The sequence below is a fragment of the Rutilus rutilus genome (genome assembly GCF_951802725.1).
Source record: "Rutilus rutilus genome assembly, chromosome: 10".
Classification (NCBI taxonomy): domain Eukaryota; kingdom Metazoa; phylum Chordata; class Actinopteri; order Cypriniformes; family Leuciscidae; genus Rutilus; species Rutilus rutilus.
In genome coordinates, this window is record NC_140215.1 from 42,913,577 (window position 1) to 42,985,665 (window position 72,089).

The following is a 72,089-nucleotide window of genomic DNA, read 5'->3' on the forward strand; positions in this document are numbered from 1 at the left end:
GGCAGTGCAGGCGACCAGGGAGGAGTCGACCCTTCAGGCGGCCAGGGCGGAGACGACCCTTCAGGATGCCAGGGAGGAGTCGACCCTTCAGGCGGCCAGGGCGGAGACGACCCTTCAGGATGCCAGGGCGGAGACGACCCTTCAGGATGCCAGGGAGGAGTCGACCCTTCAGGCAGCCAGGGCGGAGACGACCCTTCAGGATGCCAGGGTGGAGACGACCCTTCAGGAGGCCAGGGCACAGGAACAGACACCGGCTCAGGAACAGGAACAGACACCGGCTCAGGAACAGACACCGGTGCAGCGGCTATCTCTGCTGAGGGCTCAGGTTCAGGCGTGTCGGCGGCCATCTCGTCCGGAGACACTGGCTCGGCGATGGCCATCTTGTCCGGAGACACTGGCTCGGCGGAGACCATCTTGTCCTGAGACACTGGCTCAGCGGCAGCCATCTTGTCTGGAGACACTGGCTCGGCAAATACCATCTTGTCCTGAGACACTGGTTCGGCGGTGGCGGCGGCGGCCATCTTGTCTGGAGACACTGGCTTGGCGGAGACCATCTTGTCCTGAGACATTGGTTCGACGGCGGCGGCCATCTTGTCCGGAGACACAGGCTCGGCGGCGGCCATCTTGTCCGGAGACACTGGCTCGGCGGGCGTGACGTGAACAGTCTCTGGATCGGCAGACGTGACGTGAACAGTCTCTGGATCGGCAGAAGTGACGTGAACAGTCTCTGGATCGGCAGAAGTGACGTGAACAGTCTCTGGATCGGCAGAAGTGACGTGAACAGTCTCTGGATCGGCAGAAGTGACGTGAACAGTCTCTGGATCGTCACAGTCTCTGGATCGGCAGACGTGACGTGAACAGTCTCTGGATCGGCAGAAGTGACGTGAACAGTCTCTGGAACGGCAGAAGTGACGTGAACAGTCTCTGGATCGGCAGACGTGACGTGAACAGTCTCTGGATCGGCAGAAGTGACGTGAACAGTCTCTGGATCGGCAGACGTGACGTGAACAGTCTCTGGATCGGCAGATGTGACGTGAACAGTCTCTGGAAGTGACGTGAACAGTCTCTGGATCGGCAGACGTGACGTGAACAGTCTCTGGATCGGCAGAAGTGACGTGAACAGTCTCTGGAACGGCAGAAGTGACGTGAATAGTCTCTGGATCGGCAGACGTGACGTGAACAGTCTCTGGATCGGCAGACGTGACGTGAACAGTCTCTGGATCGGCAGAAGTGACGTGAACAGTCTCTGGATCGGCAGACGTGACGTGAACAGTCTCTGGATCGGCAGATGTGACGTGAACAGTCTCTGGATCGGCAGACGTGACATGAACAGTCTCTGGATCGGCAGAAGTGACGTGAACAGTCTCTGGATCGGCAGAAGTGACGTGAACAGTCTCTGGATCGGCAGGGCTGACGTGAAGCTCTGGCTCGGCAGGGCTGACGTGGACAGTCTCAGACTTGGCAGGTACTGTGGGGTTGCGGGGCTCCTTGTCCGCCAAACCCACAGTAAAAGCTGAATCGCTCAATTGTAGGGCCAAGTTCATATACTGTCCAAGAGTCCAATGAGGATTGTGCATAGGCATGCTTGAACCGAGCGGCTCAGATAATCCTCCCCGAAAAAATATCATTAAGCATACCTCTTCCATGCGGGTCAGGGGAGCCAGCTCCAAAAAGTCAATTACATAATCCTCAATTTATCGATCTCCTTGATGGAGACGCATAATTTGTGCTGCTGGATTCATGTTGGTAAATTCTCAGCTGCTGGATCTAAGTTCGGCGAAGTTTTCTGTCACGAACTGCTCCGAGACTCGAAGGTGGAGATCCAAATGCAGCTTTATTAGAAGACGTAATCCAGAATCGTAATCAACACAAGCAGAGGGTCAAACACCGGAAGGCAGTCCAAACAAACAAATAAACAAACAAACAAACAAACCATCAAAACAGAGGCAAAAGAGTAATCCAGGGAACAGGCAAGAAATCCAAAAACCAAGAGACATGAAACCAGATAAAATGCTCAGAAATGCAGTGCAACAACATACACAACTTCGCAGTGGCTGAAGGGGTGAACCAGGCTTATATGGGGTGAACTAAACAAGAAGATGAGATACAGGTGAATGTGATAATGAGTGCTAATGAGTCCAGGCAGAGAATGATGGGAGATGTAGTCTGTGAGTGAACATGAGAGTCTGGTGTGGAGTGCCCTCTGGTGGCTCTCAAGGGCACTCCAGCTGGTGACCGTTACACGTGGTAAGAGGTCAATAAAACAGGTAGCAATGTCACATTACGTTATTTACCTCAGGAAAGCCATTTAGGCAAAAAAAAAAAAAAAAGCTATAGAGAGGAATGTTTTGTTAAATATGTCCACTATATTAGGTTACATATTATATTTGTACTTATATAACATTAAAATATTATAAAGTTGTTATTATAATAAAAACGCATTATATTTAATTTAAGTTGCTATTTTTAACATTTAACAATAATACCAGCTGACAGGGCTATGTTTACAGCATTAGTGAGATATATTTTTTTCTTGAGAAAAATTAACATGTATCTACTGTACCTAATAATGATCCAGATTAATCGATTTTGAATCAAGATGTCAAGCAATAATAAAAACAGTAGCCTACCAGTAATTGTAGCCTACCATGTAGCTTAACATTGTAACATGGTGTCACTAAACTTTCTAAAATTCTGTTTAGTTACCAAATGTCTTGACAATCACAACTTATTGTGATGCCAGTTTCCCCCCCCCCCCCCCCGAGTTAAGCTAAACTCAAAAGTTGACAGCCCTGTATTAACATTTACTAACAGTTTTAAAAATAATAAAAATGGCTTAGATGACTATTTTAGTATGACAATATTTTACAGTTTTGTCTTGATGATTTTTTATTTAATATTTATATGGATGTGATGATTGATGCTTGATTTATTGCCACTTGCTCTGTCTGACTACCCAGGGCCCCGTCTAGGGAGAGGGCCCTTTGAAATCCCATCAATTTTTATTTTTTATTTTTTTTGTAATTTATTTTTTATTTTTTGTAGCCTAATTCGAATTAATTGGGCCCTCCAGTTGATGTCATTATTCATTTCAAAATATATTGATAACACCAACTGAGAGAATGAACTCAGTGCCAGACACTCTGGACACCTGGGACAGCCTGGGAGCCTGATCATGCTGCGCAAAAAGAAAGACAGGAAGGAAAAAGAAAGGAGGCAGAATGAGGGGAAGCAGCTGATGACTGCTTTCTTTCCAAAAGGTGAACTGAGTTTGCTTGTTATGCACCTACATCCAATTAAAGTTAACGTAGTCAACTCCAGACAGCTGCTGCCAATGTATGTATGCTAATGTTAAATCTTTAGCTTAGTTTGTCAACCAGGCTGCTTGTTGCTGTAAGTAAATTATGGGCCAGGCCAGCTAATGTCAGGGTGCCAACATTAACCAGTTTCAGAAACAACCAGTGGTTCTGACACACCAGCAGTAGCAGCACTGGCCAGTTCTGGCTGCTGTTCCGGAGATGAGGCTGAGACTGAGAGTAGAAATGAGGAAAGACAAGGTGAGATCATTGCTCATTGTGAGTTGTTTACCTTAAATAAGTAAGCCTTTTGATTCAATGTGTGTGCTATTGCCTAGTGCTATTGGAGTGGTGGAAAGAGTGGCAGCACAGTGTAAAGTTACTAGCCCTACTATTGCTTATAATGTGTGATATATTCTCAAACTCCTTAATAAATTATCTGCCTATATTTCTGCACATGTAGATGTGCCTACCAATATCACTGTGTTCTCAAGTGCACACAGGTAATATTGATTTGAGCAATAAAGCAAATTATCATTTGTGTTTGGTGAAAAGCCCTAGCATTGCAGCACAGTGCTGTGCTTAAAAGCTATAGTCAATGCATGCTCTATAAATTCATGATGTTATCAAAGCCAATGAATAGGGTTGCAAAATTCTGGGAATTTTCAAAGTTGGAAAATTTCCATGGGAGTTAACAGGAATATAAGGGAATTAATGGGAATTTACAAAACTGAAAGGTTATTCCTTTAACAGGGAACTTAAATATAGTTGAGGAAAATATATTGTAGCATAATCTTGGCTAAAACAAGCAGATTTAATGCATCACACTTAAATGTCTCTGCTATTAAATCACATGCATACTGCAGGGCTACTGAGGCCACGCCCCCTACATGCACTGTGCATTCCTCCATCACATGCACTGATGATTTCTTCAACCCTGGAGTACTGAGGACACACTTGAGCTTGCAAACTACATAAAGTGTAATGATGAGTAATATTTTACTCAACATTCATGTTTTTGTTATTCCGTGGAAGAATTAATGGTTCAGTACAAGAGTTAAAGTTTTAAAGTTCTACTCTAAAATAAATCTGATAAAAGATCATGTTGTTTACATTGTTTTACTATTTAAAAAACTAATTTTTGATATTTATGTTTGGATATGATAGTTTGTTGAAATTATCACCAAATTCCAGTTAATTTCTATTAATTTCCTTTAATTCCCATCATTTTTGTGGAAAGTTTTCAAATTTGAATATTTCCAAAATTCCCCAGCTTAACTTCCCATGGAAAGTTTCTGGAAATTTACTGGAAGTTTACCGGAAATGTTCCTACCCTTTGCAACCCTACCAATTAATAGTTATGTTATCTTTGTACTTGTTCGTAATGGTAGATTTCAAGCTCTGTTAAGCGCCCTATTGTGGGTACTTGGACACTTGGTTGACAGCCTAAAGCTTAGTCCAAACTGTCAACATAATACGCAATGCTTAATCACATGTTTAATTATTTTTAGCGCTTTATCTTGCACTGAAATGGCTCTTGGAATACAAAGTGAGCTTGCTTTAACAAGTAGGTTGGTTTTTTTTGTACGTTAAGAGGGTAATACCTATGTTTTGTGCTTGTTGATGTAGATAGTTCTGCACTTGATGCAGAAGACAAGGCAGGGTGCGAGTCTGATGATGTGAGAGAAGGTGAGCTCATAGAGGCAACTTTAAGTTATTACCAGCAATCATGTGCTGTAGCAGTTTCAACTGAAATGAGCAGCAGTCTACTATTATCATACTACTATCATACTACTACATCTACTACTATTATTATACTACTATTATAGTACTATTATCAAGTAGGATGAATTATTACATGTGAAACTACAATAAGATTGAGGCTAACATAAATAATGTATATTTCATGCTTGTAGATGTATTTGAGAGTAGTGAGGAGGCTGGGGAGAGAGAACAGGAAGGGCAAAGTGAGGGAAATGAAGAGGAGTTGTCAGAGGACCCAGGACTGTGGCCAGAGAAGCTAACTGCTCAGCAGAGAGATACTCTAGTTTGCAGACTGGCTAGTCAAAGTGGAGACCTGACCAAAGTGGCACCCAAAGACAAGGACGGCAAAGCGTTCCCTAGCTATCTTCAGTACGTTAAGTCGGCCAATGGGCGGGAGAAGATTAGGAGGGACTGGCTGATTTACAGTGACAGTGCAAATGCTCTATTCTGTATCCCATGCCTTCTGTTCTCACATGAGCAGACTAGGCCATCTAAAAGTGCACTGAACAGCAAGGATGGACTTAAGTTGGCAGACATCAAATGGCAAAACATGTATAGAAAGTTCCCTGAACATGAGACACACACTCCCCATAAGCAGTGCTATGTAAAATGGAAAAGCCTTCAGCACTCATTATTGGTAGCTACAGGAGTTGATGGGCACCTTCAAAAACAGTTCCAGGCAGAAGCAGAGAAGCATACCAAGATCTTAGAGAGGCTTTTAGATGTAACTCTTTATTTAGCTTCAAGAAATCTTGCATTCAGAGGCAAAACCTCACATTTGGATGATGTACATAATGGCAATTTTCTTGGAACACTTGAGTTGTTGGCCCGTTATGATCCCCTCTTACAAGAACACTTAGAAAAAGTAAGGCAAAAAAAGAAAGGGTCACGTTTAACTCACTACCTAAGTCCAGACACCCAGAACGAGTTCATTGAGATCTGTGGCAAGAGAGTGCTCAACACTATCCTGAAAGAAAGAGAAGATGCAATATATTACTCTGTCATATGTGACTCAACACCAGACATATCTCATACAGAACAGAATGTGCTATTGATACGATATGTACATCAAGACAAAGAAGACAGCGGTGTTTGGAAGATAGTTGAGAGGTTTATTGAATTCAAAGATTTTCACAAAAAGACAGGCCAGGAAATTTCTGAAATGATTCTAGAAGTGTTGCAGTCCAATGGCATACCTTTACAAGACTGTAGAGGACAAGGCTATGATAATGGAGCCAACATGTCTGGAAAGGTGAAAGGAGTACAAGCTCAGATTTTAAAAGTCAATCCGCTTGCTACATTCTCTCCCTGTGCTTCCCACACCCTCAACCTGGTTGGTGTCCATGCAGCTGAGTCATGTCCAGAGGTTGCAACATTTTTTGGCTCTGTAAACCGTCTCTATAATCTTTTCAGTGCTAGCCCAGAGCGATGGACAATCCTGAAAGAAAAGACAGGGTTCTCTCTTTATCGTCTCTCTGACACTCGATGGAGTGCCCGCATTGCTGCAGTGCGAGTTGTGGCAGTGCACTTGCCCTCCATCCTTGAGGCACTGGAATGTGTCTTAGCCACCTGCAGTTTAGCAAGTGAAGCCAAGTCTGAGGCAAATGGTTTGATAAGTTATTTCAAGACCTTTGACGCTATCGTCCTGCTCACTGTGTGGGTAAAGATTTTGCAGTGCATTGAAAACCGAAATGTAATTCTTCAGGCAGGAGATATTTCTCTGGATGTTCAGGCTGCAAACATCAAGGCACTACAAGAGGAAATGCAGGCTCTTCGTGATAGATGGGACTCACTGCTTGCAGAGGCCTCCCTAGTAGCGCAAACAATGGATGTCCCTGATCATTTTCGGACTGAAGAGAGACGGAAGCGCAAAAGGAAACGCATGCCTGATGAGATGACACAAGAAGATGCAACTACTGAAGACAGTGCAGAAAATGCATTCAGGAACAAAATATCTTTTGTTGCAATGGATGGCATCATCAGTGCATTGAGTGCCAGATTTCAGACCACAGCAAAGATATGTGAAACATTTGCACCTATTCTGAAGCTGACAGATATGACTGCAGAGCAGATAAAAGAAGCATGCCAGACACTGGCAAAAATGTATGACACGGATCTCTCAGAAAAATTTGAAAATGAAGTGCTACACTTCCGCACCATTTATGATGCTACATTTTCAAAAACTCTGTCCTCTCTTGAGCTCCTCAATGCCATCTGGAAGATGCAGCTGCAGAGCATTTTTGGAGAGCTTTGCATTGTTTTAAGGATTTTCTGCACACTTCCTGTCACAGTTGCAGGAGGTGAACGGGCTTTCAGCAAGTTAAAACTGGTAAAAAACTACCTGAGATCAACAATGGGCCAGGATAGACTAAACAGCCTCGCCATTCTGTCAATTGAAAGCCAATTGGCCAAACAGTTGGACTTTACAGATCTCATCACTGATTTCGCAAACAAAAAGACTCGTCAGTGGGGATTTACTGGGATGTAGATTACATCTCATTTGACTTTTATTTATTTTTTTATAATTGACTTTTATTTTTTTCATTATGGCAGGCTTAGCTTATTTGATTGGTTTCTGAGGGTACAGTTGTCTCGTGTTCTCCTGTTCAAAAATAAATGTTTTTAATTTAAAACTTGCATCAGTATCATGGATCAAAATGTTAGTACACAAACCCGATGTAGCCTAAGGTTTAAAGGTATTTGAGCACAAGTAGGCCAAATGCATCAATTCAGGTGGTGAATGAAAGAACCAGTCATTACTATAATCTGATTTGATTATAGATCTAAACACTACTTATACTTGTTTATATTCAAATAATTAAAAAAAAAATTTCATTCAAAATTGAATTTTCATTTTGCTAACCCGCATCGTACAATGGCATGTGTAGAGGGGGCCCACTGACATTGAGAGTATACAGGGCCCAGAATTTGGTGCTACGCCCCTGCATATCGGAATGAAGGACAGATGCCTGATACATCTTTAAAAACAGTGAGTAAACATGAATCTCACCAGTTTTTTTCCACTGTGAACCATGCGAAAATTTTATGGGACAGAAAAGTAAACCTAAGGGCATTTTTGGAGCGCATTTGAACATTAGGAGCCTGTTGCCAAAGCATGATGAGGATAAATCGCTGTTAATGGACTCGAATTTACACTTTTTAGGCCTGAGTGAAAATTGAGCGTCAGCGTCAGTTCTGGCAGGCCAGGTAGTCAAGACGCTGCTAATGCTATTTGCTAACAACACTGTCCCGTCAGCTGATCTGCTCCAGCTGATTTGCTTCAGCTGAGCTGCATTAGCTGGTTAGCTCCCCTCGCTGCTCAATGGCCAAGCTCAAACAAGGCACCCTATTTAAAGCACTTTCAGTTTGCTCATACATGCTTGCTGCTCGCTTCTGCTGCCCGCCACCTCCCCAGCTCCTCCTTATGCATAACGTGGCATTTGCTTTATGTCATGTTGCCTGCTCTGTTCACAGGGGGATATTTTAGCTCTCACAGTCCTAAACTGTGTGAGCGTTCCCTAATGCTGCTGCTGCTGCTGTCCTCTGACTCTCTGCTATTTCATGGTGCTCATGAAAGGTCAGAGGACTCCCTGAACAGAGCCATACCGCCAAATTTCAATTCAGGAACATCAACTTGTTTGCAATCTATTCAATAAAAATTCTTAAATTATTTTTATTGTCTGTGTGTTCTTGACTTAATGGACCTGACAGAACATTGATAGTGGGATTCAAACTGGTTTAATCGATATCCCAGGTTACAAATGTTATAGAAGTGACAGGAAAACTGGAAGAGGAGGAGGAGTGGCACTTTATTTAAGAGATTACATGACATGCACAGAAGTCACTTTTGATCATGAATTAAATATTGAATATTTGTGTTGAAATCTCATTATCAAGTATGCATTTTAAAATTGTGGTTTTATATAATCCTCCCTCTTTTAAAGATGTATTTTATGATGAGTTGAGTAATGTACTAGGTGATTTTAATATAGATTGGTCTAATTCTGGTAAAAGGAAAAAACTCAAAACCTTAATGACTAAATTTGATTTGACCCAAATAATTAAGGGTGCCACAAGGATCTCAAAATCTTCTAGGACACAAATAGACCTAATTTTTTCAAACAAGGATGATCGGATTTTGAAATCATATAATTTTCTAACTGGTTTGTCTGACCATAACATGATTCTCGTTGCTCGAAAATTATAAAAGAAAACGTCTGCTAAACATAAACAAAACACAGTCAAATATATTGACCATTCTAAAGCGTGATTTTCCTGCTGTCAATAATTAATTAAATGCTCTTGACTGGTAGCCTGGCTAACGTCAGACCACTTTCTCTTTGAGACGTGGTCTGGGAACCACATGTGCATTTTCTCGTATTTGAGGCGTGGTTTACGAATGCCCAGAGCCGTTTATTGGGCGCTACAAATGTCTATCAAATGCGCCTGTACGTAGCTCATAGCCAATCGTTTCAATTATACCAGATGACATATGTAGAGCGACAGATATTCAACGAAGAAGACGACGATGGGTCAGAGATGTATGTGTACACCAGAGTCCTGCACGGGTCCGATTTTGTAAATCCGCACCCGCCTGTACCCGCACTGCTTAAAACAGCACCCAACCCGTTTTCCGTCAACAGCACTAATTAAAATCTGCACCCGACCCGCTTAAAATAGTACCGACACCCGACCCGCACCCGAAATAAAATCAGTTTGGACTATCACATTATAGACACGCTTACAAAAATGTTTATTGCCAGGTCATACAGAAGTTATTACACGACAATTAACACAAGGACAACTTCAGCCGAAGCTGTCAAAAGGCCGGTACATGAAGAACATGGCCAACGTTACCACAAAACTGAGTAGCCTTATCACATTTTACCAATCGAACAGACGCGGCTACAACACTATATGCCACGCAATTTCGTCTAGCCTACATCTGACCATTTTGGGTTCAAACACGCCCTGCACACCACACATACTGTACTTAACAGTGTTAAATATGAAAAATACCGTTCGATAGAACTGCTTTCTTACCACAGTTTCTGCGTGCTTCCTCGGGGATGAAGTTCCACATTTGCGGCTATCCAACACGAAAATGTTTGCAGCAAAGCCTTTCACAATATTTTCTTCAGATAACTCCAAATTTCTCCCACACACTGGACTTTATTTTTGATGACGTATAGTCGACAACTTTACAATCTCCACTAGCTATTCTTTTCTTCAACTCCTCAGCATCTATCTCGACGACTGCAAGCAGATCGCGCGTGCGCGGTTATGAAGAATTAAAAAAAAAATGAAAGTAGCCTAGGTAACGTTATAGATCCTGGGAGGGCGTGGCGCGTGGGCACAAATAAACTGATGTTGATTTTAAATTATTTTATCAACTTGAAATACAGGCATATTTTTGTAGATGTGTTCCTAAAAATATGCATATATTTTTACGTCTCATGTTAGATCCATAGATATAAACAAACTGCTTCGGTGTGTCGCATAGATGTCGTCATCGTCTTGCTGCTCCCTCCCCGTTCTGTGATTGGTTCCCTAACTGAGGCGAAAATTTGGTCCATGGTAGCCAGACTGCCTAGCAGCGTGAATAAAATCACGCTGCGCACAAGGCAGCATGGGGAAACCCAGGCTACTTGACTGGAGCATTTGTCTGGCTTTCGTCCTCAATACTCCACCGAAATGGCAAACTGCTTCTGTGTGGAACAACTCAAACATTAGATAGTGGAGAAATTGTTGGCGCCGTCTTTTTGGATCTCAAAAAGGCATTTGATACGCTAAATCATGACATCCTTATCCACAAACTGTCCAATTTTAACTTCACAACATTAACTTTACTGTTGTGAATTCCCTGCTGTGGGGAGGTCACGTCACAGCAAGCTGCTTCATACAGAGTCTGAGGGACTGTTTGCGCAGCTTGCTGTGACGTGACCTCCTCACAGCAGGGAATTCACAACATTTACAGTGGTTTAAATCATATCTTGAACTGAGAGATCAGTGTGTGGTGGTCAATAATGAAATGTCTACATTCTTAAAAATGAATACAGGAGTACCGCAAGGGTCCATTCTTGGGCCCTTGCTCTTTACACTGTATATTAATGATCTGCCAGACTCATGTCCTACAGCAGGATTTCAGATGTACGCTGACGATGCAGTGGTTTATGTGCGAGGGAAAAGTGTGCGCAGTTTCTGATGAACTAGCAAAATACCTGCAAACTGTGGTGGTGTGGTTTCAAAATGCAGGTCTGACATTGAATGTTAAAAAGACTATGTCTGTTTGCTTTGCCTCAAGATTCAAGTCCATATCAGAAGAACTAAATTTACGGATAAATGGGCATAAGATTCAGCAGGTCTCAGAGGTCAAATACCTGGGCCTTGTACTTGACTCTCAACTTAAATTTGACAGTCATATTAAAAAAATCTGTCGAGTAGCCAAAGCAAATCTTTACACATTCAGACTGATCAGGGACTACCTACCGTTTCATGCTGCTCACACTTTCATGCACGCCATGATCTTCTCGCATATGAGTTACTGCATCTGCTCATGGTCACAGGCTACTGTTACTACAGTTAAGCCACTTCAAATGATTTATAATAGAGCGGTTAAAATCCTTGATAGGAAGCCAATTAGGTCACATCATTGTTTTAGTCTGAGGAATTTAAATATTTTATCTTTTGCAAATTTCACTAAATTTTCTCTGCTGAAGCTGATGCATAAATGTTTAAATCAGCAAGCCCCACAGGTCTTGAGTGAGTGCATAGTTGCTCTCAGGGCTGTGGGTTCAAGGACTAGAGGAGCTCAGAACGGGAACTGTCAGATCCCGAAATGTAATTTGGACAATCAGCTTTCTCTGTACAAGGCACTAAAGCCTGGAATTGTTTACCCACTGAACTGAAAGGAGAGTCAAACTGGATCCTTTTCAAACATAAACTTAAAGACTCTTTAATCAGAGGTCAGAAATGTGATCATTGATTGTCCGCTGCGTTTATATTGTGTTATACTGTATTATTATGTTTATTTTAACTATGTACTGTTTAATTTTATGTAAAGGCCCATTAGGGATGTCAGACTCAGTAATGAAGGCAAAAGATTCAGTTGCGAGTGATAGGCAATGTTTATTAACAAAGCAGAAAAATAGATAGAGAAGCTGGTCAGTCGTCGTGGGCAGAGATGGATGTGCTCGGTAACGCAGGGACGCAATGGGCAGAAGCCAGGCGACTCAGAAGATCCTCAGGAAACACAGAAGGCGAAGGCGAGAACCGGGAACCGGGTCACAGGAACCGTAAACACGGAGATAATCCAGGTGAGCTCACAAAATGATCTGACAAAGACAGGACAAAATCACAGACAATAAATAGGATGCCAATCATGAAAACACAGCTGCCACTGATCCGCTTATCAGAACGATAATGAGCCACACCCACCACACACAAACATACACACAACATAGCGTGGGCGAGTCAGTGAACCCATGAACCGTGACAGTACCCCTCCTCCTAGGAGCGCCTCCTGGCGCTCCCAGGAGAACCTACCCGCTGATTGTAATCATCAATAAGGGAGTGATCCAGGATGTCCCTAGCAGGAACCCAACTTCTCTCCTCCAGGACCGTAACCCTCCCAGTCCACCAAGTACTGAAATCCGCATCCCCTCCGTCTAGCGCCCAGAATACGATTAACCGAATAGGTTGGCTCCCCATCTACGAGACGCGGCGGAGGAGGAACCGGAGTAGGCGAATTAATACGGGAATGAAACACGGGTGTTAATTTGGAAACATGGAACACGGAATGAATTCTCCTGTACGCAGGAGGGAGTTTGAGGCGGACTGCCAACGGGCTAAGAATCTTAGTGACAGTGAACGGGCCGATAAATTTGGGAGCCAGTTTATTACTCACGGAGCGGAGAGGAATGTTCTTGGAAGAAAGTCACACTTTTTGACCAACGACGTACAGTATACGGGAGGCTTCAGCTGGTGGCGATCGGTCTGAGCCTTAGTGCGCGCCCCCACCTGGAGGAGAGTCTCACGGGCTCTACTCCATGTGTGGTGACACCTCTGGACGACAAAACTCTTTCCAAAATCTGGAGATAAATTGGGGCCCTCTGTCGGAAACCACGTCCATCGGGAGGCCATGAATGCGAAAGACGTGATCTACAACAGTAACCGCTGTCTCCTTAGCTGAAGGTAATTTGGGTAAGGGTATAAAATGTGCCGCCTTCGAGAACCTGTCCACTACAGTCAAAATGACTGTATTGCCCTGGGAGGGTGGGAGGGCCGTGACGAAATCTAACGCAATGTGTGACCAGGGTCTCGAAGGGACAGACAGCGGTTGAAGCAACCCATCCGGGGGTCGATTGGAAGTCTTACCACGAGCACAAACTGAACAAGCCAAAACAAAATAGTTGTTTGACCAAAAATCTGGTACAACTAACTTCTGGATGACAAGCCACATTGGAATCATGACCCCACCGAATAACATCTGACCGGACTCCCTCCGGCACAAATAATCGACCCGGTGGGCAATCGGGCAGAGGTGTTACCCCTTCTAAGGCAGTGCGGACCTTCGATTCGATCTCCCATGTGAGTGTAGAGACAATAAGTCTCTCAGGTAGAATGCACTCGGGAGTAGACGGGCGCTCGGAACGATAAAAAATTTGAGACAACGCGTCAGGTTTGATGTTCTTGGAACCTGAACGGTACAAAAGCGAAAAATCAAAACGACTGAAAAAAAGTGCTCACCGAGCCTGCCTGGAGTTCAGTCGTTTGGCTGACCTGATGTACTTGAGGTTCTTATGATCGGTCCAAACGATAAAGGGTTCCCCCGCTCCCTCTAACCAGTGACGCCATTTTTTCAATGCTAACTTGACTGCCAACAATTCTCTGTTACCAATATCGTAATTACGTTCGGCAGTCGATAAGCAATTAGAAAAAAACGCGCAAGGGTGCATCTTGTCGTCCGCGGGAGAACGCTGTGAAAGAAATGCACCTACCCCCACCTCCGACGTGTCAACCTCCACCACAAACTGACGTGAAGGATCAGGGGCTACGAGAATGGGAGCTGAAACGAAGCGGCTCTTGAGGTTGGTAAATGCCGCCTCAGCAGCATTAGACCACCTGAACGCCGTTTGACAGGTTCACTGGTTCCTCCTGCAACACAGAAGGAGAAACAGACGAATAAGCAGACAAAAGACATGAGGCATAACAATGTTCACTCCATGCTGAGACCGAGTTCAGTCCCATCCTATTCTGGGTTCGTGCTTGACCAGCCACGGATGACCCAGAACGATGGGAACTAACGGAGACTCAGTGAGCAGAAATGTGGTGTTCTCAACGTGATTTCCAGAGGTGATGAGGGTGAGTAGATGAGTGGAGTGTGTGATGCCAGGGAGTTCCTGTCCATTCAAAGCACTGACCGAAATGATATGATCCAAAGACTTGATGGGAACCTGAAGCTGTCGAGCCAAGGAGTAGTCCATAAGGTTTCCCTCAGCCCCAGAGTCAATGAGTGCCTGGCAGTCATGGAAACGGTCTGCCCATTGCAGTCTTACCGGGAGGAGAGTGGTAGAGAATTTAGCCATGTTAAGCCCACCCGACAGAAACCTCCGTCCTACTGTCGGGCTTGATCTTTTAATGGGCATGACGCAAGAAAATGTCCAGCCTTGCCGCAATAGAGGCAGAGTCCACTCGCTCTCCGACGTTCTCTCTCCTCCCGGGAAAGCCGAGCTCGACCTACCTGCATGGGTTCAGGATCTAATGGTGGGCTGACCGTGTTCTCTCCTCTGGAACTGGAGTACTCAGGAAATGTTGGCAACAAAGTCTGATGTGAGTAACTTCCTCGTTGTTGCAACCGCGCATCCACGCGCAACGCCAACTCAATAAGTCCGTCCAGACTTCTAGGAAGCTCCAAAGTATATATCTCACGTTGAACACGATCAGCCAACCCATGCAGGAACATGTCCCACTGCGCCTCCTCGTTCCATTTGCACTCGGCTGCCAGAGTCCGGAATTCGATGGAGAAGTCTGAAACAGTTCTGTTGTCCTGGCGAAGATTGGCGAGTTTGCGAGCCGCCTCGCGACCCGCTACTGCACGGTCGAATACTAGTTTCATCTCTTCACCGAGTGCATGGAACGAGGAACAGCATGGATGACGATTCTCCCACACCGCCGTTCCCCACAGAGCCGCGCATCCAGAGAGTAGAGTCAATACCAATGCAACCTTAGACTGCTCAGAAGCGAAGGTTACAGGTTAAAGAGAAAAGAAGATGTTACACTTGGTCAGAAAGGTTCGACAAAGGTTCGGCTCACCGGAATACCTCTCAGGCGTTGGAATGCGTGGCTCGTGCTGGTTGGTGTTGGGCGGATCTTGGGGAACAGGCGGCGGGGGTGGCGCAGTGGGCACTCTCAGTTGTTGAAATTGAGAGGTGAGCTCGGACACCTGCGTTACCAGAGCTTGTATCGCCCGCCCAGTGGCGACTAACTGTTCATCCTGCCTGTCCAAACGAACATTGTTGTTAGCGAGGAATTCCTGTAGTCCGGGTGCACTCGCTGAATCCATAACGGTCAGATCGTAATGTCAGACTCAGTAATGAAGGCAAAAGATCCAGTTGCGAGTGATAGGCAATGTTTATTAACAAAGCAGAAAAATAGATAGAGAAGCTGGTCAGTCGTTGTGGGCAGAGATGGATGTGCTCGGTAACGCAGGGACGCAATGGGCAGAAGTCAGGCGACTCAGAAGATCCTCAGGAAACACAGAAGGTGAAGGCGAGAACCGGGAACCGGGTCACAGGAACCGTAAACACGGAGATAATCCAGGTAATCCATAAGAAACAGCATTTGGGACAGTTCATGTCAGATTTTGTTGCTTCATTTGAAATGTTTTATACACCTATTTATATATGAAAACAGAAAAGTACGACATTTTATAATCTTTTTTTTATTTTTACAAAATGCAGAAATAGCTTCAATAACCCGGCCGGGCTCTGGTTATGAGCGACTGATGCTCAGCACTGGCACAGGCATACTGTTAAAGCTCTGCCTCTGGGGTAAAATAAAAATAATAATGAGAAGAAATAAAACAAACAGTAGGGAAAAAAAGAGAAAATAATATGTTAACATATTAAAAGATAGCCATAAAAATAAGGGCCAACTATTTGGCATTTAAGTTAGTTCGGTTATGGTTAAAACAAGTGCAGTGTACGTTGTAGTGAAGTGTTGGTGGATGAAGGTCACCAGAGCTGATTCATATTAAGCTGAAAGAACCTAGTGACTATTACATCAGCTATGAGTTAGAGACTTGAATGAGAACGGCAGACGTGTGTCTACAGTCGGGGAGGCTGGGAAGACCAGAATCTCTCCTAAAAGAGAAAGACATGAAACCGACATTTCCTGTGAAATCCATGAAATCTGACAGCTCAAATTTAAATCATTAGTATAAACTTACCGTTGTGAATCGGGGTAAAGCAAGGAGACAGTGTTGATTATGATCATGTATTTGCTCGATAGTTGCAACCAACCAAAATAATTTTTTAACCAAAGAATCTTCCATGCTGCAGCTTTAAATTCCATCATGAAAGTCTGCACATGACTTCCTCTTTCTGTCACAGGGATTTAATTTAATTTCTTTTCATTTAGAAATTAAAACATGACTTACAAGAAGAGTAACATGACCATATGCACCCAACACTACAGAAGAACACACAAACAGTTTTGTGTAAACATAGGTTACTGTACAAACACCTTACAGAATCTTAAAATGTAAATATTTAAAACTAAGTAAGAGGGATCATGAAAATTTAATGTTGTTTTTTATTTAATGCTTCCTTAACTGAGCTACTTCAGGAAAAATTCAGAAAAATCCTCTGGTTTTCCAGCATCTTCTGCATATTTCTAAAAGCAATCACACTAACAGTGTCAGGGTTCTGTCACTTCTGTCTGGTTTGTCTCTTGGTTTGGTGACAGAGCTCTGACACTCCCGGGGGCCGTTCTTCATACGTTGCTTAAAACATCCGAGATCAAATGAGACATCCAAGATGATATCATCGGCCTAATCATGATCCGGCTAATTAGGTTCTTCGAACACACCTGCCGGATATGATTAGTATAGCTGGATTGAGTTATCTGAGATAATTGCGCGTTCATGTGCTGGTTTAAAAGGGGATATGTATCGATAGTAGAAACATTGATCAGCAACGCTGCTATTGGCTGTTCAGCGTGGCCAAAGAGCGCGCTCAGTTTTTCTCCTCAGCAGAGCAAGAGTTATTGCTTGAAGATTATGCAGAATATGAAACCTTAATTAAAATGGCAGTATTTAGCACGTCTGATTGTTGTACAGTCTGACATTAATGACAGCTGAGATCCATACATTCAATGCTACAAAAGAACCGACAAACAGTTGTGTGTGTGCAACTCTTTGATTTTCCAACATCTTCTGCATATTTCTCAAAAACATCACAAATCAAACAGATGTCTGTGTGCTGTCTGTGTGCTGTCTGGGAATGTGGATTTGTCAAACATACAGTGTTCTGGTAAAGAAAAAGAATGACAATCAAAACACCTAGACTTTAAAAGCAGTATCCAGCTTTATTTAGCATATTAAAAGCAAAATCCAAATGGCTATAAAAAGCTTTTAATTACATGTATACGCCAAATTCATGATCACAGAATGCAGCACTTTTTACATTTACATTTACATTTATCTGACGCTTTTATCCAAAGCGACTTACAATTGCTAATTATGTCAGAGGTCGCACGCCTCTGGAGCAACTAGGGGTTAAGTGTCTTGCTCAGGGACACATTGGTGTCTCACAGTGGATTCGAACCCGTGTCTCTCACACCAAAGGCATGTGTCTTATCCATTGTGCCACACCACCCCATGACTTGTAAATCAAACACTTTAGACTTTGATTATACTATGAAATGTCTATGACTACATCTACACTAATATAGACCAAGCATGCATTTTTTTCCTAGTAAAACCTTCTCAAAGCCTGATTTACCCACAATATTGTAAGATTTGCAGTGGGTTACATTTGTAAGCTCTTTAGAAGGAATTCATGAGATTTAAAGTATGTTTATATCAGTTTCTTTTAATCATAAAAACAAAGTTTCAATAATACCATAATGGATAGTGATGTAATTTGTAGTTAAATTGACTAATTCAACAATCTATTTGCTATATTAAACAAAAAAGCAATGCATGCAGATATCTAAATAATTGCTTGAGAAGTTATAATTAAGGTATTTAACTGTAGCACTTGATTATTCTTGGAGTTAAACCATCCTGATATGTTTTCATGATTGAGCGGGTGGCAGCGGGACTTCAGTCGGAGGGTTTGGCACATCGTCAATCTTTAAATCACGGCAGAACAGCACTGGTTCTTGACCGAGACCCAGTTTGTACTGCCACAGATATAAAGACTTGTTTGGCTTCAGCTCAAATGAGAGTGTTTCTTCCTCTTCAGTCGCTTCATTCCAGCTTTCGCTTTCAGTGCTGACGTGTGAACCTCCATATTCTGCAGAAAAGGAGAACTGAACCTTCGCAATTAACTTGGCAAGATCTCCAGTTTCAGCAGTGACTGACGTGGCTATCTTCCAGTTGTGTGTGATCTGGGTCATCTTCTCCTTAGTGTATCCAACCTTTCTATTGACTTTCTTTTGCCATGTCACTGGTGTATTGCTGTCATTAGTTATAGTTTTAATATTCTCCCAAATGCCAAAGGCTGGGCCTTTAGTTATCGACAGTCCACCAGGAAGGAAGTTAATAACATCGGGATGAACAGACAAGACAGCAGTGTGCTGATCATTGCTGAAGTCGGTACCAGTGAAGAACTCAATTCCCCACTCTGAGGCTGGCTTGAGGAAGTAGAAGTAACCTTGCACGCCCCAGTAATAGAGGCCGTTTCTGAAGCTGGGATGGAGCTTGTATTCTACAGCTTCCGAGTCGTGATTCATGTTTGCTGTTCTTCGATAAGTGCCCTTTTCTTGGAAGATGATGTAAAAATAGTTAGTGGTTGCGAAGTAGAGGTCTCCGCCCCGGCAGTTGGGATGAAGGCTGAAAACTTGAGCATCGCTGTCTTTCTCCAGGTTGGTGACTCTGCGGAATGAATTGCCCTTGATGATGTACAAGTAGCCATTCCAATCTCCAATGTAGTGGTCTCCATTTTGGCAGGCAGGGTGCAGACTCCAAATAGACATGTCATCACTTTTATTTAAATTTCTTGACGTCATAAAGCAGCCGAGATCAGAGCGGATTATATAAAAATACCAGTCGCCCGCTCCACAGATGTCAATGCCTTTTGCTTTGCTCTTGGGAATAATGCCTTTCATCGTGCCTGAACCTGCAACACAGAATAAACCAAACATTCAATCTCCACACCAGATGAATGCTGTTATTTTAGTCCCTCTATAGATTGAGCTGATTACCAAAACAGCTTTATATATAAGGCAGGAAAAATGAAAGCTAACGTATGATTTTTGTTTCAATGTGTTTAATCATCTAGCAGAAGAAGCACTTTTATGCCAAACTGCACATCTTGAACTTGAGGATAAAAAAAAAGTAAAATTTTCAGAAAAGTTTCACATTTGGTCTTTGTTTGATTTGGACTTTGAGTGGGGTTTTCAGTGTTTTCTGATCTGTTTCCTGATCTGTGTCCTGGGGTCCGTTCTTCGTACGTTGCTTAAAACATCCGAGATCAAATGAGACATCCTAGATGATATCATCGTGCTACTCATGATCTGGCTAATTAGGTTCTTCGAACACACTTGCCGGATAGGATTAGTATAGCTGGATTGAGTTCTGTCAGGTCCATTAAGTCAAGAACACACAGACAATAAAAATAATTAAGAATTTTTATTAAATAGATTGCAAACAGGTTGATGTTCCTGAATTGAATTTGGCGGTATGGCTCTGTTCAGGGAGTCCTCTGACCTTTCATGAGCACCATGAAATAGCAGAGAGTCAGAGGACAGCAGCAGCAGCATTAGGGAACGTTCACACAGTTTAGGACTGCGAGAGCTAAAATATCCCCCTGTGAACAGAGCAGGCAACATGACATAAAGCAAAATGCCACGTTATGCATAAGGAGGAGCTGGGGAGGTGGCGGGCAGCAGTAGCGAGCAGCAAGCATGTATAAGCAAACTGAATGTGCTTTAAATAGGGCGCCTTGTTTGAGCTTGGCCATTGAGCAGCAAGGGGAGTTACCCAGCTAATGCAGCTCAGCTGAAGCAGATCAGCTGGCGGGACAGTGTTGAAGCTATAGCATTAGCAGCATCTTGACTACCTGGCCTGCCAGAACTGACGCTGACGCTCAATTTCTGTCAGGTCCATTAAGTCAAGAACACACAGACAATAAAAATAATTAAGAATTTTTATTGAATAGATTGCAAACAGGTTGATGTTCCTGAATTGAATTTGGCGGTATGGCTCTGTTCAGGGAGTCCTCTGACCTTTCATGAGCACCATGAAATAGCAGAGAGTCAGAGGACAGCAGCAGCAGCATTAGGGAACGTTCACACAGTTTAGGACTGCGAGAGCTAAAATATCCCCCCAAACAAAACCACACCTGGCAATCCTCTGAGATACAGAGGATGATTTATTTTAACAATTATATGCTTAGTAATCTTAAGAATACACGGATAATTTGCAATATGTTATAATCATTACGTTATTTGACTAGATGAGCTATCCCCCAAAACAGAAATTGAGTGTCTCGAACGGTGTCGTTTGAGCCGCCCTAATTTAGCGATTTATATTAGGCAATGGTAAAATTATTAATAACTGAAATGACTATTCAAGACCGCAATAGCTAAAAACATGCTGTTACCTAGAATTATCTGTCTTTGAACTGTTTTGACGGCCTACAGTGTAAGCGCTATGAAGAGATGACTAAGCTACCTTCTGAGAAACGAGCTAGATGAAGGAATTAAACAGCTGGTAGCGCATCCAGGGGAGTTATACTGAGCAGAGCGCGAGCAAGTAATGATCAAATGCGTTTATTAGTGAAACAAATCAGAGACTTGAGCTCATGGCTTTCTGGGCGTCAAGAATAGCCCGAACGTCGGGACGGAGGTATCGTTCGTAAGCAGGAGAAGACCACCGCCCCATAGCTTTAAGGGTTAAAACCGGAGCAGATGCTGCCGCTGTCGTTGCTGCGCCGATGCGCAGAGAATGAGCAGTATAGCGGTCCGGGGGCAGTCCACAGAATTGGCAAAGGAGGCGTAGGTGACAAGAAAACCAAGTTCTGGACATTGTTTTCCCTGCCTGCGTGATGAACAGCGGCTCCTGCGGATCAGCACTGGGGCGGTACCTCAAATAGGACAACATGGAGATCAGAGGACAAAACACAGTGTTAGACTCAGAGATGTACACGATTACGCCTTTAGAATTTTTATCAGTTTTGGAATGTTTTAAAAATAATGTGAAATGGTGATCATGAATTGAGACATCAGAAATTGTTAGATTGAGATTTGGGTCAAATGAACAAGTGCGTGAAGAAATTTCACCACCCCTTAGAAAACCAAAAAAAGCTGTGAGAATAACCGTTTCTAACAACTGATCGGTGTACTGCCCGAAAACACCCATCCCGTAATTTTGATATGATTTGTTTAACCAAAGGTAGAGAAAAAAGAAAGACGTTTATCATTGCCTTGAGGAGATTGTCTCTTGATCCCGTTCAGCAAAAGGCGAATGGAAGGATTTTCCAAAATACTGGAAGCAGATGGATCCAGGCAGCGCATATGCAATTGAATGCCAGCGACCGTGCTTTTGATTGAAGAAGGCTGCAGTTTCCGAACCTCGAAGCAGTGGACTATAAACGCACTAATATATGATATATTGACAGGCAGAGCAGCTACAGATAAAGAAGCACAAAAACTGATGAAATAAGACCATGCAGAGTCATACGATTTTAATGTAGAACTAGCCAAACCCCCCCGCATGTACTGCGCAGCAGAATGCATATAGGATCGAAGAGGGTTATTCAATCTAGAATGGTTTGGCTGAAAGGCGGGCATTCCAGGCTTGATTGTGCTGCAGCTGGACACAGGAGATGAAATTTCTGAAAATTGAAGCGAGACAAAGAATCGGCCACTTGGTTATTCAAACCGGGAATATGTTCTGCATGAAAATGATAGTTCCCCATAACTGACAGCCATGTAAGACGTCTCATGAACCTGTTGATAAACGGGACGGATGAACGCCTCTTATTAATTATATTAACCGCCGTTTCGTTATCGCAGAAAAACATAATTTGTTTCCTAGCCCAGTGTTTACCCCACAGAATGCATGCAACGACGATCGGATACAATTCTAATAGGGCTGTCGAGGAATCACCGGCAGGTAAGGAACGCAATTCTTCCGGCCAGGCGGACGCAAACCATTCGTTTTTGAAAATTCCCCCGAACCCTATGGAAGGTGCTGCATCAGTATATAGATTAAGAGCTAAAGATGATTCCATGAAATCATTAAGAAAAAAGGAAATGCCATTCCATTTATCTAGAAGCAGAGACCAAAATTTTAGCTCAGATCTACATCCTGCGTCTAAAGTAACTACATCACTGAGAGCTTTTGCAGATTTAGAAAGGTCAAGAAGCCTGGAAATAAAAGATCTGCCTTGAGGAATTACTCTCATCGCGAAATTAAGGTGCCCCAAAAGAGAGAGCAAGTCCCTTTTTGAAAAAGATTTAGAATTTTTTTGCGACTTTCATAACTTGTCTTATTCGAGCTAATTTCTCGAGGGGGAGTGAAGCTTGCATGCGATTTGAATCGAGAGAAATGCCTAAGAATTCGATGACTTTGACTGGACCCACGGTCTTTTCCTCCGAGAGAGGAACGCCTAATTCAGAAAAAGTGCGTTTGAGAGTCGAGATAGAAAAGTCTGATTTTTTGGAAGGAAAATCTACCAGGAGAAAATCATCTAAAAGATGAAGGACGAAGGATAATTTCTCGTTATTAAGAAGAATCCAGCACAAAGCCTCAGACAAGGTATCGAAAATTTTTGGACTGCTACGACAGCCAAAAGTGAGTCTAACCGCAAAATACAATTTTTCCCTCCACTGAACGCCGAACAAATGCCACTGTGAGGGATGCAATGGCATAACTTTAAAAGCATCGGAAATATCTGCCTTTGCAAGCCAAGCTCCACGTCCTGCCTTTTTTATGAATTTGATGGCATCATCGACAGTGTTGTAAAACAGAGAAAATGGGGCTAAAGGAATAAGGCTATTGATGCTGTCAGCCAAACCATTGTGGGGAGCAGAAAGGTCGATAATTAAACGTTTTTTACCCGAATATTTTCGAGTGGCTACCCCTATGGGACTTACCCTAAAAATCGGGAAAGGAGAATTATCAAATGGGCCTATCATGAATCCTTTCTTAACCTCTTTCTCGAGCAAGGTATCCACAGTTTCCGGCTCCTGAGACGCGGACAATAGGTTATGGCAATGAAAAGATACAGCAGGAAAATGCAGCAGGCCAGCAAAAAAACCCTGAACAAGACCAGTCAGTAAATAATCCACAAAACAGCGGTCGGGATGCTTTCTCAACGCCTGTCCCAGCTTGGGGACATTAATGGGAGTTGATGGTTTTATTTCTTTCGCTCCATTTTTATGAAGCGGGTTCTCCTCGGGCACACAGACTTTGGGTGGGCGTTCCCACAGTAGCTACAAACATGAAAATATTTACAATTATGCATCCTACAAATATTCTCATTGAAATTAAAGCAAATAGGAGTACCAACGTTATTCACCTGGGGGCCAGATTTATGGCTCGGGCCGGGATGAGACATAGAAGAAATAGGCTTAGATTTAGAGCATAAATTAGTAGAATGCGAGAGAGAGCCGCAAACGGAGCAGGACAGAATTTGGTGACCTGTGAAGTGTCTACTTATGAGCGCGAGATCGACCTCGGACCAGTCTAGTCTCTGATTAAAGCGTTGAATGAACATAGCTGCCTTTGCAGAAAAAGACTTGTGATACTCGTAGAACAGAACCCCACCGTAAGAGAGAGCTAGATCAGAAATTATGGCCAGATAGGTATCTAGTTCGGCTCTGCGCGCTGGTTGGACCTCACAAATAACATCCCTATAAACTCCAAATGCAGTACAGAACTCGGGAAAAGTTAGAATTTTTGAAAGTCTAGGGTCCCCATCTTTTAGCTCGACCTGTACGTCACCACAGTCTACTATACGCCGTTCACACAGCTCGGAGCCCAGCAAGAGTTTAACGAGGTTAATGTCATTACCTGTCAATATCTGACCCCTCAGCTGATGAGAGATGGCAGCAGCTGGTGGGAAAAAAGGCGAGCCAGTGGAAAGAGGTACGGCGGTTGCTAGGGTCCTCTTAGGTACAAATTCCGTGGTGACGTCATCAACTTGAGGCTGGCGCGGATCGGAGACAGCAGCGGTGGTTGAAGCCGGGGTGGATGTCGATTGAGCAGAGACGGGGGTCGAGGAAGGTCTGGAAAGGGAGCCGTCTTCCAGTGTTGATATCCTAGCGGACATGTCGAGGAGAGAAGATTGAATATCAGAAAGTGCCATAAGCACTGGATCATCTGATGAAAAAGCACTTGGACCCGGACGAACAGAGCAGCTGGCCCGTTTTTGTGCTGGGGCTTTGCTGGCCGTCTCTGGATTTTTGCGCTTCGAGGTGTGCTTTTTTCCGGAGGACTGGGGAGGAGGCACCGGCGGAGAATCAACTGAGATATTTAGAGAATCGCAGAGGAGGACAAATAGGTCCTCGTGAGAGGCGCCACGCGGAGGCTGAATGTCATTTGTAAATAGGGTTTCCAGTATTTTTGCCACGGGCCAATCGCCGATGCATGGTTGAGACGAGGATTTATTCGCCAACCGCCGAGAACTCCTACGAACGGTAGCGTTATCCTCCGGGCAGGCATCCTGCCCCTGGTCCGATTGGAGTGGTGATGGCCGGGTTTCCTCAGAAGAGTCTTGCCATTCTTCCTCGACAGCGGCGGAAGTCATAGACAATAGGGTGAGTAGAATCAGTACTTTAACGTTTAACAACATGAGTGATTTTACCAGCGTACGTACAAAGCAGCAGTAGCGAGCAGCAAGCATGTATGAGCAAACTGAATGTGCTTTAAATAGGGCGCCTTGTTTGAGCTTGGCCATTGAGCAGCAAGGGGAGTTACCCAGCTAATGCAGCTCAGCTGAAGCAGATCAGCTGGCGGGACAGTGTTGAAGCTATAGCATTAGCAGCATCTTGACTACCTGGCCTGCCAGAACTGACGCTGACGCTCAATTTATCTGAGATAACTGCGCGTTCATGCGCTGGTTTAAAAGGGGATATGTATCGATAGTAGAAACATTGATCAGCAACGCTGCTATTAGCTGCTCAGCGTGGCCAAAGAGCGCACTCAGTTTTTCTCCGCAGCAGAGCAAGAGTTATTGCTTGAAGGTTATGCAGAATTTGAAACCTTAATTAAAACGCCAGGGAACACCTCAAAGTCTGCAAAAGCCAGGAGAGAGGGCTGGCAAAAAGTAGCGCTTAAATTCAAATGTGAGTGTGTTTGTTCAGCATATTGGGAGGAATTTAGGACAACCCTGCCACATTTGGTGTTTCTTAGACTTACAGCTTTGGCATTTAAGGCAGAAAAGGATGTCCTCATTCAACTAAATAATACAAATTCCCACACTATTGATAATCACAGTGATAAGCATTAGGAGTGTTTGGAGAGCGGTCAGCAGTTTAAATGTCCTTACGGTCGCTGTACATGCCTTTATAATCAACAAAAGCCTATAGCACAGGAGTCGGGAACCTTTTTTGACCTAAGAGCCATTTTCTTTTTTGATAAATGCATTTTTCCAAAAGAGCCACAGTAAAAAGAATATAATATTAAATAAAAAATATATATTTTTAATTACATTTAAATAATGGTACCTTTATTAGGTCTGTAGACAACAAAAAACAAGTTGCAATAAGGAATTAATTTTGCAGGGATTTCACTGGGAGTTTGAGAGCATAAATCCTCACCTGTGTGTGTGTGTGTGTGTGTGTGTGTGTGTGTGTGTCCCTCCCCCGGACAGCATGCCAAATACACAATAAACGTTACTCCCTCTAATTGTATGTAAGTGTTTTCTTCTTAATGTTTCCATTAGGATCGGTGCATAAAAACAAACTCGGGATTTTACACAAATTATGATAATTCACTGTATTTCAGTAAGACACAGTTTCAAATGTGTGTTTTATTTTATTTTAAACTATGCGTGACAAATAAGACAATAATAGTCTATAATACAAGCCCTGGCCATTGTTTTTTTTTTTTTTTTTTGCGTACAATGGGAATTAAAAACCCTGCAGTGCTGAAAAGTGGGGAAAAAATTATACTAAAACAGATATTATGTCTATCTATAGCAAATATTATTTATGTGCTCGAGCGTATTTAAGTAATAAATAATCATATCCCTTCTCTGCTGGGTATTTTAATTAATATTTGAAGTAGGCTACTGTTATATTGCACAGATTTACAGCAGTGATTTTCTAGTTAGGCTACAGCTATATTTATATTTGAAGCTATTTTTATCCAGTACACGCAGATTATAACATGAACACACAATGCGGGGGTGGATAAATAAATAATTCGATTTGAAATACCTGATGTCACAGTCACAGATAGTCGTAGGCCTACATGTTAACCGTCGGACAGCCTATTAGAAAACGTCTCTGGTTACTTTCGTAACCTCGGTTCCCTGAGAGGCAGGAACGAGACATTACGTCATACTGACGTATATGGGATCTCCTTCCTTCTCCACTTCTCCATTTCCACTGAAATCTTATAGGCTAACACCAGCTGGAGACAGCTGGCCAATTGACGCGAAACATGCAAATGCTGACCGGACCGCGGGCAGTATAATAGCATGGGCACGACAATAACGTCAGAATCAAGACTGAACGCTAGCACAGCTGATCAAACGGTGAGCACGGCGGCTGACGTAATGTCTCGTTCCCGCCTCTCAGGGAACCGAGGTTACGAAAGTAACCGGAGACGTTCCCTTTCAAGGCGGTCACTTCGACATTACGTCATACTGACGTATATGGGAACTGTATAGAATCCCACCGTGAGCGCAGTGAAGATAAGCTTCAAGCTTCAGATAAGATACCTAAGATTTGGGGATAGATAGGTGCGCAATCTGTGGTGTTGGATAGACCTCAGAACTAGAGATGCGCGGATGGGCTATTTCATCCGCAACCGCATCGCAAAACTCATCATCCGTCCGCCATCCATCCGCACCAACGTTTTTGACCAATTTTCAAAACCGCACCCGCCCGCCATCCGCTGATTGGGCAATGCAAGGCGCTGCTGATGACAGCCGCGAGACTAGAAAACTCTCTTACCTCAGAATATCAGCAGTGAACTCCGTCTCCGATCGGCGCACATGGACAAAAATAAATAAATGATTTAAATAAATAAATAGCCTAAATTAAACGAACTTCGGCAAACCTGACCGTACAATATTTTCATTGTATAATTAAAAAATAGCCTAAACAATCAAGATAGCCTATTTACTTTTTTTATTTATTAAAACCAGGAAATTGGTTAATGAAACATGGATTAAAATTAAGATACAATTAATACAAAACGAAATTCGCTTTAAAGAAAGGCTTTGTGCTTTCTGTTTGAGGTCTCTGTGAAAGTTTGAAAGTCTTTTAGTGCCGCGGCGCTTTCAGAGTGGTCGCGTCCGTAATGGAGAACTGTCACTCACGTAAGATTGTTTTTTCCTCATAAATGACAAAATACTTTAAAAAAAAAGACAAACCATCAATTTAAAAAATATATATATATAAAAAAAGGATGGATTTATAGCGTTTTGGGGGAAAAAATGGATGGATGACCTTCTATTGCCTTTGTTTTTAATTCTCCTTTTTTGAGTTTGTCACGTAAAGTTACCTCCTTCTCCGGCATTGCCATCTCTGATAATAACAAGCAGTCTGCATAGACTCGACTAGGCCATATTAGCCTACTGCCTGATAAAAATTTTACTATTTTAAAGTGTGCTCGATTTTTTTTTTTTTTTTTTTGATGTAGGTATAGTCAGATAACAATATTTAACAATATATTAGGCATCCCTCTAATTTGTTCCTCCCGTGAGGTGGGTTAAGGAAAAAATGCATTTGAAAATGTGAGGACCAAGCAACAACCCCAGGTTCTCCCCTGAGAACAAGACCAAAAATGTTATGTGCACCCCTGATTATAGTCATAACACAGAGTTAGCAGCGATGGTAACTCTGCATAATGCAGACTACTCACAGCTGGAGGTAACAGTTTCATGAGTACAAGAATAAAACTCACCGAACCCACGACGCTATAGGCGGTGCATCAAACTTGAAACCCTGGCGAACGTGTTCTGAGAAGACAGCCAGCATACCTAAATCCTGTAGGCATTAAGCCAACATTGAAAAACGTTGAATTCAGTGAGAAAGTCTCTGTATAAAACAGCACGTCCCTAGTACCATCCACCAAGAACACAAACAGCTGGTCAGACTGCTGCCTAGTGATCCACGTACATCCGCAAAGCCTTTACAGGGCCAACAGCACTCTGAGCATCGGCATCATGCGAGGCTGATGGCTCAGCAGATAAGGCGGGCAGGGATCAACCTGTGCTCTGAACGGTGTAAGCGACTTCGGAACGTAGCTTGGTATCGGACAGAGAGTGACGCTGCAGTCACCAGGTCCGAGACCATGCAATATCATTCACTTAGAATGAGTGTAGGTCTCCAAAGTGCTTCGCTGGGGCGAGAGCTGGGAGAGCTTTTCTCAGCACTTGTTAGTGTGAAGTGTCTTGCTTGAGCAATGGGCTATGGACCCAGCAGCGGACACACAAGAAGGTTCCACAGCTTGGGGCTGGGGTGCCAATCATGCCGATTGCCTGTAGAAGCAGGACCTTCCTGAGGGGGATTGTCGAGGGGGAGCCCCATAACTCTCTCAGGTCCGTGAACCGGAGAAACTGACACTCCCGACACTATAGCCGATGTACAGAAGTGCAAATCAACACATAACCGAATGTACATAAACACAGTGCCAGTGGCCGTAGCGACAACAATTGTGAATATACGCAGTTAGATAATAGCCCCATAATAGCATAGCACCTCAGTAAGTACACAAACACAGTTGTAGCCGTAGCTACAACTGTGAATATACGAGTTAGCACAGAATAGCCAGTTGCAATGAAGGAAACGGGGCAACATAACAGCGTAGCACATGCACGTAACAGCATCGGTCGCTGTAGCGCCAACTTAATATACGCAGTTAGCTCAGTATAGGCACTGAAGGATACAGGGCAACACCGCAGCATGAACACATCCATGTGTAAATAAATGCAGCACAGGTCGCCGTATTGACAGAGACTGTGAATATGCACAGTTCGACTGGGATAGCTAGTTGCACTGAAAGATACAGGGCAACATGACAGCATAACACAAGTGCGTAAAGAATAGCGCATCCATGTACGTACATAAACGCAGCGTAAGTCGCCGTAGCGACAGTAACTGTGTAGAGACAGAAACTGAGATGCACAGTTAGATTAGGATGGCTAGCTGCACAGAAGGAAACGGGGCAGCATTACAGCATAACACATCCGTGTACGTACATACATCCAGAAACTGTGAATATGCGCGGATAGATTAGGATAGCTAGTTTTGCACTGAAGGAAACAGGGCAACAAATAGCAAAAACACGTCCTTGTATGTACATAAGTGCAGTGTAGTTGCCGTAGCGACAGAACTGTGAATATGCACAGTTAGATAGGATAGCTGGTTGTTGCACTATAGAGGGCAACATAACAGCATAACACAACAGTGTGCACATTTTAAACATCTGTGTGTATAATGCAGCGCAAGTCGCCGAAGCGACCGAAACTGCATGAATATGTGCAGTTCAAACACAATGGTCAGTTACGTTGAAGGGCAACATAACAGCATAACGCTTCAGAGTGTACACAGATGCAGCGCAAGTCGCCGTAGCGACAAACTGTGACTATGCACAGTTAGATAGGATAGCTAGGTGCACTGAAGGATACAGGGCAACGTGATAGCATAGTTACATTAGTGTGTACAAAAACACAGCGTCAGAGGCATAGCGAAATCGACTGTGAATACGTAATCAGAATAGCCGGTTGCACTGAGGATACAGGGCAATATTTAGCGGCGTAATCATAACACATATCAGTGCGTAGTGTGTACACAGCGTCAGTGGTATCGCGCAACAACTGTGAATACGTAGTAATCAGAATAGCCAGTTGCGCTGAAGGACACAGGGCAATATATAACGGCAAAATTCATAACACATATCAGTGTGTAGTGTGTACATAAACACAGCGTCAGTTGCATCGCACAATAACTGTGAATACGTAGTAATCAGAATAGCCAGTTGCACTGAAAAATACAGGGCAATATATAATGGCATAAATCCTAACACATAACAGTGTGCGGTGTGTACGTAACACAGCGTCAGTTGCATCACACAACAACTTTGAATACGTAGTAATCAGAATAGCCAGTTGCGCTGAAGGACACAGGGCAATATCGTGGCATAAGCATAACACACACATATCAGTGTACATAAACACAGCGTCAGTGGCATCGCACAACAACTGTGAATACATAGTTGAATCAGAATAGCCAGTTGCACTGAAGGATACAGGGCAATTTATAGCGGCATAAATCATGAACACATATCAGTGTGCATTGTGTACATAAACACAGCGTCAGTGGCGTAGCGACAACAACTGTGAATACGTAGTTAAATCAGAATGGCCAGTTGCACTGAGGGATACAGGGCTCATATGGGTTCGGAGCCGATTTGGCGGGCTGGGCTTAGCCGAATTTAGGCGGGGCGAGGTACCAACGAAGAGAGACATCGAGGAAGGCTGGACCGTAATAGAGACTCATAGCATCCGCACTTCCGTGCCTTTTAGACACGGAGCCATGGCCTTTGCCTCGTCTCTCTAGACGCGCATCTTGCACACGACTTACCATAGGACGTTGTGGAAGACGGAGTCTTTCTTGAAGTAGCCTGGCTGAGATACTGGGCTAAGTATCCTATTCAACGGAGCCTATCGCGTCGAGTCCTTCTAGCGAGCCCGCGAAAAGGACCGGAGTGGCGACGGGCAGCGTCAACTCGTCTTTGGGCGGGCCCACCAGCGGCATGCTGGCGGCAGTGGGCCTCATCCCCGCTGATGCCCGGGTTTATTCCCCTGAGGGCGCGCACTGGCAGACCGGCACATGGCTGTCGTCTGTGAGTGTGCCTCGGTTGATCCTTGTGAGGGGAGAGCGAGTCAATAGGACCCGCACATATCTATAATAATAATAATAATACATTTTATTTCAAAGCGCCTTATCAGGACACCCAAGGACACTGTACAAAGCAGATAAAAACATTAAAAAAGTCAAATAAGTTTAAACCGCGGCAAGACAACAATGAACTGATATGGGTCAGGTGGAATATGACTGTCTGAACAGAAGAGTTTTGAGTTTGGATTTGAAGAGGTGAAATGAGTCCATGGTACGGAGGTCAGGAGGGAGGGAATTCCAGAGATGGGGAGCAGAGCGACTAAACGCCCTGCTCCCCATTGTGACAAGACGGGCAGGGGGAACGGAAAGCTGGCAGGTATGGGAGGATCGGAGTGAACGGGTCGGGATGTTTAAATGGAGGAGATCTGAGATGTATGGAGGAGCCATGTTATGAACTGCTTTGAAAGTGATGAGAATTATTTTAAAGATGATCCTCTGTTTGATGGGAAGCCAGTGAAGTTGTTGCAGGATGGGAGTGATGTGATGAGAGACGGGGGTCAGAGTAATCAGGCGTGCAGCAGAGTTCTGGAGGAGCTGCAGCTTCTGGAGCGACTTATTGGGGAGACCAAACAGGAGTGAGTTGCAATAATCTATCCGAGATGTGACGAGACTGTGAACCAGAATGGCGGTGGTTTGGGGAGTGAGAGAGGGACGGAGACGAGAGATGTTGCGCAGGTGGAAGTAGGCAGACCGGGTGATGCTATTAATGTGAGACTGGAAAGATAGTGTGCTATCGAGGACGACACCCAGACTCTTAACCTGAGGGGAGGGAAGGACAATTGAGTTATCAATGGCAATGGAAACTTTATTAGTTTTGGAGAGGGTATGAGGTGTGCCTACCAGGAGGACTTCGGTTTTGGAACTGTTCAGTTTGAGAAAGTTGGATGAGAACCAAGAGTGAATTTCTTGGAGACAGAGGGTGAGGGAGGTTGGTGGGAGTGAGGAGGAAGGTTTAGTAGAGAGGTAGAGCTGGGTGTCGTCCGCGTAGCAATGGAATTTAATGTTGTGTTTACGGAGGATGTGACCAAGAGGGAGGATGTAGATGATAAAAAGGAGAGGCCCCAATACAGAGCCTTGGGGCACTCCAGCAGAGACGGGGAAGGTAACGGATTTCTGGGATTTGAATTGTATGAACTGTGGGCGATCAGAAATGTATGAAGTAAACCAGGCTAAGGGAATGTGGGTGATACCAATGGATGATAGTCGACTGAGGAGGGTAGGATGAGAAATGGTATCAAAAGCTGCTGTGAGGTCCAGAAGAATGAGAATTGAAAGTAGTCCAGAATCAGAAGCCATGAGAAGGTCATCAGTAATTTTGAGGAGTGCGGTTTCGGTGCTATGAAGTGGACGGAAACCAGATTGGAACTGCTCGTAGATGCTGTTGGACATGAGGTGATTATGGAGTTGAAAAGCGACAGATTTGTCCAAAATTTTGGATATGAAGGGTAAGTTGGATATGGGACGAAGATTATTGAAATTGGTGGGGTCCAGGCCAGGTTTTTTCAGAATGGGTGTGACCGAGGCAGTTTTGAGTGAAGGGGGAACTGAACCGGATCTTAGGGAGGGGTGGATAATCTCAGTGATGAGAGGGGCAAGTGAAGAGCAGCATGATTTAACCAGGGTGGAGGGAAGTGGGTCGAGCTGACATGTGGAGGGTTTAGATTTATGAATAATATCTGAAATGGCTTGAACGGAGGGAAGGTCGAAACTGGAAAAAGTAGTTATTGAGGATGGATAAGGGGTGTTGAGGTTGCCTCCAGAAACTGCAACTCCAGATGAAGTCAGGTGTTTATGAATATCTGTGATTTTAGAGACAAAGAAGGACATAAGTTTATTGCAGAAGTCCTGGGATTGCATATGGTAGGGAAGAGAGTCAGGAGGTTTTGAAATGGAGGTGAGAAGGGAAAAGAGGGTTTTAGAATTGTGATGATTAGAGTGGATTAAATGGGAGTAGTAGGCAGATTTAGCTGAGGAGAGGGAGTCCTTATACAGATTAACATGGTCCTTTTACATATTGTTGTGAATGGTGAGTCCAGTTCTATTGGCAAGACGTTCCAGCTGACGGCCCTGAGATTTCAGAAGGCGTAGGGCGGGAGTGAACCAGGGTGCTGAACGGGTGAAGGAAACTGATCTGGATCTCATAGGAGCATGGGTGTCCAAGAGAGTGTGAAGATTTTTGTTGTAGTAAGAAACTACTTCATCAGGTGAACAACAGGCAGATATACTGGGAAAATTATTGATATCAGATGCAAAGGTGGCAATGTTAATGTCCTTGATATTCCGGAAGTAGATGGTGCGAGGGAGGGTCATTTTAGATAGCGGGAGGGTGATGTTAAAAGTAATGAGCATGTGGTCAGAAAAAGCAACGGAGTGAGTTTTACAGCCAGAGGGGGTGACGCCAGAACAACAGACTAAATCCAGTATGTGCCCTTTACAATGAGTTGAAGAGTCAATTTATTGATGCAGACCAAAGCTTTCCAGGCAAGATGAAAAGTCTCTGGAGAGCAGAGAACTGATATTGTCCATATGAATGTTGAAGTCACCCAGGATGATTAAGTTATGGGAGAGGGTTGAAAGATGGGTGAGAAGCTGAGAGAAATCATTCAGAAAATCCTTGTTATATTTTGGGGGACGGTAAACAGTGACCACAACTGTGGGAGAGGGTCCAGGCAACAATGAAGCAGAATACTCAAAGGATGAAAATAGAGGAGAAGCAGGAATCGGCACTACTTTCCAGGTCTCGCGATGAAACAGTGCAAGACCTCCGCCACGTCCGGAAGCACGGGGCTGGCAATTGTAAACAAACCCCGGCGGGGCAGACTCATTAAGAGGAATAAAATCGTTAGTCAGCTGCCAGGTCTCTGTCAGACATAAAAAATCAAGATTATAATCCATAAGGACATCTCTGATTAGAGGACCCTTGTTATTGAGAGAGCGGATGTTCAAGAGACCGAAATTGACGGTGGCAAAGCTACTTTTGCAGGCAGAGTTAGTCACTTTGGGCAGGCTAGCCAGGCTACTGTGATTAGCTCCCCGGCTAGCGTTACGAGAGCGGCGGCGTGTGGTAAGCCAAGTTGGGATGGAGGAATAAGAGTTCTTGTAAAAGCGCTTACCGCGCGATCCACGGTGGATGTATCTCCGGTTTGGCTGGAAGAAGATGTCCGAAGGAATGGAGCAACCAGGTAAAGGCTGGAGGACATCAACATGGCGTCGGAGCTTCAAAAGCTCAGCAACAGAGTACTGGAACAGAGCATCGGCTTGCAGGTGGGCAAGAGACACCAGAAGCCAGCCAAGCACGAACCAGAAACTTGACCGGAGAATCCACGTCATCCTGCACAGGAGAGAGGCTTGGGGGCCGGAGATCCTCAGGTATGCATCAGCGGTGAAAATGTTAGAACGCAGTCGGGATCACAGAAGAGCGATACTCCAACAGTTACTGGTCATAAGCAGCAACCAATGTTGTACAGACGATGTAATGATTCAATTTAGTCAGATTGAAACACTGTCTGTCTGAAAATTCGCTGGTATTGTCAAAGTTTATGCCAAAGTTCTACCGGTGAGTAGCGGCGACAGTCACGCTCAGCGTTCACTCTCTCGATCATCCTGATCATATCTGGCATGTAGTAGCAGCCATCGGATGCGGGGAGGAAACATGGTGAGTAACCTCTATTGCAACTTCCACAATGACTTCAGATAAGACTTCTAGCGTGAAGAAAGAGATTCTGACTTTATTGTCGTGCCCATGCTATTATACTGCCCGCGGTCCGGTCAGCATTTGCATGTTTCGCGTCAATTGGCCAGCTGTCTCCAGCTGGTGTTAGCCTATAAGATTTCAGTGGAAATGGAGAAGTGGAGAAGGAAGGAGTTCCCATATACGTCAGTATGACGTAATGTCGAAGTGACCGCCTTGAAAGGGAACAGTAACCTTTCAAGCATTGGAGAACAAATCTCGTAAAAAAAAAATCAACAACAAACAAACGGTCGCGCTTTAAATTTTAAAATCAGCTGCTTGCGTTCAGGTTTGTCTGATGTCTTCATTTAATACAGTGAATTATCATAATTTGCGTAAAATTCTGAGTTTGAGCTGATCCACCAATCCTGATGGAAATATGAAGAAGCCAAGTGAATGACGAGCTAATGTAAAACAGCACTACTAGCCTGAAGTCACCAAGCGTTAGTTTTTAAACAATAACTTCATCTATTCTGTGTCTTAAGTACAATAAAACATTAGTCAATAGATCTTAACTAAAATTACCATGGTAAACCGATAATAAGATACGATTAGAGTTAGCATTTAATAGTTCTTTAATACAGCCAAATCATTCACAAAATAGTACATAAAGTAATGCACATGCTCAGGCTTGAATCGTCTAGGCCAGAGCCATAGAGAGAAAGAGTTGCGACACTCTTTGATGTCGCCGCTATGGCTGTCACGTGGTTCATGTAAGCCCCAATAGTTCCAAAACATACGCTGGCTGTCATTGTTCTTCTATGGGACAGACAGCAGCGATTGCATTATTGAATGGTAAATATAAAATAAAATACACACCCAAGTACTTTTTCAGCTGTTATTGCATTATTGCATTTTGTTAATGTCGGTTTTGCATTTGGAGAGGCAGGGTGACAACGAAATACTGTATATTAACTTAGATAAGTTTTAGGCTACATTTTTGGAGGGAAAAGCTTAGTATTCATGTTCGCATGGGTAGTAGCACTGGCTTTAGCGGCTCTAACTTAACTTTTCCATATCATTCATCTGATGATGGACGTCTCATGGTATTTATTTTAGCACAACTGGGCTGTATTAGGCTATTGATTCCCGTGATTTTGCTTAGAAATTCCGATTCAGCCATTAGCCTACCTTCGTGATCACGCAAAGAGGTCTGCCGTGGCGGTCCTTTCAGAATTCGCTTAGAAGCTAGCTCACTTCTTCTGATGAAAGTGGCCACCCCCAGGACCACAATGTGAAACATGATCATGTTAAGACTAAGAATATAATTTTAAGATTAAGCCATACACATATTATCAAAACTATTACAGAATAAACGAATTTACGCTTTTATGTTTGGGTCTATAGATAAGTGCAGAGCGAAGATCTTTCTCTATGGCTCTGAGTTAGTGTACAGAGTAGGTTAAGAGTAAGTATATATATACACACACTCACCTAAAGGATTATTAGGAACACCTGTTCAATTTCTCATTAATGCAATTATCTAATCAACCAATCACATGGCAGTTGCTTCAATGCATTTAGGGGTGTGGTCCTGGTCAAGACAATCTCCTGAACTCCAAACTGAATGTCAGAATGGGAAAGAAAGGTGATTTAAGCAATTTTGAGCGTGGCATGGTTGTTGGTGCCAGACAGGCCGGTCTGAGTATTTCACAATCTGCTCAGTTACTGGGATTTTCACGCACAACCATTTCTAGGGTTTACAAAGAATGGTGTGAAAAGGGAAAAACATCCAGTATGCGGCAGTCCTGTGGGCGAAAATGCCTTGTTGATGCTAGAGGTCAGAGGAGAATGGGCAGACTGATTCAAGCTGATAGAAGAGCAACTTTGACTGAAATAACCACTCGTTACAACCGAGGTATGCAGCAAAGCATTTGTGAAGACACAACACGCACAACCTTGAGGCGGATGGGCTACAACAGCAGAAGACCCCACCGGGTACCACTTGTCAGCTTGAAAAGCTCAAATCATTTCAAATAGGTTTCTTGAACATGACAATGAGTTCACTGTACTAAAATGGCCCCCACAGTCACCAGATCTCAACCCAATAGAGGATCTTTAGGATGTGGTGGAACGGGAGCTTCGTGCCCTGGATGTGCATCCCACAAATCTCCATCAACTGCAAGATGCTATCCTATCAATATGGGCCAACATTTCTAAAGAATGCTTTCAGCACCTTGTTGAATCAATGCCACGTAGAATTAAGGCAGTTCTGAAGGAGAAAGGGGGTCAAACACAGTATTGGTATGGTGTTCCTAATAATCCTTTAGTTGAGTGTATATACATACATATATACATGCATACTCTACCAGTCAAAAGTTTTGGATCAGTAAGATTTTTAATGTTTTTAAAAGAAGTCTCTTCTGCTTACGAAGGATGCATTTATTTGACTGGTAGTGTATACACACACACACACACACACACACACACATTGTTCTTGAAACATTTTGTCAATAAAGCCCTTTGAATTGAATAAAAAATTTTGTGTGTTTAATTTTGGAGGGAAGGGGGACTGCTCCCATAAGGTATAATACATTTACAGTATTTACTGTATATATTTTTCTCGTGCTTCTATGGTCATAATTACTAACATTCTAATGTTATGTTAAAATACATTCACATAAACCTGCACAACAAGTGAATATCAATTAAAGCTGCTCAGTTTAAGTCAAGAAAGAAGTTTGTTCAACAGTAAAAAAAAATATACAAGGCAACCAATTGCATTCAACAAAACATTTAATTGAATGAATGAATGAATGAATGAATGAAATACACTTCATTGCCCCCAATTATATATTATATCTAGGGAGAGGGAAGGTAAGTTTTTCTTGAATGTTCTGTCTTCAAAGAAACTTGTTCGACTTCCTACAGGGAGAGAAAGATGGCAGAAAGCAGGCCAGAAAAGGAATACAAGTGTTCACAGTAGCCATTACATTACATGATCTGGAGACCTGGTGGTGAATCGAGAATCAGTCAAATGCTTAGCCATATATTGATAACAAAAGCATTCAAACTCCACACTATAAATAATGCTATAGTTACTTGGATTTTTTGGGTGAGAGCATTCCCCTGCCAGCAGAGCGTGTCATAGGCCCCAGAGGAGACCGGGTTAACCCTACACTGTAAAAAAAAAACCCGTAAAAAAACGGTAATTTTCTGGCAGCTGGGGCGCCAGAAAATTCCTGTTAAAAAACGGAAAAATACTGTAAAAAATGGTCTTTCTCCCTGTTGTTTTTACGGAAAAAAACTGTATATTTAACATTGGATTTCGGTAATATGATATAATGTTAATTTACCATCCTATTGAAGTATTAATATCTGTTTTTTACACTGATAACCACCAATCACAGCAGTGATGAGAGTCACATGATCAATCAAAGCTCAACATAAGCAGTTCTTCCACAAGAGAGTTAATACTAATATATATAGAAGCTGCACAGTGTCATTCACACAAACATTAAACACCATCATGGTAACACATGAAATTTTAAAAATGCAATAAACATTAATTTAACAACATTAAATGTAACATAAACCCCTAATGTACATAACTGATTAGAAAAAACGAAGAAAACTATGAAGAAACAAACATAGTTATTTCAACAAAAATACATCAAATGTGAAGTGTCACAGGGAATTGTGGGAATGTCAATTTACGGTTTTTCACTGTAAATGATACAATGAGTTGTTTTTTCACTTTCAAAAACTGTAAATTTAACGGTATGTTACAGTAAAATTACATTAAATGTACCGTTAGATCTATCACAGTTATTTACCGTATATAGTACGGAAACTTTCTGTTAACCAATTAACAGTTTTTCACTGTAGCATTTTTACAGTCTTTTACCGTTAAAATTACGATAATTTTTTACAGTGTAACCCTAACAATGGACATGAGTGTGTGGTGTTTTTTATGGAATTGAGAACAGTTATTCAGAAAATTGACGATACTGTGTGCATGATAATTGGGGGTGATTGGAATTGCACAACTAATTTTATAATTGATAGGAATGGAGAGGAGCCACATAATCAGTCAAGCATTCAATTGTTAAAAATTATAAATGAGTTTGATTTAATAGACTTGTGGAGAAGTAGGAACATAGGAGTTAGACAATATACATGGTTAAAGGCATCAGATAATCAAGTTAGTGGTGCTCGGTTAGATAGATTTTATTTGGGGAAGATTTGGAATAATAAGGTAATGAATGTATCCATCTTGCCTAATGGTTTTTCAGATCACCATTATGATTACTTTTGATTTTAATTTAAAGAAAGTGGTTAAACCTTGTTATTTTTGGCATTTTAATGTCAAATTATTACAGGATATCAGTTTCTGTGAAAAGTTTAAGGTTTTCTGGGATAGGTGGAAACGTACTCGGTTACTAACGTAACCTCGGTTCTCTCTAGAGAGAGGAACAAGTAATACGCTAGGGGAAAATCCTTTTCCACGAGAATACTGAAGCCAAAAAATTATCCTTAATTTTGTATTAATGTAAAACGCGTTGCGGCAGCATACAGACATAGGCGAGGCAGCTCACGCGCCTATTGGCTGGTCTGCTGGCAACTGCTTAAGCCTATCGAGCGAGACCTAGAGTGACGTCAGACCCAATTTGGGTCGTGCCCTCTGCGTCACGTTGGCTTCGCGCCCTCTGCGTCACGTCCCGCCGAAATGGGCGTGGCTTAGGTCTATAAATACCGCTCGCAGGCTTCATATCTCTGGTTTTTAATAGTCGAAGCAACCAGAGCGCGTGCATGCACGGCAGGATACGCAGTACTCGTTCCTCTCTCTAGAGAGAACCGAGGTTACGTTAGTAACCGAGTACGTTCTCTTACGAGAGATTCTCTCGTACTGCGTAGAATACGCTAGGGGAACCTACTGTAAAACGCTGTGCATGCTGGGATCTGATACTCAAGGGCGACAGCCCGGAGTTCATACAGTACACAATCACCCAGGGGACTCACAGGGAATCCTGGAAGAGGAGGGATTTAGCCACTATCTTCCTTTATGGCAGCATAGAGCAGCACTGCAATACTCAAATAGCTGCATAACTGACAGCGTCAGTTTATGAGATTTGGCCATACTAGACCGACAGTAGTCTGGCCTGTAGTGCGGGAACCTCTAGGTTGTAAAACCTTATAAATGTAGACGGAGAGGCCCAGCCTGCCGCCATACAAATATCTTGCAAGGCAATCCCACTTGACCAGGCCCACGATGAAGCCATGCTTCTCGTGGAATGCGCTTTGACACCCAGCGGGCACTGCATGCCCTTGGTTGTGTAAGCTAGCGCTATTGCGTCCACTACCCATCTGGATAGGGTCTGTTTCGAAGCGGCTAGTCCCTTAGAACGCCCGCTGAACGAAACAAAGAGCTGCTCCGTCTGTCTAAAAACAGACGAGCGAGACACATAAGCTCTTAACGCCCTGACTGGGCAAAGGGAGCTTTCGTCCATATTTCCTTCAGTGACCGGCAGAGCAGACAGGGAGATGACCTGTGCTCTGAACGGTGTATTGAGGGATTTAGGAACATAACCGTGCTTAGGTTTGAGTATAACTCTAGAGTCATTCGGCCCAAATTCCATGCACGTCGCGCTTACTGAGAGCGCGTGTAAGTCCCCTATGCGCTTCACTGAAGCGAAAGCCAGAAGAAACGCCGTCTTGAAAGACAGGTGTTTAAGATCAATCTTCTGCAAGGGCTCGAATGGATGACCTTTCATGGCTTCCAGTACCATAGAAAGGTCCCATATAGGGACTGTGGGAGGTCTGGGAGGATTCAGTCTCTTAGCTCCTCTAAGGAAGCGAATGACTAAATCGTTCCTTCCAATAGACTGGCCAAGCGTGGTCGAAGAGAACACTGCTATGGCCGCTACATAGACTTTGAGCGTGGAAGGGGACCTGCCCTTATCCAACAGATCCTGTAGGAAGGAGAGAACCTCCGTCACACCGCAATGCAGGGGTGACACACCACGAGCTGTGCACCAGCTAGAGAACACTGACCATTTTGAGGCATAGAGACGTCGCGTAGACGGAGCTCTGGCCTGTGTGATAGTGTTTAACACTCCCTGTGGGAGGTCAGCGGGTACCCGTTGATGGCCCACACATGGAGGGACCACAGCTCTGGGTGAGGATGCCAGATCGAGCCGTTGGCTTGAGAGAGGAGATCCCTCCTCAGAGGCACTGGCCACGGGGCGGTGCTCGCTAACTGCATCACAATTGGGAACCAAGGTTGGCTCATCCAAAGTGGGGCTACAAGCAGCACTGAGCATCCTTCTTCCCTGACCCGTTCTACCACCTGAGTCAGGAGGGAGACGGGGGGAAAAGCGTAGAGAGGACGGCGAGGCCACTCGTGGGTCAGCGCGTCCTTGCTCTTCGAAAAAATTCTGGACAGTGAGCGTTTTCTTGAGACGCGAACAGGTCTACTTCCGCTCTGCCGAATTTCTTCCACAGCAGCTGGACTGTCTGTGGGTGCAAAGACCATTCCCCTGTCGGAACCTGGCTCCTGGACAGTCTGTCTGGTCCTATATTTAGGAGCCCTGGCACGTGCGCTGCTCTCAGCGAGAGCAGGTTGCTGCGGGCCCATATCAGGAGGCGCCTGGTTAGCCTGTACAGAGTCAGGGACCTGAGACCGCCCTGGCGATTTATGTAGGACACCACTGAGACGTTGTCTGAACGTATTAGCACGTGGTGTCCCTTTATGAGGGGACAAAAGCGCGTGAGCGCTTTGCTCACTGCCAACATTTCGAGGCAGTTGATATGTAAGAGCTTCTCCTGCTTTGACCATTGGCCAAAAAGCGGTCTGCCCTCAAGCAGCGCTCCCCATCCCGAGGTGGATGCGTCCGTGGACACCACCATCACTCTCGAGGAAGTCCCCAGGCTTACACCTGATTGGTACCAGTCTTTTGCCACCCAAGGTTTCAAGGCTGCAATGCACGCTTGATTGACCTTGAAGCGAAGCCGACCGGAGGCCCACGCTGTGCGTGGTACTCTCTTTCTGAGCCAGAACTGCAGTGGGCGCATGCGCAGAAGGCCCAACTGGAGAACTGAAGATGCTGAGGCCATCAGACCTAGCATCCTTTGAAATGTTTTGAGAGGGACTATCGCGCCTCAGCGGAACGAGCCGGCTGCGCGCCGAATGTCCAGTGTGCGCTGAGATGACAGGCGTGCTGTCATTAGCAGCGAGTTCAGCTCTATTCCCAGAAAAGATATAATCTGTCTGGGGAATAGCGAGCTCTTTTCCCAGTTCACTGCGAGACCAAGATTCTCGAGGTGATCGAGTAAAATGGTCCTGTGCTCCACGAGCTCCGAGTGAGATTGGGCTAGAATCAGCCAGTCGTCCAGATAGTTCAGCACTCGTATACCCCATTGTCTGAGGGGTGCGAGCGCTGCGTCCATGCACTTCGTAAATGTACGGGGTGCCAGGGACAAGCCGAAAGGTAGGACTGTGTACTGATATGCCTGGCCCTCGAAGGCGAATCTCAAAAATCGCCTGTGACGTGACGCTATCTGTATTTGAAAATACGCGTCCTTTAGATCTATTGACACAAACCAGTCCCCTCGGCGGACATGCGCGAGGATTTTTCTGGTCGTGAGCATCCTGAACTGGTGCTTCAGAAGCGCTCTGTTCAGCTGCCGCAGATCTAGTATGGGTCTGAGACCCCCGTCTTTCTTGGGCACCAGGAAGTATCTGCTGTAAAGCCCCCCTTCGCTTTGAGCTTGAGATAGGGGTTCTATAGCCCCTTTGCTCAGCAGTTTCAGAATTCTTTTATGATGTTCAGCACCCATCTCGAAACCCCGGGAAGCTTTTCCCACGCAAGTGCGCGAGTAGCTAGGGGCTGGATGCGAAGCACGCTCTGATCGGCTCGCGATACAGCGGCTTTTGTGTGCTGTGACATAAGCGTCGCGCTCATGACATCTGAGGCAGGGGGCACGCTGATAACAGCGGGCAGAATGCCCGCGCTCGACTCCTCTGCAGTGTCTAACTGAGAGGGGGAGGGCTGCGCTAGTCTCATGTCTGTGTGTGGGCGTGGGCGCAGGGTAGCGGGCACATACACCACTTTTACAGCATTGCTCGCGTGAGCAGAGCGTATGCATACTGGTCCTGTATTTACAGGGACCGTGAGACATGTGGGAAATAGCGTTTGTGGGCACTGAGTAGTGGGCACGTTTGCTACGTTTAAAGCGCAATCGATCTGAGTCGATTTTATGTGCGCGAGCCCTGTGTGAAGGGCTGTGCTTGTGTGTAGGAATGGGCACTGAGTAGTGGGCATTTTTTCTACACATGAAACACCGTCGGCCGTGGCCGGGACACCAGAAAATACACTCTTTAAGGGATTTATCTGGGTAGCCGTAAAAACGGCTTTTTTGTGCAGGCAAGCGGGCAATGGAACCGGCTTGTTGGCTGCTAAATACGCTGGACCAGTCACATTTCCTGAAACTGGACGAGCGGCAAGCTTTGGTGGAAGTCCGGCCGCAGCGGGACTTGGACACCGTCGCTTTCCTAGGCGTGCTAGGACGTTTTCGGGGCCTCTGGCTTCAACGCAACCTTTTGCCGCGGGCCATGCGGGGCGGCGGCCGGATGAGCGAGAGCGCGGTCTCGAGCTCTGGGTTTGGCGGCGTTGTGAAGAGGAGGCGGTGGGCGGAGGCTTAGGCTGTGAGCTCTGAGCAGACGGTTTCGCACGGCCTGCTGCAGAACTGGAGCGCTTCGGGAGGAAGTGCCTCATGGCCTGGGTCGCTTTCTGTACCTCAGCGAACCTATCTGCGAATTCTTTGACCGAGGTTCCGAAGAGGCCGGCAGGGGAAAGCGGCGCGTCGAGGAACGCGGTGCGTTCTGACTCAGTCATGTCCGAGAGCGTCAGCCACAGATGTCTCTCAGACACGGTGAGCGAGGCCATGCTCCGTCCAATGGCCTGTGCTGCCGACTTGGTGGCGCGAAGAGCGAGGTCTGTAGCGCTCCTCAAGTCCGGCACGCAGATTGCGTCAGGTCCTCTCTCATCCAGCTTACGGAGGAGATCGGCCTGGTATATCTGGAGCGTGGCCATGGTGTGCAATGCTGACGCGGCCTGCCCGGCGGGGGAGAAAGCGCGGCGGAGCAGGGCTGACGTCATGCGGCAGGCTTTTGAGGGCAGCGCCATCTTAGCACGCCGTCCAGCGGAGGGCGGGCATAAGTGAGCTGCAATAGCCTCTTCGACCGGCGGCAGGGAGTGGTAGCCTCTGTTCTTTGCGTCGTCGACAGCGGAGAACGCCAAAGAGACAGAGGATCGTGTCCTGGTCGAAAAAGGGGAGCTCCAAGACTTAGCGACTTCTTCATGAAGCTCAGGAAGAAAAGGCGCTGGCTTGGATGCAGGCGAAACGCGCTCCCCAGGCAGGAAGTAGCCGTCCAGCCGGTTGTGAGCAGGCTGCTCAGGCGTAATCCACTCGAGGCCGAGGCTCGCCGTGGCCTGAGTGAGTACACGCATGAGCTCCGCCTCAATGCTCGCTCTCTTCCCCGTAGAAGCACGGGCAGGGGGGGCGGGATCCTCAGAGCTCGCCCAATCCTCACTGCCTGATGCTATGAGAGAGCAGGAATCCCCCTCTCGTAGCAGCGCGTCGATCTCATCAGCGTCATCGACAGAAGCGGCGGCAGACCGGGCGCAGCACAACAGCAGGTGTGGGCGCAGTCTCGCTGAACAGTGCCAAGCGAGTCCTCAGAGTCGCTAATGGCAACAGCTCGCAGTGAGGGCAGCCGCCGTCAGCGAGCGCGAGAACTGCGTGCTCTTGACCCAGGCAGGAAGCGCATATGACATGGCGGTGCCCGTCGCTGAGTGCGGCTTTGCACGAGACGCAAGAAGGCATCTTGAAAAAGACGCAGCTCTTTTAGATAGTGTGAGTCGCGCCGGCGAACACACACACACAGTGCAGAGAAAGGATATGGGCGCTGGATAGCGCAGCAGGAAGGCGATGAAGGCGGCGCGGCCAGCAGCTTCGTCGACTCGTCCCGCTGAGGTGCTTCTTCAACAGCGCGGCTTCTTCTCGGATCCAGCGATGTGAGTTGCTTAGCTGAAGGATGAAAAATCAGAGATATGAAGCCTGCGAGCGGTATTTATAGACCTAAGCCACGCCCGTTTCGGCGGGACGTGACGCAGAGGGCGCAAAGCGCCCTCATTGGTTCTGACGTCACTCCAGGTCTCGCTCGATAGGCTTAAGCAGTTGCCAGCAGACCAGCCAATAGGCGCGCGAGCTGCCTCGCCTATGTCTGTATGCTGCCGCAACGCGTTTTACATTAATACAAAATTAAGGATAATTTTTTGGCTTCAGTATTCTCGTGGAAAAGGATTTTCCCCTAGCGTATTCTACGCAGTACGAGATAATCTCTCGTAAGAGAACTTAAGACAGACAGTTTTGAAAATCTTGGTCAATGGTGGGATGTAGGTAAAGCTAACATCAGAATTTTTTTTGCCAAAACTATACTTCACATACTACTGCAATGATGAAAACAACAGTGAAAAGTTTACAAAGAGACATTGTATCTCTGGAAAAAAGACATGTTAAATAATATGGGATCGGTAAATAATGAAAGGTTAAATAAGAAAAAAGAAGAACTTGGGTCTTTTTTACAAGAAAAGGTAAAAGGAGCATTAATAAGATCAAGAATTTGCTCCATCAAAGATATGGATGCTCCTAGTGCCTATTTTTTTAATTTGGAAAAGAAAAGTTTTTTACAAAAACAGTTGTGTCATCTAAGACGTCCGAATGGAACTATAACCTCTGACCCTCTGGAAATGAGAGAAATGACAATAGACTTTTATTCTAAATTATATAATGCTCAGTGTTGTGACTCTGGAAGTGTGGATGATTTGCTCTGTGATCTGCCTCAGTTGAGAGATGAGCAAAGACAATCGCTGGATGAACAAATAACTTTGCAAGAGCTTACTGATGCAATGAGACAATTATCCCCTGGAAGATCTCCAGGAGTGGACGGTATACCTGTGGAGTTCTATCAGGCTTTCTGGGAATTACTTGGACAAGATTTAAATGAACTGCTGATTGATTGCATCGAAAGAAAGACATTACCCACAAGTTGTTGCAGAGCAGTTCTATCTTTCTCAAAGGTACTAGCAAATAGACATAAAAAATATTTATATGTATTAGTTCATAGAGACCAGTCTTATTGTATACCAGATAGAACAATTATGGATAATTTATTTTTATTGTGTGATGTGATTGATTTTAGTCAAAGTAATAGTCTTAATTTGGGGATTCTTTCGCTTGACCAAGAGAAAGCTTTTGACCAAGTTGATCATGGATATCTTTTCAATGTGTTGAAAGAATTCGGGTTTAAGGGTAATTTTATTTCTTATATAAAATTGTTGTATTCTAATGCATTTGTTATGGTTAAAGCTGGAGGTGGATTGAGTGCACCTATCATGATGTCCAGGGGTATCAGACAAGGCTGTCCACTTTCTGGACAGTTGTATAGTCTAGTAATCGAACCTTTTTTGTGCTGATTAAGGAAAGAGCTAATCGGTATTTCACTTCCAGATTGAAAGAGTACCTTTAAAGTATCCCTGTCAGCAGGAGGTGTTAGTGAGGAGGTGTTGGAGGAGGTGTTAGTGAGGCCAGCAGGGGGTGCTCACCCTGTGGTCTGTGTGGGTCCTAACGCCCCAGTGTAGTGACAGGGACACTATACTGTCAAAAGAGCACCGTCCTTCGGATGAGACGTTAAACCGAGGTCCTGACTCTCTGTGGTCATTAAAAATCCCATGGCACTTCTCGTAAAGAGTAGGGGTGTAACCCCGGTGTCCTGGCCACATTCCACCCATTGGCCCTTACCAATCATGGCCTCCTAATAATCCCCTTCCATTGAATTGGCTCTATCACTCTCTCTCCTCTCCACCTATATCCAGTGTGTGGTGAGCGCACTGGCGCCGTTGTACTGTGGCTGCCGTCGCATCATCCAAGTGGATGCTACACACTGGTGGTGGTTGAGGAGAGATTCCCTGATATGATTGTAAAGCGCTTTGGGTGTACAGTAGTACATATGAAAGCGCTATATAAATGCCTCATTCATTCATTCATTCATTCAGCATATGCTGATGATGTGACAGTGTTTATAAAAAGTCAAAATGATGTGAAAGTTTTAACGGAAATTATTAGAAAATATGAAAAAGCATCCTCAGCCAGAGTGAATTGGGGGAAAAGTGAGGGATTTATTATTGGCAATTGGGAAGAAGTAGGACCTCCAAAACTACCATGTGGTTTACTTTGGGGCAGAGAGGGGATAAAAACATTAGGTATTTTTTTAGGAAATGAACATTTTCAGATGAGAAACTGGGAGGGATTGCTGGAGAAAGTGATAGCCCGATTGTCTAAATGGACCTGGCTATTACCACAATTGTCGTACAGAGGGCGAGTCTTGGTCATTAACAACTTGGCGGCCTCAACATTGTGGCATAAAATGACTGTTATGGAGCCTCCACTGGAGTTGGTTCGTAAAATACAAAGGACAATTGTGAACTTTTTTTGGAGTGGGTCACACTGGATCCATGCTGCAGCACTCTATTTACCTGTCCATGAAGGAGGTCAAGGGCTCGTGGATGTGAGAAGTCGGTTGATTTCTTACAGGATACAAGCAGCACAAAGACTTTTATATCATAAAGACTTGACTTGGGCCCATACTGCAAGATTAATTTTGAAGAACAAAGGTGGACTCGGGTTGGATAAACATTTGTTCATAATGGACTTGGGGAAGGTGTGTCTGTCAGAGATTACTCCATTCTATATTAATGTTTCAGTCCTGGAAAACAGTTTTTATCCCCCTGGGGTCGGCGGTATCGCCGGCGATACCAGCTCACTTTTGTTCTTATTGACTCAAATAACTCCGTAGATTTTTGTCATACAGGCAAGTGTTGTACATAATTTAAAACTGTTAAATGTCTTCTTTTATTTGTGTACACTCATAATAAAAACAAAATGTTGTGTTTTTCGTAAAATAAAGAAAATAAACATGATGCGCGTTCTGCCGTCTCTCTCAATGAGAAACTCATTCTGAAACGCGACAGAAAATGACCTGTAACTCAGCGAATGTTTGTCACACAGACTGAAACGCATGTCTACAACGCTTGGAGTCTCTATTTTTAAAGTAGGCCTATGTATATTATATAAAAAACAAATATTCTATTTTTAAGTAATCCGTATGAAAGCAGCGGCATGTACTGTTTCTCAAACGCGTCCTAATTAACTTTAATGTGACCACGCCCACGCGCGCACGAGCGATTGACATGCAAATGATCCATGTGGAGAAACGCAGACCCTGTAAACGCCCTCGTCATTACCTCAAAACAAAGATTCAGAGACTTCGGGAACTTACTCCTCTCTGCTTTTCATCGAGTTTGGAAGACTGCATGTTTGTGCTGTGGTGTGCTGTTTCACTCGGATTTACCTCAGAAGAACGCGATTTGAAGATGATAAGATTTTTAAGGTAAGACATGTTAAACGACCAGTTTAAAATGTATGTTATGAAATGAGTTTGGAGTAAAAACATGAACTAAGCCTAATATCATACATGTATGTATCTATAAATAGACAGAAACATGTTGAAATGTGAACTAGACTGTAGCCAACCTTTCAGTGCTAAATGTAAATACTTAATATATTGCACTCAGTTTTGATTAGCTTATATGACACTGATTATAATGCTAAAATACTTCCTTATGCGTAATGTAGCTTGTTTGCGAATAGCAAGACAAATATAATGTGATTTAGTGCAAATATATTTCAGCCTCCGGTAAAATATGTGATACTGTCTACATTATATTTTTATATAAATGTTCGGTTTTGGTTAGCCTATGACACGCTTCAATGCTGCCTTATGCATAGATGTTTGTGAATACAGGTGTAAATGTTTGAAATGTAGTGATTTGTGGTGTTCGCGAACGATCCGTTCATTGCGTGTGATTTAGACCCGTGTTTACGGTTACTGTGTTTGTGGATATCTGCTCAAACATAGATATAATATGGTAACCATAATGTTTAATATTTTGGAGCGAGCTCTGGTTTTGAATGTATCGCGATCGCGTTTGAAACGATTGCCTTTGAAAAGCAAAACGCACCAAACAAAGGCTTCATGTTTTTACTATTATCTCATTTCATATCATCATAATGAATGGAAACATTTTAAGTAACATATGATAATCAATATATTTTTCTCTAGCGTAGTTGTTACTGAAATCTTTTGGAAGATTTATATGCTGCTATAGGTTATTGTTAATTATTTTATGCAGCACTGTGCATACCCAGATAGCAAGCCAACATTGAATAAACATTGTTTTTCCATCTGAATCATCATTATGGTTGATATTGAAATTTCAATGCAAAATAAATGTTGAATCACCATTACCATATCGATGAAAACCTGATGTTATTAATGTTGATGGTAACAATATTGGAACAACATTGATCTATAGTTATCTTTATGATTGATTAAGCATTGATATTTGGTTTACCGGGCGATCGCTGAATGTGTTGAAAAGTCATTGATTTATAGTTGACCGGGAAACGACGCTGTTGTTGAAGAGTCATCGGCATATAGTTGACCGGGAAATATGATTGAAAATGCATCGATATATAGTTGACCGGGAAATATGATTGAAAATCCATCGATTTTTGGTTGACCGGAAGATCAACACCAACGTACTGCACCGGACACAGCTCATTTCTGGACCTTGGCACAAGCGTATACAGGTAAGCTTGCTTAATGTTCGATATGAATGAATTGTACCAAATCAAATACTGTTAGGTTGATCATTAACATGATGGTTAGTGTAGTAACCGACACAGTGCTGCTGTCACTGAAATTTTTGTTTTGTTTTACCAATGTGTCAAAATCTGCCAAAAGTACTTCGCGGTTCTCTTCTAGGTTATAAAGTTAGCAAAACCTCCGAGTCCCGTCTATTTTTGTGATAGCTAGCTCTGCTCAAAATACATGTCTGCTGTAACTTACCCATTGCTAGTGTCGTGAAATCTATTAACACAGCACCGCTATTTCTTCTGTTCTGACCGCCGGAGAACACCGGCGGAACCAACGCTACATACTGCTCCACCTAGCTAGCGCTACCCACAGAAGTGACCGCGGCGGGCCAGAATTACACAGAAGACATGTAAGTTACCTTTACTTTATTCAATGCAGAACTGTCTCGAGTTGTAACGTTAACTGGAAATGCCGATTAGACCATCTCGTCGTAATACAAATCCAAAATATTAATAATCCTCGAGCAGGGCTGCGATATGCGTGCGATACAGTTTTGTAACTCCATTGTGTTTGTTTTCAGAAATGATAACAGTCGGTTTATACTAGTGCTTATGCGATATCACGATTTTTGATGATCTGCTTTTCTGAGCGCGGGGAAGCGCGCGCGCCGTGCGTGCACTGTTATTACAGCGCCTGACAACCAGGCCTGACGTCAAGGCGGGGCTTGGGGGGGCTTAGCCCCACATACGAAACAATTAAATGCCTCGTTAATTTTAAAGACATAGCCTATTATTATTAGCCTGTTTTTGCGGTGAGATTTATGCATATTCCTCACTGATCTATATAATGACTGGATAGCTCATGACTTTCCTATGTGTACTGTGTTCGTGCCATGTTCTGCTCCCAATCCTTGACGACAGCTTGATTGAACAAATCATTGACTAAATCACAGTAGCATACTTTTACTTGTATTCTAGATGCCTTGACTCAACGTCTTACAACGGCAAACACCTATGACTTCGCTCAAGCTGTAGCCTACAGAAGTGGCTGCGCTACGCCCCAGACCGAGCAGGAGGAGCTGGAAGACAGACGCTGCAGGAGTTAGCACGTTAAAAAAAAAAAATAATAATAATAATAATACAATAAAAATGATTGTTTAATTTTTAAAGAATGCGTGGGGTGTCATTTGTGCTAGTCTAGGTTAGGCTATAGCCTAAAGGTATAGTTTCTATTTTCTATATTTTGCTAGCCCATCCTGGCTGTCGATAAAGCAGGATTATAGCCTAATAATAATGTTTTTAATATTATATTAAAATTACAGACCTTCAGATTAAACCTGTGGTATACTAAAACACCATTGAAGTTTTGTTGATATGCTGGGATTTCAACATTGTTTCAATATCCATTGTAATCGAAATACCATTGAAATTCTGTTGATCTCTAGGTATGATTTAAACGTTGTTTCAATGATAATAGAGGGTGCAACATGATGAAGAATCAACATCAGAGTTCGACGTTGATTCAATTACTTTATCGTTGACAGCGGGATGTTGATTTAACATCGTTTCAATTACTATTTGCTATCTGGGTAGCTTATGCTTAGTACAAGGCACAACAAACCTGGTGTTCATTATATTATATATGTTGGAAACGTGTGTGTGTGTGTGTGTGTGTGTGTATTCTGTGAATTTTAAAGAAAAATCTAAAATTTATTGGGAATAACCAATAATATTCCCTATAGTTTCTCTTGATATCAGTATGTTCACTTTTTTTTTCTTACAGGGACCAGATGCCACTGAGTCCTGTAATGTTTTATGTGTTAATGTTTTATGTGTTTTATTTATTATTTTCTATTTTTATTGTGAATGTGTGTGAGATATAAATGAAAATTTAATAAACGTTGTTTAATCCTCTCTCTCTCTCTCTCTCTCTCTCTCTCTCTCTCTCTCTCTCTCTCTCTCTCTCTCTCTCTCTCTCTCTCTGCCTCTCTCTCTCACACACACACACACACACACACACACACACACACACACCCTCTCTCAAGCAAAAATGTAGCACCTCTGTTCAATCTTTCTGATTTTAGTACATTTTTGTAAAAGTGCCTTTTAAATTATTTATTCAAATAAAAACTTTAACATAATTTGAGATTCAGCCTGGTTTAATAGCATCTATATATATTAACGTATTTGGTCAAATTAAGCTGTAAAATAAATAGTTTATCCCTTTAAATGCAATGGATTTTGAAAGATATCAACAAAAAAACGGGCAAAAAACTTTAAATGCGATTTTCTCAGGTTTTCAATTGGAAAAAGAGGGCAGACGACCATAATTCAAATGTGTATATCTTTACAACCATTCAATGTATGACTTTGACTAGGATATCATTTAAAAGCTTATGGTCTCCTCTTTCCATTAATACCAAAAATGTATGAAATGTGGGTAACTGTGACTCATTTTGCTGGATTAGGTCACATTTGTAATCCCCAAATCACTTTCTGATGTGTTTTACACAATAGTTAACTGAAGTTTAATGACTGAACGTAAAGTAAACCCCAAACACTAGCATACCTTATTTTCTTCTGAGGAACTTTATATAAACTTTCTGACATGTTTTACAAACATATGAGCAACTTTTTTTTATTTATTATTAACACTGCAGTTATTCATGGTTACAATCTCCTATCCTCTGTATTTTATATTCATTATCTTCTTCTGACTTAAATATTCAATTTCTATGTATTTGATTAATTGCTAGTTAGCATATTTATAAGGTCTGTAATACAAAATAACATTGGCTACAGAATACAGGTTTTCAAATGAACTATGAGCCCAGAAGTGCTCAGTATTAGAAACATACTATATATACTATTTAAATATACTAATATTAGAAACAAACTAACCTGTTGGACTGTAGCCGGAGTCAGAAGAGCAGCTTCTCCTCGATCGAGTCTGAGAGATGTTTGTCTGACAGATTTCTGTCTTATATAAAGCTCTTCAGAGGGCTGGACAAACACACACAAGCCTCAACAGACCCGTCAGTGCAATGCTTCATTCATGTGAAAGGTATTTGGCTCTGTTCCAGTTTTCTCTATATGCAAATTGCTTTAGCTTTTAAAATTGCAAGTTCACACTACATATTTTTAAGAGTGAAATGTAAGCAGTTTTCCAGCACTTTCGAGCAGTGGCTGCCAGTGCTTTGCAAGGACAAGACCTGACAAAGAACTCATGACAAAGAACTCATGTTCAAACAAGCTTAAAGGCCATGTTGCAGGTTAACCACCACTGTCGATTAATGGGTACATAAATCACTCAAGATATACATATCATTTTTAAAATGTCTCAAAAATGGTCTTAAAGACCAGTTTTTTACGTTTTTGGTATTAACGGGTTTTTTTTTTTCACGCAATTCGGTGATGCCGTCACGTTGGGGAGAAGTGGAGTAAAGGTAGCCTCAGCCTAGTATTAGAACTATGGCGACTGACTGGGATGAGGAAGATGTGGCAAGAGCCAACATGTATGATGGCCCGCAGCCGTATCATTTCGAACCTGCCAGACGTGAGAGGGCAAATGAGGAATTGCCCAGAACTGATGGCCGTCAAAGCCAATTAAATGCATGGTCCGAGGAGAATGAGTGGAGAGTTGGTGAAGTGTCCTGGTGAGTTGCTATCATTTAGCAACGTAGCAATGAGCACTGGAGCTAGTCTACGAGCAGCAGTGCACAATAACAACACATGTTTTTGAGTGAAAAATCAGCGTTTTCTTTATATCTAGTGGCAGTGATCATGACGTTAGTTCAGATAATTACCGGTAACCTTTGTCATAGTGTCGTAGTACTGGTAAACTTTGTCTTTGTCATCTAGAAATAGAAGGCATCATGCTAGCTATATGGGCGTTTCTAAGCGTTTATCTCTTCTTCCGGTGAAAATGTTGTTGCAAACGTAGCCGCCGCGTGTCTGTCGCTGTGTTTGGCAGGTGCTTGTGTGGGCGGTGCCGTCCCATGGAAACTGCGTTGGAAAGCTTGTGCTGTAGGGAAGTGAGTGCGCTTTGGTCACTGGTCGAGGAGCTCACCCCGCGACCAGATGTGACGTGCCTCACTCAGCATCCAGGATTTGAGGCATGCTGCCTGAATCCGTTTGTGCTGAAGATAGCATACACCCATACTCGTGCGTGCTGGCTTGAAGGGGGCCATGATCCTGCCTGAAATGGGTGTATGCTATCTTCAGCACAAACGGATTCAGGCAGCATGCCTCAAATCCTGGATGCTGAGTGAGGCACGTCACATCTGGTCGCGGGGTGAGCTCCTCGACCAGCGACCAAAACGCACTTTTACTTGTTTACTTTTTACACGAAGTCTTATGAACCAACTTAAACAGTTATAAGTGACTAGAGATGTGTTGTATAGACAATGAACATGTTTCCAACATACTCATCCCTAGGCAATACCGGTACACTGCATACAGGCAGGCTATACGCTGGGCATATGGAGTTCTTGGCAGGCATATAAGGAAGCCTCTACCCTCCTGTCTGGTTTCAGCTGTCAGGCAACAATTTCATAGTGGTGACGAGACCTATCATGGCTTTCAATGGCCTCGTTTGGATGAAAATGAATAAAAACCATATTGGCATGTACAACATTAATAAAATTACGTATTTTTCAGTTCAAGATTTAAATCATGCTTGTTCTGTTCTGCTTAACCGCCCTTAAAATGTAACAATACACAGAACACGTGAATTCCAATAAAAACAGTTTATTAGTTTATCCCAAGTAATTACAGAGTACATTACAGAAGAGAGAGACCGGTTGGAAGTCCTGATAAAATAAACAAATCTGAAAAGACTCAAGGGTTAGGCACAAAAAAATCAACATAAAATTACCTTCCAATAGTGTGGTCTTACCTGCGGGTCAGCTGATGATTTGCGCTCTCTCTCTCTCTCTCTCACACATACACACACATACACATACACATACACACACACACACACACACACACACACACACACATACATACATACACATACACATACATGCATACATACATGCAGTGATATCAAAAGCACATAGAGCAGACACATAGTGACCCAAGACAAAAGTGCACACCAGGTACAGTGATTGGTAAATTATGTTGTTAATCTAAATTAGATAAAATAAATTTCATGCAAACAAAAGAAAAAGAAAACCACAGCACACAGACAGAGCCCAAAACATGCAGCATGCAGAACCCCTTGTAACATCACATGGAGCACACAGAGTAGGCACAACAGCGGCAAGGTCCCACCACCAGAACCAAAGCAATAAATAGCACACAAAGACAAAACAAAAAATGCGGCATGCAGAAAACCACCACCAAACGAACAGACAGGAAGGAATAAAACTACTGCAACTAAAACAACTAACAACAAAAATAAATACTTACAACTAAATGATTGGACCTGTCTGGGAAAAAATACAAATGTTAATTAGGTTTGTTGTAGCGTGACTGCTGGGCTAGATAGAGGCTGATGGCCTCCTCCTTAGGAATTTGTTCGAATGGTTTGGCGATGGGGGCGGGTGCACAGGCTGACAGATTGGCGGCGCTAACCTCTTGAAGAGCCTTTGGTGATTGTGTGTAGCTCTCCTGAAGGACCTCGATTAATGATGTTGCATAACCTGCAGACATAATAATAATGATAAAATACTGTTTAAAGATTGCTGTCACTGATCAGATGTCTCATTCGCCATGTCAAAATATGATACAACTGCATGACACGGCTTACCGTATGAGGCCTTCTCTTTGATGGGACGCACTACATAGGCACCTTTTCTAAACCGTGGGTATCGCACGCAAAACTTCTCCGTTCCATCGCTTCTTCGTGCTGTCTCTCTGTTTGCATTGAAGTTATAATGTAGTGCCGCTAAGAGAAGCCTACAGAATAACAAATTTGAAAACACCTTTGAAACAAAAATCTTGTGTATGTATGATAAAATACTGCATTATGTATTCCATTGCACAGCACTGACCTGCTATACATGCCCAGGTATGAAAATCCAGTGTGCTTGGGCACGAAGTGTAGGATGAGGGAGTGGAAGGCTTCAAGGGAGAAAGTCTGGTGCTGTGGAGACAGCTGTCTCACATCCTTCAGTAAGGACGTCTTTGTGACAATGCTTTCCAGTTTTATTGCTCCCATTGAGCCTGCAAAGACCAAGATATGTAGGCAGACAGACAGACAGATAGAGAGATAGACAGACAGATTTTTGTTTTCAATGGAAACACACATGAGATTATCCTGCATAAGAATTATAGAGCATGCATAATACTACATACTGTGTACTGTACCTGGTTCCAGCCACTCTTTATCACGTTGATCCCCCTCCAGAGGGGGATGAGCGCAACTGGAAAAGGCAGGGGTGTCATGGTCGTGGACGTCCTGGATATGATTGACCAAGCTTCTCCATTTGGCCTCCATCACAGCTGGGTTGCCATCTGGGGTTGGGGCTGCAGTCCAGTAAAGATGGTTAGCTGGCCTCCACAACTGCAGCTGGTCACACTGCCTGTCTTTTGAGGCTGTATCCAAGGCCTTCCCCAGACCTGGTTTAGACAAATGGTATTAATTGAAATGCAATAACAAAAACTGCTTCAAGGTTCCAACAATGGATACATACTTTTCCCAACGTGCCACACATCAAAATAATGCCGTGTTCCCTCAGGGCACAGCTCTTCTCTCACCCATTTGGCAACCTAAAGAGTAGAAAGCAAACTTTGTGGATGCTTGCACTGTCTGGCCATCAGTGCATCAGCAAAAGTACAAACATCCAAGCTCAGTGCAATTCATAAATCTACATTCTACATCTATATTGTATTTACCTGGCGATGTCTGTCTGTGATAAGGGTTGACAAATGCAGGTCCTGCCTCCTTCAGCAAGCTGATGCTGCGCTTGAGCCCCTCAAGCTCACACCAAGAGCTGTTGGGGACCTCTGAGCTCTGCAACATGACATAACAGTGTAAGTGTAGAATGTTTGTGGTGGTGAAGGAGGCGTGAAGGAACCAGAGGGTTGTTGATTTTTTGAATGATAGTGTCTGATAGGTTGCATATTCCTCAAAATTAATTAATTTAATGGTTTTTTTTAGTCCATTTTTAGTCTAAAATTTCAGACATGATAAAGCCCTATGCATGGTTGTACTAGTGGAAAAGTGCTATATAAGTTGCAGTCCACAGACTTAATTTAGTTGTTGTATAACATCAGGCTTACCTGAACAAGTTGCACATCCACCACCTTGTTCACTCTCTCCTCTATTAACGAGTATGAGCCGTACTTTGCACAGTGCCCTGGAGAATCTGACCTGGGGATAATTACAAATTTGAATTATGTCTCAAGTTTTTATTAACCAGTGTCTGTAAAGACAATCCACCTGCAATATAGAATCCAGGTTGTATGTAAAATTAAGTAATGCCATAGAATAAACAATTCTGCTTTACCTGCAGTCACCAGCAACAACTAGGCCTCCATCCATTGCCCTGAGGTCACTCAGATTCTTGGCCTGATCGTTCTGCCAGGCCTGAATGATGACAGGGATCGTGTAATGGTGCTGATGATGAAAGTAGGTGCTCACGCTGATGCACTGAAGGCCAAACAGGGTCATCATTCGCAATGTCTGGGAGGCCAAACATCCAGTAAAATGAATGGCCCCACTTAAAAGGAGGTTGCAGGCTGGCATATTCCTGTGTAGGATCGGCTGGTTTTGCCAGAAACGCTGGTAACCACATGATGCACAGACCTAGATGTAAAAAAAAAAAAAAATCAACAGTACATCAGGATTAAATATAGAGTAAGTACTGTACATTACTGGTCAAACGTTTCTTGTTTTCAGTGGAAACACACATGAGATTACCCTGCATAGGAAATATAGCAAGCAAAACATGATGACATTGTCAGAGTAAGAAATAATGATTTTAATCTAAATTTGTGATAACAAAACCCTACCTGCTCTATTTTAATGAATGTCCCTCCCTGCTGCACGATTCTACTCTCACACTTCTCACAACAGGCCGGGCCGATGGCAAACAGGGCCATGAGTTCCGCTTTGCAAACAATTAATTTATCAATGCCACTAAATGGAAAAAAAAGGAGGAGGAGGAAGAGGAAGAGGAGGAGGGGGAGGGGTGTCATTCAAACTACCAGATACACAAAAATGAAAATTCAAAGTTGGTCTATGTTGGTTTTAAATTATCTCACTTTTGTTGGGGGTTTGAAATGGCTCCTCCTCATCCTCGTCAGACATCTGGTCTTCTGGCACCCATGATGAATCACTGATGATGACAGAGGGATCCTCTTCTTCATCAGTTTGTTCAGGACTAGTGAGGGGGGTGGAAGTTTGCATCCTGAAAGTTGTTTGAGTCCCCACACTGACCATCTTGGGCTTTAGGTTCACCTGTACAGCTGTGGCAGAGGCAGTAAACATACCCACACATATGACAATCATGGCAAATCTAAGAGGTTATGTTTTGGTGTAGGCTATGTTTTAATTTCATCAACGTGTATGGAAATGTCCTGCATGCATAGAATTTAGCAATGTATGTTTTAGACAGCATATCAACCACTCAAACATTAAATCATCCCAGAAATACCCAAGATTTACCGTGAGACATTCCAGGGGGCTTCAAATTACATTGTGTCCCTGTGTCACAAGTGGAGGAGGAGGGCAAGGGGTCATCTATGGTAGCACTGTCTGCGGTCTCCTGCGTCGAGGCATCTGTCAACATCTTGCGCAAAGAAATCCAAAATGGTCAGCAACACGATCACGGTTAAATGCGTATGAAAGAAAACCGTAATAGTCAATTTCCATCCACTTTAAATCAAGCAGCTAAATCAAACACACACACACACACACACTGTTGTGAAAGTCGCTTGATTATCACCAGTGATCCAAACACTAACTTTAGTCAAGGCGCTATCTAGCTAAATATGACAAGCTTCTGGACATTGCACTTTTATTTTGGTTTTCATATTCATGAACCACGAAATGTGCTTTTCTGATGTCAGACTGATCATGACTGTAGTGGAGGGGAAACACGATATGTAGTATACACAGAGCTAGCTAACGTAAACATTCGCTTGAGGCTTACCGTAGCCAGCTCTCGCTTGCGGCGGGCGGCACCGATGTTAGTGCTTCTCGGTCTTGGGGCAGGGCAGGCAGAGAGGTGCGTGTGCACAGACGGCACGGCGGTCGGAATAAGCAGTACCTGGCTCAGCCTCTTCAGCCCAAGAGAAACCATCCTGATATCCCCTGGGTCGTAATCCTCCTCCCTGAAATGCGCGCTGCAGATCTTTGAGTTTGTGGTGACGGAGGTCATTGAAAAATTTGCCCGCCTAACACGGACAAATTGTACCCACTGTCTGAGGGTTGCCTTGTCCTTCATAGGGAAGCCATGGACCCTGTGTCCTGTTTTGGTGGAGTTTTTACATCCAGCACAAACACAGTAGTTCACCATTGTCATCGGCGTCGATTTCGGGGGGGACGGGGGGGACGCGTACCCCCCAGATTTCGTCATGAGTCATTTTGTACCCACCACTTTTAACTTCCGTCCATATTAATTTGACTTTTGGTTCGATTTTTTTGACCGTTTTCAGTGGTTGTGAGGAGCAATATGAGAGAGAAATTTGGTAATCATTGTCTGACCCAACAAAAAAAACATTATAATATTCATTTTATTTTATTTTCCGTGTTCTCATTTATGAGGGAAAAAACAACGTGTCAGTTTAGGTTACGGACCAGAGCGCTCTGAAAGCGGCACTAAAAGACTGCTTTAAAACTTTCACAGAGACCTCAAACAGAACAGCTGCCTTTCTTTAAAGTGAATTTCGTTTTGTATTAATTATATCTTAATTTTAATCAATGTTTCATGAACGAATGGATTTAATATAGCTATAAAAAGTAAATATAGCAGAATCATACGTGACGCATTGCTGCCACATACATATTATTTTTTCACCTCAATTATGTCTAATAACGAGATCTTATGTCGTTTTAAAATAACGATGCATTTTAATTGTTTATTAATGAACTAGTCTTTTCTAAATCAGTGTAGGCTGCCTGCATACTTATCTCCACATCTCCGCTGTAATGTAGCCTAGATGCGCCTTTCATACGGACAGGATTACATAATCAGATGGTAGCTACCGTATTTGCTTTCGATTGGATTTTTTTTTCGTTGGTGGACATTTTTTTTAGTAACTTTATAGTTATATTTCTCATGTCTGTGAGGCTTGTCTATACACTGTTTGTCAGTTCATTTTTGAGGCGCGCTCCAATTAACAGAGATCATGAAAGCGTGCCCTGTTCGTTTTCTTTTATTTTACAAAGGCACACCGTTTTCTTGTTGTTGTGAGTTTACACAAATAAAAGTAGTTGCGACTGATGTATTATTATATTCTGTATGACCAGAAATGGAGTATTTTAAGTTGTTTCCACTGTTGATAGGAAAATGCGAGTGATGGCACCGGCGCCTCCATCCACATAGGCTATAGTGCGCGCTCCACACTCCGCACAAACACTTGGATATGCGCTTCCTAATAGCAAACATTTATTTAGGTTAACGTTAGAGCGAGCGGCCATGCCAGACGGATAATCCTCTTCATGTTTAACTAATCAAATTCTGTTGCATTTTATTGCGCCAGTTTGAAAAGGGCGGCTGAAACACTTAGCCTATTCAGATAAACGCCCAACGCTGGTGTTTTTCTTTAAACAAATTCGTTTAGGCTTTAAAATAAATATTGTTTATGGGCTAATTAATGCCACAATAATTTATTTATTTTATTTGTTTTGCATTGAATACCATTGCATATTTTCATTGAATGCATTGAATATTTGCTATGCACCGCTATGCCATCCTCCCATAGAAAGACACGTTAAGAGCCACCTATTTTCCTTATAATAAAGGGTTTCTACGAAAGGAAAACGCTTAATGTATAATTAAATGCATTGCGTTCATATTCTTTATCACTGAAGCTTTTTCTTTATTATAAGGGTGTATTATTCCATTAAAAAAGGGACTGTTTATAAGGTGACAATCCGTTATACATCTTGAAGATTTTTGTATTGTATTGTATCTTCTGTTATAAACACGAAGATTGACATTTCGTTAATTAAACAAAATAAAAACACAATGTTGTAAAAAATAAACAACTTAGGCTATGTTCTGTTAGATGTGTTTTGACTACTTTTTGTTTAATTATATCTCTATGAAGATATAGCCTATTAACAATCATTCATAATCATTACTTTTACGAAGTGGACGAGCGGAGCGGAATATTCAGAAATGCGCTCTCCACTCACGAGCTCTGATCGGATTCGGAACAAACCCGAACCTCACTGTCTGCTGAACTTGCGCAGAAACATCAAAATATAACCAGCTTTTTAAAATGTTTTTTAAAACTAAACACTATTTTAGCACAAATTATGAGCTCATTGGCGATTTTTTTATAATTATTGACAAAATTAGAATATAGTTTTTTTTTTTTTTTTTTTGGTGGGCCTGTTGAAAAGTGGGGCCGTGCCTGAGCTACAGGACATCGTCTTCCAAAACATAACCTGCGCGAAAGAGAGAAAAAAATGAATGCGTCATTGTACCCAGCACTTCTGAAAATGCACTTCCGAATGCGTCTCTGTCCCCAGCACATTTCAAACCAAACTGACGCCCATGACCATTGTCAATGGTAAATTGAACTAGCCTATATATTTCTATCTATTTATCTATCTAGCCGGTAGCTAGCTATCTATGCTAACGTTATGCTATCTATCTGCCTATCTCTCTATACTAGCCTATCTATCGATCTATCTGTCTGTCTATCTATCTATCTATATATATATTATCATCTATCTATATCTATGTATTTATCTATAATCTGCGCTATCTGAATGTTATCTGAATGTTATCTGAATGCTATCTGAATGCTATCTGAATGCTATCGCCTACTACTCGTTTCTCTAATCGCTCTCAAGGCGGGCTTTGGTAAATTCTCTCCCCAACGTGACGTAATGCAATGCATTGTGGGGGAAAGGAGAATCGTTGCAAACCGCTGTAAGATAGTACCTACTTTTTCGTATTATATTGCGTTTTGTGATACCCAACAACATAAAATACAATGGATAACAGTTTAAATGTTTATTACCAACAAGTAAACTGCACAAATTCAATGAAAAAAAAACCCTGCAACATGGCCTTTAACAAGTCAAAAAGACACACCTGAAGAAGAATAATCAACAGAGAAAACAACAAACATTGCCACAGGACAAACAACGAGAACAGAGAGCACTGCAACTTAAAAGTGCTTAAGACAGGAATCATGACACATATAGTCAAGTCAGATTTATTTCTATAGCGCTTTATACAATACAGATAGTTTCAAAGCAGCTTTACAGTGATAATAGGAAAGTGATTCAATAATGCAAACAGAATTTCAGCTGTACAGCGACTCTTAAAGAAAATAGTGTCATTGTTCAGAGGAAGTGTTCAGTGTTGATTCAGGATCATCAATTATTCATTTAGTTCATTTAGTATATATAACAGTTGTACAGAAAACAGTGATGTCATCATCAGCTCAGTTCAGGTCTCATCCAACAGTGTCAGTGCAGTCAGATCAATAATATCAGGTGTGTTGGACATCGGCTGCGGCTGGATGTATCCGATCGGCGAGAGTAGCCGCGTGCCGGCGGGAGGGGCTGCAAACAGAGACGTGAAGTCGGACACTTTCTGGTTCCCGTAGTGACCGCTCATGTGGTGTTTGCATACTTTACTACAGCTGAAGTGAAATAAATGCAATATTTGCCAAATAATACACAGATGTTTCAGAGACATTTTCATTCAATACTTTATGTACTGCTTCATACAGCGTCTGTTTGAACAAGAATAAAGTTCAACATAAGATACTATCAATGAAGTGGAGTCTACGTTTTTTAATGCCCTTTCTTGAAGCCAGATTGGTTGACATCCAGCTGGTTGTTTAGAGACAAGAAGGATGTTACTTGGTTGAAAACAGCTCTTTCAAGTGTTTTTGCAATGAATGGTAGGAGAGAGATAGGTCTGTAATTCTCTACAAATGATGTGTTTAGTGTTGGTTTTTTAAGCAGTGGAGTGACCCGAGCCTGCTTGAATGCTGTAGGGAAGGTGCCAGTATGGAGGGATGAGTTGATGATGTGTGTGAGTGCTGGTAGAAGTGTGGGAGAGATGGCTTGTAGAAGGTGTGAGGGGATGGGGTCTAGAGGGCAGGTGGTAGGGTGACTGGAGAGGAGAAGTGTAGATACTTCTTCCTCGGTTAGCGGAGAAAAGGAGGACAGAGGGGTATTGGCTGTGGAAGGGGTCAGTCTGGGTTCCTGTGTGTGTGGAGCTGGGAATTGACTGCTGATAGTTGTTGTTTTGCTGGTGAAGAAGTTCGCAAAATCGTTGGCAGTTAAGGAGGAGGAGGGTGGTGGTGGAGGTGGACAGAGGAGAGAGTTGAATGTCTTGAAGAGTAATCGTGTGTTGGAGGAGCTGTTGATCTTGTTGTGGAAATATGAAGATTTTGCAGCATGAACATCCGCAGAAAAGGACGAGAGGAGAGATTTATACATACTCAGGTCAGATGAGTCTTTTGATTTGCGCCATTTCCTCTCTGCTGCCCTGAGTTCGGTCCGGTGTTCACGAAGAACCTCAGATAGCCAGGGGTTAGAAGGAGTAGCGCGTGCTGGCCTGGAGGAGAGAGGGCAGATATTGTCTAGAGAAGAGGTTAGTGTGGAGCATAGGGTATCCGTTGCAGTATTCACATCCAGAGATGAGAATTGTGAGGGTTGGGGAAGAGAAGATGACACGGCAGAGGAAAGATGGGAGGGGGAAAGTGAGCGCAGGTTTCGCCTGAAACACTTTAGCAAAACACCTGATGAGCACTGACCCTTTTTTATAAAGGTATTAGGCAGACATCAAGTACAGTTTATGAAGCTGAAAAGAGAAAACAAAATGCTTTAACAATATGGAAAAAGATAAATCACTATTTTCAATATTGGTTCTACATATATCATAGAGATCCTGAGGAGGAGTGGGACTCCACAATACATGAAGACTTTCAGAAACTGAGACAGAGCAAAGGGTGCACCTCACTGGACACATCCTACGCATGCCCAAACAACAACACCCAAACACAGTGATGAAGTGGACACCACCAGGAGGATGCAGGAGACAGGGAAGACCAAGGAAGACACGGAGACAGATGTTTCACGAAGACCTGAAAAATGTCAGTGTCCCATGGGAAGATGTGGAGAACTTGGCCACGGATCGAATATGTTGGAGGACACTTGTTGCCCAATGTGCCCAGCACAGCACTTGATGATGACGTTGTGAGTTTATCCATAAGCGTGGGATATGTTTTCTGTAAAGAGTGTTGCATAATTAAATGTTCTCAGAAGACAAGGAAGTATTGTTGCGCTCAGATGAAGGCTAGTTGTAAGTACAGGTGCGTGAAAACCAATAAAGTGTGAAAGAGACTGTAGAAGGTTCGCACTCTGAAAAAACTAGACAAAGTCTTTAACAAAAAGAATCAATTATTTTAATAGAGCAAGAGCAGACGTTTCAGCCATCCAGCTATTCTCAATGCTCATAATGAATCAACAACAGACATGCAGTCAATTAATACCCAATAGTTAATCAGGAAACAATTAACAGGTGCAGAGGGAGGGGCTTCAGCCCAGACCCAGAGAACAAATAGAAACACAATTCTTTTAATAGAAAAGTTAACAATAATTATCTCTAAAAAAGAATTAGAAGCATTTACAGAAAACATGAATAGTTTATCTCTTCATTCATCCCTTTCGGGAAAAGACTGTTAAGTTCATAAATCCAAAAAGATTCTCTCTGTAACAGTTTTTTATCTACATCATCAACTTCGTCTGTTTCTCAACATTTTCAATTAGCTAAGCATGCAATTTCTGACCTGAAATTTCTGGGCATTGAAAGAGTTTTGCCTAAAAGGAGAGGTGGTGATGTAGATAAAAAACTGTTACAGAGAGAATCTTTTTGGATTTATGAACTTAACAGTCTTTTCCCGAAAGGGATGAATGAAGAGATAAACTATTCATGTTTTCTGTAAATGCTTCTATTTCTTTTTTAGAGATAATTATTGTTAACTTTTCTATTAAAAGAATTGTGTTTCTATTTGTTCTCTGGGTCTGGGCTGAAGCCCCTCCCTCTGCACCTGTTAATTGTTTCCTGATTAACTATTGGGTATTAATTGACTGCATGTCTGTTGTTGATTCATTATGAGCATTGAGAATAGCTGGATGGCTGAAACGTCTGCTCTTGCTCTATTAAAATAATTGATTCTTTTTGTTAAAGACTTTGTCTAGTTTTTTCAGAGTGCGAACCTTCTACAGTCTCTTTCATAATTAAATGTTAAAAGCATTTTTATGTTATAAGTTCACTGATATGTGGGCATTTCTATGAATAAAAGTATGTCTTTAATAGCAAGCAATAATCATATGAAAATGATTTACATGCAAACGGGACAGTTATCAGCAGTGTAACTGATCTGATTATGACAAAATAATCGAGTATCTGATGTCGAGGTAGGTTATGAGGTGTGGAGAGACATCATGTATCACTGGAACATTAACAGACGGGGACCAATTTGCAATTAATATAAACTTTCTGACAGTGTGTGTGACATCCGACAACTTTCCAAGAAGTGGCGCAACTGAAATATCGTGATAAATATACAGGAATTGAGGCAGTAGCCAATGACAGCACTAGGAGTAAAAGCTGCAGGATTGTGTACGAGTATACAAATATGTACGAGTATCATACGAATTTGACAACTTGTTAAATCTTGTGAATGATTAAGACTTTCAGACTATGTTCGTACTGATTGGGCTATGGGTTTTGTGAGAAAAGTTAAGAAACAACAAATGCTTGATAAAATGTTTGATTTAGGGTTAAAATTTTTTGCTACACCAATCTTTGCTACACCAATCACAGTAAAACTAAGGTTGCTGAGGTTTAAAGCGTGGTAAGTTTTGTGGTTACTGTCCTTTTACCTATCACAGTAAAACTAGGGTTACTGTGGTAAAGCATGGTAAGTGTTGTGGTTGCTGTGCATTTACAATAAGTATCACATTAAATCTACCAATAGTGTGGTAAAAGCATGGTAAGTTTTGTGATTACTGTCTTTTTACTACACTTATCACAGTAAAACTAATGTTACTGTGGTAAAAGCATGGTAAGTGTTGTTTTTACTGTGCTTCTACTACAAATACAGCTTTGGAACTAATTGTACTATTTTTAATCTGATATGAATATCTAGGCCTATAGCACGTCACGTGACAGGCAGTGTTTAATCACCCTATTTTGAATTAGAAAAGCAATGAAACGCAAAGTCTCCGTGGAGATGGCAGATATAATGGCAGATTAATATCGACAAACAGAAAAGACAGTATATACACATTATTAAGACAGCGTATTTAGGTATTTACTACTTACCAACATCTGACACACGTGACCTAATTCCAAAGATCGCGATGTATTCGGAACGAGACTTCTTCAGCGCGATTTCCTACTGATAAAATATAATTTTAAAAATATCAATAAACAGCAAAGCAATCCAGCTTCCCTGGCAATAAGACCGAAATAATAAAATTAAAAAATACATAAACCATGTTAAGATAAGATCTCGTGAATGATTAAACAGCTTCTCTGCTGCAGCCGACAGGCAGAAAGAATCGTGCTGTGATCACGAAAGACGCTTCCCATTGAAAATACATTAGTTTAAAAAACGTGCTGGTATTGTACGAAAATAGCGAAATAAACGTGGCACGAATCAATAGATTAAACTACGTGACCATATCACGAACTGACGTGAGACTGGGTTGCGACTTGCGTTGGAGTTATCCGTGGTCTCACCACAGACTCAATCCGTGCTCCTATCACAGATTTTAGATCTGACTATAGCCAAGCAAGCAATAGGTGTAAAACACCATCAAACTGGATTTTATGATGACAAGACAAGACAAAATGTCAACTTAATTACATGCCATTGCAACACAGTCGACATAAAGCTTTTAAGTGTTTAAACAAGTGAGCAACATTACAACATCCAGTGAGTGAGGTCAGGTTGTTGAGGTCCGTGGTGCCATCACGGGACTTCAGTTAGGCTAACAGAAACAAACTGAATTTTTATGATTGCAGGACAATGCAATAGCTACAATAACAGAGAGGTTAACGTCTTTATGGTATTTGGTGTTGGAAAATAAATAAATACTTAAAATGTTGTGTTTCCAAATGAGAAAGCACGTCCATTGAGTGAGATCTGTTCTTTGTCATTGAAACGAATATCCGTGTGTGGACCACGGAAGATGAGTGTCATTGACTTGCGTTGGAGTTATCCGTGGTCTCACCACAGACTCACTCCGTGCTCCTATCACAGATTTTAGTTCTGACTATAGCCAAGCGAGCAATAGGTGTAAAACGCCATCAAACTGGATTTTATGATGACAGGACGAGACAAAATGTCAAGTTAATTACATGCCATTGCAACACAGTTGACCTAAAGCTTATAAGTTCCTAAACAAGCCAGAAACATTACAACGTCCATGAGTGAGGTCCGGTTGTTGCGGTCCGTGGTGCCATCACGGGACTTTGGTTAGGCTAACTGAAATTTTATGATGACAGGACAATGCAATAGCTACAATAACAGACAGGTTAACGGCATTTGATGTTGGAAAAGAAACAAATACTTCAAATGTTGCGTTTCCAAATGAGAAAGCACGTCCGTTGAGTGAGTTCTGTATTCCGTCATTTAAACGAATATCCGTGTGTGGACCACGGAAGGTCAGTGTCATTGACTTGCGTTGGAGTTATATCAGTGGCCGCATCACGGAATTTGGGGCGATTCCGTGATGGCTCCACGGATTTTGAGTTAAGGGCCCGTGGACATTTCACGGAATCCTGTGAGACCAGGTTGTATCATCAATTACACTTTTAACTTTTGAGTTAAAAGAATCAAGGAGAAAATCAACAGAGTCTGCAGATATGCTTGGTGTTAAGGATATAGCCTTCATAAATAGTACACTAGTGTTCTCATTTAAGCATCTCTTCTTGACAGACACAGATCTAGCTTCAGTGGCAGGAGAGATCAATATATCAAAGAAAATACAGAAATGATCAGACAGTGCTACATCCTTAATAACAATAGATGAAATGTTTAGACCCTTACTGATTAGTAAATCTAGAGTGTGTCCACGATTGTGTGTGGGTCCATGTATATGCTGAGTCAGATCAAAAGTTTTTAAAACAGTTTTGATTTCTTTTGCCATACAGTATTGTTTTCTGCACTATCTATGTGGATGTTAAAATCTCCAGCAATGGCAAAACAGTCAAACTCTGAGGTAATTGTTGATAACAGTTTTGTAAAGTCCTCAGCAAAGGCTGGAGAGTATTTTGGAGGCCTGTAAATAATGATAAGTAAAATGCGTGGAGCACCTTTTAACACAATACCCAGATATTCGAAAGACAGGTAATTCCCAAATGATATTTGCTTACATTGATAGATATCTTTAAAAAGAGCAGCTAGACCCCCACCTCTCTTAACAGCTCTGCAGACACTCATAAAAGTAAAGTTAGGAGGGGATGTTTCATTGAGGATTGTTGCACTGCAGCTGTCTTCTAGCCAGGTTTCATTTAGAAGCATAAAATCTAGGTTGTTTGTGGTTATTAAGTCGTTGACTAGAAGTGATTTATTTTTAAGTGACCGAATGTTTAAAAGTGCTAACTTAACAGTCTTACTTTTCCCCACAGCAATATTAGTTTGACGTGTAATAGGCACCAGATTAGTTGGGTTTGCTGTACGGCTATTGAAGGCCGTAGACTTTCTATCTTGTAATAGAACAGCAACAGAGAAAGATACAGGCACACTGGGTTCCCGCTTGTTTTGTAAACATTTGAGAAAGTTACTGTTATCAGAGCGGGCACCCGACACATATCACTGAGAGCTGGTATCAGTTGTTTTTGGTTCACCTCGAGCAGATGGAGGAGGGTGTGGGCCCTGGCATTGTGGCAGAGGCCGAAGAGCTCTCACAGGAGGAGGGGGAGGGCGAGCTGGGCCCGCAGGCTTTGGTGCGGGTGGTTGCGGTGCCTGCCGTTTTTTGGTTGGTATCTGGGGGCTTGCAGCAAAAGAGTGGGATAGTTTGGTTCCAGCATGCACCAGTTCTTCCATTTTCTGTGAGAAGCACAGAAGTGCCGATGCTGGAGAGAGGGAAAAAGTGTCTGGTGAAAGGGGCTGTTGCTCTGGTGTTATCGGAGGCTGTGATATGCTGTCCTGGCTTCCCTGGCTGTTTTCCAGGAAGTCGTCCTTGGGTGCTGAATCTTGGAGCAGTTCTAATATGTCTGTCTGTGGTGAGCTCTGTGGGCAGGGCTCAGCTGAGATTGTGTCCGTGAGCAGAGGTTGTTGTGGCTCAGTGGTGTTATCATTGTCCTTGTGTGATATGTCAACCACATGTCCATTTTGCTGCTGAAGTGAAGTCCCGTGGTCATTCACACTGTGTCCAGGTGTGTGTGTGCCGTTCAGATTGAGTGGATTGGCACACACTGCAGAAGGATGATTGAGGGAGAAGTAGATATTGTCCTTTAGCACTCTTGAACCAAGTTTGTTTGGGTGGTGGCCATCCCAATGAAACAGTTGTCTCTGACTCCAGAAAAGATTGAAATTGTCAATGAAGTTTACTCCTTTTATATTGCAGGTTTTTTGCAGCTATGTATTAAGCCCAAGCAGCCGTGAAAACCTGTTTGTTCCTCTTACTGGGAGAGGTCCACTGATGAATGTTTGAACTTTCAGTCTTTTAAGTGTTTCAAAAAGTTCATTGAAATCCTTCTTAAGGAGTTCTGACTGCTCTTTATGAATATCATTCTTCCCCACATGAATGATGAGTCGATTTGCAGTCTTATGTTTCATCAGAATGTTCTGAAGTTCCCTGTTTACATCAGAAGTTGTTGCTTGTGGAAGGCAGCACGTAGTTGTATCCCTGCTGCTAATGTTTCTGATTATGGAGTCCCCCACTATCAGAGTCCTGGGCTCGGCTGCGCTCTGAGCTGAGTGCCGCTGTCTGCTCGACCTTGAGCGCCAGTTAGCATCAGTGTTAGCTACTGGCCCATTCAGTCTGTGTTCGATTACATTCAAGTTTGGGGATTCCTCATTTACATTCATTAGTACTTCAAATCTGTTCTCAAGATGTATAGGTGTTGGTAGGAGGCCAGTGTTTGCAATCCTTGTCAGAGCTGTATCTGGGGTAGAGGATGCTATTGCGGTAATATGTGATGCTCGTGACAATCTGATGTCTCGAGTGCCTTTGGGTCTCGCTCCCTGTTTGTGCCATCGATTTGTAAGTCGATCGGCTTGTTTCTCTACCTGTCGAGGAGCACTAGTTTCATGGGACTCACCGGCTATATGCTGAGGGTGTCCATGAAGAAGCTCTGTTGTGTGCTCCGTCTGGTTTGGTGGTCCCGTAAGTAACTTTGTTTCAAGAACTGCAATCCTTTGTAAAAGTCTGTGGCAGTTAGTGCAGCAAGTAGATTCTTGAACCAGAAGAGGCATTTTCTCTTATCCTTGTAGGCAGTTGTGTTTTCCTTTCCCGGAATGTAAGCTGGTCGGGTAAAAGAATTCTGCGTTTTTGTAGTAATCCAAACTTTGTCGTATGAGCACTGTGCTGATTTGCTGAAGTTAAAATTAGGTGATAAAAAGGAAATAAAATATAAAAAATAGGAGATAAAATGTAAAAGCGATAGAGCAAAGCGCGGAGCAGTAAGCAAGAGCGTCCGAACAGTAGCTGAGCAGGAAGAGCACAACCTGCAATTGTTGTGTAATTGAGCACAACAATTACAGTTTTTCTCGATTGCTTAAACACTATAATCAGGCTTTTGAACTAAAATTTCAAAACCATAACGCCATTTATCTAGCCTGGCAAGCCAGACCTACATCAAGATGTTGGGTCTGGCAACTCACCATAGACACGGCTCAATCCGAGGGGCGGGATAAACGGCTGTCTTTCAAATTCCCTCTGCACACAATAGGACAGCGCTTCAACCAACCAGAGCGTTTTCCCAACAGCGGAGCTAACGTTAGTTGATAGATTCAACTTTTGCCATATCTGGCCGGCAAAACTACGAACACATCTTCCTTTTTTTAAGAATGACTTAAGTGCTGTTCTTTGCTCTTTTCTCAAAGAAAAACCTAACTCCAAGTCCCCCAGAGTCGCGGACAAAGCCGATTCGAAAGATGTTCGCCAGCAGCAGCTGCCATTCTTTGTTTTTAAGTGGCAGGTAACCGTCGCAACTCTGTCGTCATTATGTTAAGCCCGCCCCGCCTACTCTATACACGACGTGATTGGCCTGACCCAATTTAGGTTTTTGGAGCTCGAAAGTCAATGGAGAGTTGCTAGACTGCCCTGGCTGCAAAATACATTTTGCTGCCGCTAAGGGTGTGTCTAGATTTCTAGGCTACCATTTATCAAAAAGCACACCCATTTCACTAAACTATAAACACTATTCCCTGTTTTGACACATGAGTCAGATTTGTTGAACTGTCACTGCAAAACTCTACACACAAATCCCTTCATTTCTCATTGCTTAGTCATGATAGTCACGTCCCATGTTGTCATTTAGAAAGCACTAGCACTCAATATTGTTCACTCAAGTCAGCACAGCTTCAGCTCAGTTAGCACACAATTACCCAGGTGGAAACACTAAGAGTCAAAATTTAACACACATCACTCAGATCCTTCAATAGAAAGATAAAAAGGCCCAAATCAGTTTATTGCGTTTTGGAACAATGGATCTAGAAAGACATGAAGGAAGAGGGATAGGAATGAGGAGGAGGAAGGGCAAGGACAAGAAGACAAGCAGTCTCAGGTGAGATTCAAGCCACTCTAGTTGCCCACGTCTTTATCAATGGTATGACTATGAGGGAGGCTGGGCTACGAGTAAGGCCAAATTTGAGTCGCCTTACCGTCGCCTCGAGAACCTTCAGGGAGGTGTGGTGGCAAACAAAATTCTAGCACTGAATAAGAGACAAACATTTAAAATAGTCTTTGATGAGGTGTATTTTCTTGCAAGAAAAGGCCAGCAGTCGTACAGTCACACAGAGTGACACAGAGTGTGACAGTGAAGGGAGGGCTTTCTTTCTCCTTTATAGTCTTGACTCCCAGAATGTTATCTTTCTAGGCAAATGATGGTATTTCAACCATATGTGGAACATTCTTAGACGTGTCCATCATATTG

General features: G+C 43.1%; 2 protein-coding genes across 2 annotated transcripts; both read right to left on the reverse strand.

Moving 5' to 3' along the window:
* Positions 1-17,625: 17,625 nt before the first annotated feature.
* LOC311298394 (uncharacterized protein) lies at positions 17,626-52,864 on the reverse strand. The gene is made up of 2 exons (XM_084421258.1): positions 52,723-52,864; positions 17,626-19,405 (listed from the first exon to the last, which is right to left on the reverse strand). The coding sequence occupies exon 2, from the start codon at positions 19,392-19,394 to the stop codon at positions 18,360-18,362; it is 1,035 nt and encodes a 344-aa protein (XP_084277384.1). The 5' UTR covers positions 19,395-19,405; positions 52,723-52,864; the 3' UTR covers positions 17,626-18,359.
* Positions 52,865-55,275: 2,411 nt separating this feature from the next.
* Positions 55,276-57,850, reverse strand: LOC311298894 (uncharacterized protein; the record flags this gene model as incomplete). The annotated part of the gene is made up of 9 exons (XM_084422219.1): positions 57,784-57,850; positions 57,279-57,577; positions 57,052-57,142; positions 56,665-56,782; positions 56,463-56,538; positions 56,137-56,388; positions 55,821-55,992; positions 55,577-55,725; positions 55,276-55,469 (listed from the first exon to the last, which is right to left on the reverse strand). The coding sequence occupies exons 6-9, from the start codon at positions 56,264-56,266 to the stop codon at positions 55,276-55,278; spliced, it is 645 nt and encodes a 214-aa protein (XP_084278345.1). The 5' UTR covers positions 56,267-56,388; positions 56,463-56,538; positions 56,665-56,782; positions 57,052-57,142; positions 57,279-57,577; positions 57,784-57,850.
* Between the last annotated feature and the right edge of the window lie 14,239 nt (positions 57,851-72,089).

What these genes read in the sequence shown, in the direction of transcription:
- LOC311298394 (XM_084421258.1), bottom strand. Translation starts at nt 19,394, where the DNA reads ATGAAAGGCATTATTCCCAAGAGCAAAGCAAAAGGCATTGACATCTGT.